The following is a 72,089-nucleotide window of genomic DNA, read 5'->3' on the forward strand; positions in this document are numbered from 1 at the left end:
ACTCAAATTTTGTCTTAATAAGAATAAACTTTATATTCTGATTTATCAGTATTAGGTAAAACTAAATTGTATATTTTTATTCTACTTGGAATATGTTCTTCTTAAACCAATACAGGTCTGTTAATCAAAGGCTTGACATTCCTATGTCTATGGAAAACATAAATTTGTGTTGTGCTTGGTTGGATTATTAGTTAGACATGATCTTACATAGCCCCAGTTATCCCCAAACTCATTGTGTAGTCAAGGATGACCCCAAACTCCTAATCCTTTTGTTTCTAACCCCCAGGTATTGATGTATTAGAGATACAATCCCCAGTGTTGCTGGAAGATGGTGGAAACTTTAGCGGGTGCATGTACTCAGAAGAGACAAGTCACTGGATGTGTGCCTTGGAGGGGTCCTTGATCCCTTCTTTCTCTCTCATTCTTCTTAGCCACCATGAGAGGAGCAGATGCTCCACCGCACATTCCTACCATACCATCCTACCTCACAGCCATCCAGACACAGGGAAGCCAGTGGCCGTGGGCTGAACCCTCTGAACCCAGGGGTCAGAACAAACTTTCCCCCCTTACGCCTGACTTTCTCGGGGACTCTGTCACAGCGATGACAAGCTGGCAGTGGGAGGTGGTCAGAGAGACTGCTTCAGAGGAAAACTTGGGGCAAGAGTCTTGGGTGTTCCCTCGTGAAGTGGATTCTGATTTCACGGAATGACTTAGAAAGTCTGTCAGCAGTGGGCAACTGATAGCAATGCTGGTGTGCGGAGGTGTAAGCCAGCCCCCTGTCTGTCCTCAAATCCATCTGAGGTCCATCTGTACATCCATCTTCTGTATAGGAGAAGAATAGTGTCACCTATGGATGCTGCCTGGATAAAGCTGGCTGCTCATTTGGGGGATGGAGGGTCTAATGAGTGACAGTACCTACAAAAAAAATGAGCTACAAATAAACCAAATTTTAAATGTAAACACATAAAATGAGTATAAAACATGGTATTCACATTCCTTTTTACTTTTAAAATTAGCAAAAAGGGTCAAATTTTAATGACTGGGACCTTTTGGTGGGACAGAAAAGCCCCCTATCTGGCAGTGAAGAAGCTAACTTCCACTTTCGGCCAACATCCTGTAAGTGTCTGACCCATTATATCTGTAGCCTAAGGATGTGTTTGTCCTTTGACTGATACTTATTTTTACTTTGCTTTTAACTGTATACTATTTGTTTCTGCTCAAGCTTTTGAACATTTTAGTCAGATTTGTCTCCTTTGTTGGCTGGCTTGTGGATTTCCCCCTTTGTCAGGTATGTACCAGATCAAAGTGTCACTTCTGTGTGTTCAGAGAGAGGGCACTTTATAAACACATTACAGAATTATGGACCAAAGCTCCGTGGGGATTCTTTTCCTAACAGAATTACGGGCAATTTTATTCACATGACTGCAGACAGGGCTGCAACCACAAACGACAGACAGTTGTAAGTGGAGTGTTCAAATTTGGGCTCCCTTTTGGTCAAATGAATCCAGCAGGAAGTTACCGTGTTTTCATTCCTTAATGTGACGTCGACGCACACTCGGAGATTATCTTTAATGTGTTAGCCAATGCAACTGAAGAACACACCTGCTCTCGGCAGCAAATTTATACCATTCCCTTCTCACTCAAGCCCAGGCAGAGGGGTGCACATCAGTAAATATGGCACTGAGTTCTGTCGTTAGTGCAGAATCTGGCTTCCGTATCCTTTTAGGTGTCCAGCAAACCATAGACTTTTAATAACATTTTCTCAAGTTGAATTTTTAAAACATGGCATAGAATGAGCCTACCTTAGTAGATAATAAATACATGATCCTCTGTAAAAAGGACAGGGCATGCATGAGCTGAGTATACCCATAGAATCTAATATGCTTTGTATTAGTTAATATCCTGGACTTTTGGGGGTTCAGCATTGGGTCAGCACCAGGGTCACACATTTGACTCTGCTCTGAATGGCCCCCATATGGTATTTTTCAACTGATCTACGCTGTAAACCGAGGGCTGCTGCATGTATCCAGACCTGTTGTACCCTGCATGGATGAGCTAAACCAAGATAGTGCCAAGGGTTTGAAGTAGAACAGACATTCACCAAGCTATGTTTCTATGGCCAAGGCTATGTGTCTGAAAAAAAAATGCCTTTGTCTTCCACAGGTGCCATCTGCTCACCAGACCCCATGCTTAGCAAGCACAATCTATCATGCCTACGCAGAAATTTCTTTATGTTATGGGCCAGCCTGGGCACCAGTCACATATTTACAAGCCCAGACTAAGTCTGGCCAGTCAGGTTCTCGCTAGGAATTTGGAAATGAGATCCAATGATTATTAATTACAGGAGTCTAAAGAGAAAGATCAGAGAAATATGGGCATGGCGCCCCCATTTGTGGGCAGCCCTGGCTTAATGTAAGAGGCTTGGGCTGTGAATCTGGTTTGTGTGAATTGGCCACCTGTAGGCTTGGCTCCTGGACTACTGAATCACTCGGTGATGATCAAGTTTAGATTATATAACACTTCCTGCTTCTTGTCCCCAAGATTCTGCCTAGCTGGAAGGACATTTAGAATGAGTAGCTGTGTCCTTGGACTTCAGGGGGTGGAGATGCCGTGATGTGAAAATGAGCAGCTACAGGAAGTGAATCCTACACAATGTGAGCTGAGCTCTGGGGAACAACCAGTAACATGGATATTGTCTTCTCCTAGTGATGGGGTGATCTCGCGGCTTTGTAACCCAGAGACATGTTCCAGGATGTTCCTAGCTGAATTCTTGATAACTAGAAGAACAAAGGTCCCTTACAAAGAAAACTAGGGTCTGGGAAGATGAGGGGGTAAAGTGCTTTCTACACATGATAACCTTGACATGGTATGTGTTCCTGTTGTTGGGAGGGTGTATAGACTTGAAAGTAAGTGTCACTCACATTTTAAATGAAGAGGGGTGTGCATGTCAAAGATTGTACTAAAGGAGAAGCCTAAAATAGGGTGGGCCACTCCAGGGTGGTGCTCAGCTATGCTAAATAACCAGATCTAGGAATTCATTATGTAGGGGACATCTCTGTGAAGACCCCTCCTTCATCCAGAGATGTTGTAAAAATCAGATGTTGGACTGACCTCCTGAGCAGCCCGTGTGCTCAGGAACAAACATGGACTACTTGTGACCCTCCAAGACCCCCAAAGGCAGAGTGGTTTGAAGACATCATGCTCTTTTGCTGAGTGTCTCCTTCAGTGGCAAGGTCACCTTGCTTCAGGACCTAGGCTCAGCAGCCTCCAGCTTAAAACCTTCTTGTCTATATAACAAAGGAAAGTTCTGGAAGGTTTTGTGATGCTAGTTAATACTCCATCCAGGACATAGCCAAGTCACTTCACTCAAGGCTCATTGGCCAGAATGAATCATGTGATTGTCCCCACTGAGGGGACCAGGAAGTGCTGCTCCCTGCCCCTCCCTAGTAGATTTGGGGTTTGATCAATGCCAACTGATCTGGGGAGAATGGATCCATTGATTAAATATGTCCGAAGTGTTGAGCTTAGAAAGCTCAGTTTCAGCCGGGCGGTGGTGGCGCACGCCTTTAATCCCAGCACTTGGGAGGCAGAGGCAGGCGGATCTCTGTGAGTTCGAGGCCAGCCTGGACTACCAAGTGAGTTCCAGGAAAGGCGCAAAGCTACACAGAGAAACCCTGTCTCGAAAAACCAAAAAAAAAAAAAAAGTTTCTTCTGGATAGTGAACTCTGAGAAATCCTGTAGTGCGGCGGAAGGGGACCTGGAACATAGTGAATGGTATGTGTGGCCTTTTGGTTACATGTGCATCTTTCACTGTGGTGGGGCTGAGATGTGCAGCTTACAGGCTAGTCCATGGAAAGCACTGTCAGAGAGCCACATTCTCAAATGGAAAGCACCTACCTCACAACCTGGCACAAGGTCCTTGTCCCTATGATTGTTGAGGAGATCTACTTGTGGGCTTACTGACTCTGTCTCTCTGTCTGTCTCTGTGTGTCTCTGTCTTTGTCTCTCTGTCTCTGTCTCTTTCTGTCTCTCTGTCTTTGTCTCTCTCTGTGGCTCTGTGTCTGTCTGTCTGTCTCTCCCCCGTCCCCCCACTCTTTCTCTCTCTCTCTCTGAAATCAGGCCATGCCCTATAGTCTTTTTCCCAGGACAGAGCTGATAAGACAGTGTGCTGTGACATTGAAGCTCGTAGGGAGCTGAGTTCTCACCCTTCCCCAGCTGAAGAAAAAGGAAAGATGTCATGATATCCATGATGCCTATCACTCCTAACTGTCCAGAAACAGAAGGGAGCCGATGGGTCTAGCTCTTCCTTCAAGGCCACCCATATTGGCTGCCTATGGCCATGAGGTTAATTACTCAGCTAGAGCTCCTCACTGGGGTACTTCACGTCAGCTTCCTGTCTACAAACCATTGTATCTCTGAGTATTTAGGTTTTTATTTGATGTAATTATCTTTGTGGTTGTATTTACTTCATCATCTTGCTAAAACCTCCCCTCATTTCTTTTTTCTCTCTTTCTTTCTCTTTCTTTTCTTTTTGGTTATGGAATTCCCATTTGTACAGAGGTGACCAAAAGCTAGGATGCCACATGGCCTTCATGCAGTGGCATGCTGCTGTGAATTCCAGAGCCACCTTGTCACCTCAATCTCTCATCCCACCCTATATAAAACTGCTCTCCCCTCTTCAGGAACTCCCACCCCACCCACCCCCCCACCCACCCACCCACCCCACCCCCCGCCCAAGTGAGTGGTGGGTATATCTGGGAATGTTGTCTGCTGGATGTGGTTCTCTGGCTGGCCTCAGACCATCACAAACATACCTTGGAATCCTGGTGAAACTATAAACCTCCATAGCCTTGACTGTGCAGTCTCAAGAATATACACACCACCCTAGAAGCAGTATGGTGGGGTGTTGGGCCCTGACCCCCGTTCCTTGGGTAGCTGTTGCCTTGCTGGCTGACCTTGATCAGGTGTCCTCCCTATGCTGATTCCCTGCCCGTTTCCTTCCTCCTAAACAGCTTACCGGAGGTTCCTTGTTTGTGTATCCTGCATTTGGTGTAAACAGCTAGGATGCAAGAATGTAAAATATCTGTAGCGAACTTCTGCCCTCTGGGGTTCTCCCACTGTGCTGTAAGCCTGTATTTAAGGCCTCCTCCCCTCCTTCAATAAACGGCATTCTACTGAGACAAACGACCCGATTTCTGCTTTAATCCTCAGCCCCTTGTTCTGACATGGTGAAGGGGTGGTAGCGTGGGCGCGACAGTGAGGGATGGGGTGTGAGAATTTCTGCTGCTTCTGTCACCATGGGAGACCGAGATAGTTGGTGGCGGACAGGTACGGGGTGAGGGGGTAGAGATCTGATGAAAGAAGAACCAACAGAATATTCTGGGGGCTCAGATCTGGAATGGGAAAGGTAAGCCATGAGTCCTCAAGTTCATCCGCAGGAGACGACTGCTTGTGTAGAAGAAGAATTCATCTGTGTGCAAATGAGACTTGAAGTGCTGATTGGAAACCAGGTGGGAATGTGACAAAGGCCATGGATGGTGTCACTGGAGTCCTTAGGTATGAGTGAAAGGAATGAAGACAGAGGTGAGCTGGCTGGGTTCACAGCCCCCACCCCACCTCCCACAAACCCCGAGTACCTGTAAGGCCCAACAGCTGGGTGCTTAGCAGCCCAGGTGACTACCATGGAGTGGAGGAAAAAGACTGCCTGGACCCCAAAATGTGAACATAGGAGTCTTTGCGCAATGAGGGAAATGGGGGCATGAATGACGTACCCTCAGGGTGCCCACCCGTAGTTTGACGGAGGAAGACTAGAACACAGTGCAAACATGCCAGACACTTTAATTAAAAAAAAAAAAATAGAAAAGTGCAATAGTTTACAAGTCTACAACAGCAGGTGATTTTCCCGCAAAGACATATGAGATGTATACAGCTTGCTTACTGCATTTATTACAAGAGAAAAAAAGAAAAGCTACAATCCCTGCGTAAGGTACATATTTTACATGAGCTAGCTGGCTACTAAGATGTGTAAACATTGGTAATACAGGTAAGCTACATAACAAATACATCTGATATTCACTTGAGGGGTAGGGTTCTAAGGCCTTTTGTGAAGGTGCTCTCTCTCTCTCTCCTGAAGGCTGAGCGGCCAGAGAAGGTGAACACGGGGTACACACAGGAGCACAGAGGACTCTGTAGTTGGGCAGGGATCGCTGGTCTTGTCTCTTCAGGTGCAGGGTTCTGCCCAAGGCCTGGTACCTGTGCTGGACCTGTCATGCAAATCCACCCCCCAACCCTAGGACAGAAAGGGAGAGTCCCACCTGGGCTCAGGACGCACTGCGCCACCCTCCTGGAATGTGACAATGGCTAGAGAGTACTTCAACCTCGTTTCCTGTGGCACTCTGAAGGTTCTCATTGCCCTTCCCATGGGGGCATTGTAGCCAGCCTTTGGCAGCTTCACCTTCAGACCCTCGCCACACAAAAACACTCAATAATGTACCCCTCCCCAAAAGAACAAAACAAAAAACATTAGATCCAAAGATACCTAGTGAATATGTTCATGTATACTCTCTCTCTCTCTCTCTCTCTCTCTCTCTCTCTCTCTCTCTCTCACACACACACACACACACACACACACACACACACACATGATTACATGAGGGCCCACATCCCCATGTCCCCCCACCTTCCCACCCCCCATCTCCCCCACCCCCATGAACTCTGTGAGTACATGCCATTTATTTTGACAGAGATGCATTCGACACTAATTCAAGCTTCATGTCTATACCTGGGGTCACAAATGACAGGTGCTTTGTTTTTTGCTTGTGGGCTGGTTTTGTTTTGCTGTCATGAGGTACACAGATATACACTGGGCTGAGGTTAAGACAGTACAGCTATGAGGGGAATGTTCTACTCTTTCTTAACCTGCTAGGAATAGGCTACAGCATCTTCTTCCCCTGTTTATCAACTGTGGGGTAAAAATTCAGTTCACTGTCTTTGACATCCTCTGTTCCTTGTCTTCTGTGTGTAATTGTAAACCTTTCTATCAATGTATGGAAAAATAACAAAATATCCCAGATTTCTCCCAATGGGACCAACCTGAATTCTTATGCAAATTTTGCCCAGCAGGATTCAGGGGGTCTCTACCCTCAGCACAGTGTCTGTTTGGTGGAGGTTTCTGATAAGGCAGAAGATGGGCTAAGATGACCTCAGAAGGGCCTTCCCAACCCAAAACCAGCTGTCAAGATGCTATTTGTGGCCTGAATGAACAAATGGTATAATTAGCCCTTTTCTGGAATATGGTCTTCTCTGAGGAGCCATCAAATTACAGAGAAATCTTGTTAATTGTGGGTTCTGCTTCACTGGGTTCCCACTCATCGCATTTTCCCCGTTTCATTTGAGTTTTATTTTTCTACCCAACTTCTAAAGTTCCAGCTTGAAAAAATGAAAACAATTGTCAAGGCATGCTCTAGCTCCTCTCTCTGCTCCCTAAACACATCTTGGAAGCATGTGGTCCACTGAACTCACAGCCTCACGGGGCCAGGGAGGGCCTTGCCCACAGAGCTCTCCAGAGTGACTCTTACTGTGGCACAATTGCTCCAGCTCATCTGTGAGTGACAGTGGGACCACTAAGTGGACATCAGTCACTACTACACAGAAATGTCCCCACCGCTGCAATTCCCATCGGGAGCTGTGCCATCCTCTCTAGGCGAAGAAAGGCAAGGGCCCTTTAGGAATACGAGGGCCTGGTTGCCTGATGAATGTCCCACCCACAACCGTGCCATTGTTCAAGGGAGCTGAAGGAGAGGCCACTGGATGGGTGATAAGCTTGATGCAGGCCAGTTCTTCAGTGAAAAGTCCACAATACAGCTCAGCCTGGCAAAGGATAAGTCCCCGAGAGAGGGTGACTGACCCATCCTTGGGAATCTTGTACCAGCTTGTAAGGACTTGACCTAGTCTCTCCTCTGACCTCGTCTACCAAATGCCAACAAAGAGCTAGGGTGTACTGACATGAGTTTGATCTCCTGTGTACCAGTGTGTATCCAAGAGACACCCACTTCTGGCCTGGCCATTCCATCTTCTGCAGAGGAGGATGAGAAATGACTTGCCAAGGCCCTGTGACACAACCCTATGTAAGGATGGCACGTCAGGGCTGGCTCTTAGGAAGATGCCCAGGGTCCCCTCTACCCACTGCCCAGCAAGCTGCAAAAGGCAAGCCAACACTGTTTCCAGAGCCAAAGCTAATGCCTGAAGTTTACAAGATCCTCCCTCACCTCACCTCACACTCCAAATTGAGCGTGCTCTCTGGATACCAAGTCTCCCCAGAACTGGATTGGAGCCTCCAAAGAGGTCAGGACTCAAGAGAAAATGGCAAACTATAAAGCCAAATGTACCGAGTAATTCAAGCTCCTTCCTCTTCTCCCACCTCCCTCCAGACCATAAGCTCTCTCCCGACATAGCCCTTCATGTCAGTTGTCACCATGGTGAAGGTACAGTGAGAAGAAGATCAAGCCCACCCCTCCCACTGTCCACCTTTGTGTCCCCACACAATTTCAGACAAGACCAAAGTACTCTTTGAGGCAAATTTCCAGCCCCATGTTCTTAGAAGATCAGTTATACCAGCATCTGCAGGATGAGGCTCTACCCCGCCCCATCCTTTCAGAACCATCCTTGGCTGGGATGACTGGATTGAACATTTCTATGCTCGAAGTCCTTCTCAGGTCTACCTCTCAGGAAGGGTCACCTGACAGGGTCACACAGTGTTACTGGATGGGGTCCAGCAGAAGCCCTTTGTCCCGTGCAGGTGGCAGCCACTTTCTGCCATGTGCATGGGCCTGCTGGCCACCCTTCATGCCAGAGAACTCAATACCGTTGGTCCAAGGTGTGTCCTCTAGGGTCCATTGGTACGAAGATGATGCCTGAAGACAAATGTCTACAAGGTTAATAATGACAATTACAGGCTTAAACAGCACATGGTTCCCCTCTTAGCATTCATTACTAAAGCAGGAAAAGGAGGTACATTCCTGGCACCAGGTACATTCCTGGAAGTTTCTCCCCTCCATTAGGAATCCATGCAAAGCCTCCTCCCCAGGGTGAACCCCACCCATGTGGTTTCCTCAAAGGTAACACCCCTCCCTCCCTTTTCTAAGTTGTGCCCTTGTATGACTTTCTGTGTTCGAGGCCTCCACCCCCTCCCACCCACACACTTCAGTACCAGCCCTCTGGGATCCGCAGACACCTTGTCTTGGAGATCAAGTCTTGCAGCTTTTCTGAGCCTTGTCAGCCACCTGCTGAACAGAAGAGCTCTGACTGCCCTCCTGCCCAACACCCACACCCCTGCTAGCAGCAGAGCATGGGCGTACAACAGGACTTGATGTTTTTTTATCTGTACAGCGTTGCACCAGAATAGGTCTGGAGTTATCCTTTGGACGACCCCACAACATCCAGTTGACCTGAAGGGAGGTGAGCTGGGCCAAGGGCACATACTTTCCCGAGAGCAAAGCAGGTGCTCAGGAAACATTCACATGTAGTTCTCACAAGCACCCTGTGCAGTGGGAACTGCTCAGAACCTCCAATGTGAGAGTGTGAAAACTGAGGCATGGAGGGGTAAAGCCACCACCCACCTGTGAATGACGGAGGTTGGTCCCGGGTGTGTAAAATGCCAGCCCCAAGCAGCTTTCACCACACCATGCTGCTCTGGGGATGGGAGAGGGAACAAGAAGTGGGTGTTCTTGTCTCTCCCAGAGCCCCAGAGGTCCAGGGTCTTGTGTCAATGTGCATGACTCCCAAACCACCCTTCCTCCGTGGAGAAATTGACACTGCACCACCTGATTCCCTTGTGATGTTCCCATCACCAGACCCACCTACCACAGGGAGAAACATCCCAGCATGCTTCTATAGTCTGAAGATGTACCCACCCTCTGGCGCTGTGGGCCCATTGTGAATGGCGGGCCCATTGTGAATGGCGCACTCAACCCCCCAAGGCACGTGCAATTGAATAGCGAGCAATGCAATGCAAACCAGGATTTGGGTTGTTTCCAAGGATTTGCATTGGAATACCCCATGTCTACTTCAGCCAGATAACTCATGCTTGGACTTGCTTTATATTCTGGGGCCTTCCTCCCTTCTGTGAGTGCTTTCTAACTCTCTGCTCCTAAGGCTGACCCATGGGAAATTTGCTTCTCGGTGTGTTCACCCATGAGGAGCAAACATAGAGGAACACAGAGAAGGGTTAAGTCTACAGGGGAGCAAAAAGGGCAGGAAGGACTTTGAAGGGAGGACCAATGTGTTCCATCTCTACCTCCATGCTGCAGAGCAACAGGGAGACCCTCCAGGAGGGTAAGCAAAGGTCACACAGCCATAGCAGGTACGTCTCACGGGTCGGAAGGCAAAGGACTGTGCTCTAGAACATGCCAGAGCAAACATCTCAAAGACAGAGATAACAAATATAGCCCTTCATGGCTAGGGCAGTGACATGACAATAAGTCACACTTCTATGGTATCGAATGAGGAGAGAGTGTGGTGGTCATCGCCACTCATGAGGTTGCCGCTAGGAGCCAAGGCGGCCCAACAGATTTGCAGGCAAGGGACCCTACAAGGACCATGGCTCTGTGCCTTCTGTCTAGGTATAGCTGGGCCATTCCCACAGGTCTTTAAGGGAAAGGGTGCTGACACTCGCCCCTCGTGGAAGAGGTCCCCGGGAGAGGTCAGAAATCCGAAGCCTGCTTGGGCTTCACAGTGAAACCCAGCATCCATGGACGCCTCTCTTGAAGATGCAGTTAGGTCGCCTAACAGAGGAAAACAATATTTAATATGACTTATTTATTCACAACAAAATCAGTAACCACAGAGGTCCCCAGAGAGACAAACATCCAATGCATAAATCAGGGCTAAACAACATCAACTACATCATTTTCTTGTCAACAGTTCTTCAACTCGAGGCAACGAGCAGACGACAGCAGATCATGGGCATTCTACAAGACTACGGGCCTGGGGTCCTCAAAACTATCAATTATCAAGAGACACAAACACAGTGAGGGAGATGCCCTCAATTGGGGGGTTGGGGAACAACAAGACAAGCAGGTGTGGGGTGTGATCTTGGAAGGCGTCTTAGATTCACAAACAAGCTCAATACGACATTTTGGGGGACACTCTTGGGGAATTCTTTATACAGCTTATATTATTGTATTAGATGTTCTTATACTAAGTTTCTTAGGTGTGACAATGGTACTACTATGTAAGAGAATGCACTTGTCATGGGAGATATACAATGTTGTCTTTGGCTGAACCACCTAAAAGCTGTAGACATCATGACACCTTTTCTTCCAACCTTCTCAGTGTTGAGGGGGGTATTGAGGCTGGGGTTCTGGGTGAGAGGTATCAGAAAACCCATAGTGCTGTCCTATCAACTTTTCTGTCAGCCTTGGATTTTTTTCAAAGTTGGTGTCAAGGGAATCATGATCATAGACTTCTGTGTTCCTGAAGCAGCAAACTCTACCAACATGTGGTCAAGATGGGATAACAGAAAGTCAATACAAGCCCAGCACTGTGTAGGGAACCCATGATGCGTGACACCGAGGTCCACATAATGACCAATGCTCTATGCCAGCACTTGGGTCTCTTCGCCTTCCCAGCTCTCCATCTCCTGTCACGATTTTGGCTGGGTTTTTGGTGGCCTAATCTTCAAAGGTGACCTGATCATCCAAGCCAAAGGTCCTTGTGGTCAAGCTCATCTTGTGCTAAGTGCCCCTACATTCCCCATCCTCACTTGACCATCCTCTTAAGAAGAAAGCTACAGAGGCTCAAGGAGCAGAATGACTTCCAAGAGCCCAGTGAGGCAAGACAGAAGAACCATTCCCTGCCCTACCACTCTTTCCTCACCTAGGATGCCTCCTAGGTCCTGAAAAGACCTTGACTCTGGAGGGAAATGCATCTCGGATGTGCGTGAAGGTCATAACCACTTTCAGAACTGAGCCACAGTGAACAGATTCCGGCAAGCTTGGAGCTGGTAGAATGGACCCATTCCGGCGTCCACCTCAGATCTCATACCTCTGTGGACACTCTCAATGATTCTCTGACTTAGGGCTCATTGTTTTAGAAAGAATGTGTGGAAGTAAGGCTGGCAGCCCCCATGATAGGTCCTCATTTTCTGATCTCTTTCTTTCTCTCAGAGTGCACAGACAAGGGAGATCTCTGAAGAACCCTGATCCCTCCAGATTCCAGCTGGAATAGATTGGCACTAGGATTCAAGGTCCATACAGCTTTCATATCTGGATGAAAATGATAAAAATGACCTATCTCAGCTTATCTACTTACTCTCCAGATGTCTTCTCAATCAGGTGCACAGAGAACATACAGGTGTGCCCATTTACTATGGCCATGCTGAGTGCCAGCACCCCTGTCAATCAATCACCCCCCATGACTCTCACAACTCTTACAAGAGAGTGATAGCATTTGCAGCATGCTTGGAGACTGCTGACTTGGCCTTCGGACTGAATGGGGCAACCAGAAAGCACAGAGCTGATTCTAGTTTGGGGCCTAAAAGAGAATCTCAAAACCCAGAGAGGGAGGTTCCCTCTGATGTTCAAAGTCTAACAGGCTAAAGGGTGAGACAGCACTTTCTTCCTGGGATGGGTACCTTTGAGGGTCAAAATGGGATGAACACTAGAAATCAGCAAGCCCAGAGCACTGGGTTACTCCATAGCATTGTCTACTTCTTCCTGTCCTTGATGAAGTAAAGATGGAGATCACTTAGTGAAGAGTTCAAGTGAGTCAGATATCTTATTAAGTATATACAAGGCAAATTGACTTCCAGGAACTGGACAGCAAGCCAGCCTCCGGTTCCTGAAGCTGAGTCCCTTATGCAAATAACCTGGCATGAGGTCATCTCCCTTACTGTTGAAGGGGTTTGGTTAACTGGATGGAGGGAAGTGTACAACAATCACTTGGCCGAAAGAAGTTGCCAAGTGTATGAGAGAGGGAGAGAGGCCTTGGCCAGAGACACGATACAGTCCAGCAATGGGGGATCTTTGGAATGCTGTTCAAAACAGCCACCAGCAGCTAGGACAACAGCAAAAGGAATCGTAAAGACCTATATTCTGGACACATGACCTCAGATATGTTGACCCTCCTGAACCTCAGTGTCCTCTTCGGAAAATGGGAGAATCAGTGGAGCTCCCTGCCCGCCCCCCACTTGGAGGCCCTCGGCCTCTATTGGTGGGCTCTTCACGGAAGTGGCCCACTCTTATCTTGTAAAGAGGAAAGTCCTTCAGAACTTGACTTCTCCATGCCCTCCCCCCAAAGGGAGCACATCACTGGATGTGCCCAGAGAATAATCTCACCAGGTTCCATGCTAAGGAACAAATGGGTCATTCGAGAAGATCCACTCACAGAGAGATAGGCCAAGATTCATTCCCTCCCTCCATGCTCTTATGTTGAGCTTGGAAGAGACAACCTGGTGCCCTTTCTTCCAAAGCTAAACTGGCGATAAAAAGCTGAAGACATGGGTCGGGAGGGAGGTGTTACAAGAACGAGTTCACTCTACAACTCTTTACCTTGCAGAAAATAGGGGAGGGTCAGCCTCGTGAGAACATAGAAGGTGCTGTCTATATTTCCCTAGGAAGAGGGGATCTCCCTGCCATTAAATCTTTTCCATTCAATGGTCACTGTGTGACCACTTTGCACAGATCCATGAGTGGGAAGCCAGCTCTACAGATAGGCTGAGCCTATGTCCCTCTGATGTGACTCCTGGGCCTAATGATTGGCCCTATGGAGACACAGAGCAGGGTCCCTCCTCCACTGGAGGGCTGAGTCAGGACACCTTGGTGTCAGGGAGTCCACCTTCTGGACCCTTCTGGGTAGGGACTGAGAGTAGATCTTTGGTTCTCTCAGTGCCTCAGCGCCATATACAGATCAGAGTTGATCACACATACCCCCCATTTGAGGGAAAATCTTACAACAGTTTTCAGGGGGTTCCTACATGTGTTCCAGGAAGCCTCATCCGAGGCATAAAGTACTCTGCATATAGGCATCAGGATTGTCACGTCTGTGACCCAAAAGAGCCAACAATCTCTTTGCAGAGCAAAAACATTCAAGAAGATTGATTGCTTCTATTCTCTGGACAGACTTGAGAACCCTGTGCAGGGCATTCCATACAACAAAAATCTCAAACAAGTGAACTGATAAAGACCTTGAAGTTTGTATATGTCAACTTTGGCCAAGAGAGTCTAAGGTTCACAGACTCCTTTTGAAGGTCCCGTGTCCTAGACGAAGGGGGATGTTTCAACACGGGGTGTAGCATTAAGTGCATGCATTGACTTTCCAGAGGAGTCCTGGATGCTCCTGGTTTCAGCCCAGTGGCACACATGCTTGGGACTGGTGGCATTTGAATGCTGTGTCCTTTAAGAAATCTTGAAGATCAGTAAGTGCGTTCCTTGTGCATGCGTAGTGTAGCCAAAGCCCATTTCCATCCAAAAGCCAGAAACTTCCAGTGTACGAAGAAGGAGTGGGAGGATGAGTGAATGGGTGACTTTTAGAGATGACAGGGATGGTGATGAGAGAGATTAGAGTCCCTCAGTGAATGTAGAGGCCGAGCTGCCCTCGGACTCCTGCGATTGAAAGGGCCTACATGTGCCATATTCTCTAGCCTGAACTATCCCCTAAAGGGCCATCCTTTATTGATAGTGGGGAAGAATTTCTCCACTACCTAGACAAAAGCATCCCCTGAGATTGACAATTCCCCAGTAGGCCAAGATACAGCCTCTAAACACTTCCTGAGACCAACATGTAAAGAGAACTTCTCCCTATTTACAGACTCAATGCATCTAGAGAATCTTTCCTGAAATATATCTCTCTATATATATATTTAAACAAGGAATGCCCTGTCACTTTCTTATTAGGAAAAGAAACCGCATCATCATTCTGATACCCATTCTCATCCAAGCATTCCAAAACTAGGACTCTTATCCATGCAGGTAGAGGCTTTCGAGTCATCATTGTCACAGTCATCATCATTTGGAAGAGGGAAATAATAAAATAGAGACTCTTGGGTCCCAACAATCTTCCTATTTACCCTGACAACTCCAGCTGCAGGGAAAGCTGTTGGAACTGGAAATGCTGAAATTAAAAATGTCTTGAGGAAGGTGACACTGGTGGCTTCTGACTACTCCTTGGAACCCTTAGCTTCCTCTTCCTTGTGTCAGGGATGTGGGGATGTCACCAGTTCCCAAAAGTGCGTGCGTCTTAAGAGTTCATTTTAAACTGGTAAGCTGACCTGATCCGTGGTCTTTTCCACCTCTACCCTGAAGAGTAGTGAATGGGATTTAGAAGCCACTTGAAACTATGGCCATATGATACATCTTGGGTCAAAAGTGCTTTTATGGGATGTGCTCAATTTGGCAAGGTGATCAACCTCGCAGGGTTTAGTTTGTTGGGAAGCAGCCTCCAGGAGACTGTTAATAAAATTGTATGAGTGAGAAGGGAAGTGAATACCTGATACTTTCCACCTTGTCGCACAACACACCTGCACACAGAAGCACACACACTCATTTTGCACATGCGTACATACAGCCACCCAGTCCTTGGGGAAAAAGAGAGGAGTTAAGGTCGGAGACATCACTACAGGTAGGCAGTCAAAGGCTTCGGGTTGGGCATCCTCTCAGCTCTGTCTTGGTGCTCTTGTTCTCATACCTGTCCTAGGAAAGCCACCCCAGAGAGAGGAGGCAGGGTAGGGAGAAATGTAAGGCATATCTCTGCTGGGGAGAAAGGAAGGAATCCATGCTTCGTGCTCAGGTGCCAGTTTCAGAGAGGATTGGGCCTCTATTTTTCCCTTTGGACAGCTCTGCCTGGCTGGAAAGGTGGGAAAGAAATGAAACCAGGAAAGGAAGGAAGAAAGGAATGATGATGACCGTAATCAGAAAAAAGGAGAGTAATAATAAATAAGGGGAGAAAGAGGAGTTGGGCCAATGGAACTTACATCTGCATGACAAATGACTCCGTCTACTTCCCTCCCACACTTAGATGGACTTGCGACGGAGGATCATCCTGTGGTTCTGATGCCTGCAGGTGTGGAACCCAGGAGGGATGATGGTGCCGAACGGGGTCCGGAAGAAGGTGTTCCTCAGTGTGTTTGGGGAGAGCTGATGAACCCTGCAGGAAACGGAGTGGACAGTAGCCCGGACATTCCTGTGAACCACAGCAGCACCAGAAGGAGCCACCGTAACAACCTCAGGAACATCATCATCGTCATCATCTTGGGCGGCGGCACCACGCGGGTAGCAGAGAAAGCACAGAGTCCTGCCATGTTTCCTCAGGAAGGCCACAGGATGGAAGCTAAAGTGGCCACGTGGCACATGTATCGCATTGCTTGGGGTTCCAGAAAGTATCTGCGCAACTTCTCCCTCCAGCATCTCCTCATCGGTATTCATGGTCAGGAATCGCAGGACCACGAGATTGAGAAAGGCACCGATGACGGTCAGCCCCACCAGGATATACATGAAGCTGAAGGCCACGTAGAATGGCTTCTTCTGCAGAGCACCTTTGGACTGCAGGGCCACAAAGTCGCCGAATCCTATAGTAGTCAGTGTAATGAAGCAGTAGTAGTAGGCGTGGAAGAAGCTCCAGTCCTCGCACTGGGAGAAGGCAGCCGCCCCAAGGCACAGGGTGCCCATGCAGGAGAAGAAGCCGACGGTTACCATGTTTTCCATAGAAACATCAGTGTTGCGCATGCCACAGCATTTCTTGAAACGCCTCAGCATCCTGCGCACAACGGTGTTCATGCGCTCACCCAGGCTCTGGAACATGACCAGCGTCAGAGGGATGCCCAACACAGCGTAGAACATACAGAAGGCCTTGCCAGCATCAGTACCAGGTGCAGCGTGTCCATATCCTAGGGGAAGGAAAAGAAGAGTGGGGACAGTCATCAGGAAAGGTTCTGTGAGGTTCGGGAGTAAAGATGGAAACGTCAGGCATTTATAACAGCAAGGAGATTAGGGCATAGAAAGACAAAGAACCAGTTCAAAAGTCTCATGAGCACTAGGATCAGAGGGATGGGGGCGGGTGTCAATACAAAGGGATTCGATTACATATCTCTAATCTCAGAATGTAAAATCAAAAAATTCGACAAAACCTAAAACTTCTTGTTTTGTTTTGTGACAGTGCTTCATGTAGTCCAGGCTAACCTCAAACTCATTACATAGCTGAGGCTGTCCCTGAACTCCTGATGCCCCTACCTCCACCTTTCCAAGTGCTGCGATTGCAGATATGGGCCCTCAAGACTTTTGGAGTAGCACCATCATGCCACAAGTAGAAGATTCCATCCAATGAAACTTTGTGCTTGATTAAAAAAATCTCCCTAAGCTATGAGGTGCTTGCGTTTGCACTAGAGTTGTTTCCATAAAACAGCACATTATATAGACACAAATATCCCCAAATCCGAAAAGGTCTCCCAAAGCCCCACGCACAAAAATGGGTAGGAGCATTTTGGATAAGGGATGCTTATTAGCCTTAACTATCTTACCACCTAGGAGGCAAAGAAGACTAGTTTGGAAAGTATCCCTTGTGACGGTTTGATATCAGGGAGGCTGAGGCATGCCAATGCTCTTAGAGTAGCACAGCATATTTACTACTAAGAAAATTACCCAAGTACAAAAACTCAAGAGAGAAAATGGAACATCCCTACTACGGATCTCCATAAAGAGTAACTACTGAAAGGACAGTCACCATGTGCCAGCAGGAGGCTGACTCCTCAGGTGCCTAACTGTATAATGACCCTAATCAAATGAGGTAATGACTTCAAGCCCACAAACAAGAAAGCCAGGAAGTGAGCTAGCAGGTTAGGTAACCCTGAGTTAAGAGAATGAGGCGAAAAGCAAGTGTTTAAATTGGGAGAAGTCATGACAGAGTTGGAAGAACTTGCTTTTCTTCCATTTGCTCACTGCTGTATCCTCATGCCTAGGCAGTGCCCCGAAAGGTACGAAGTTGGTCTGGTAATAGAATGTAACCTTGTATCAAAAATAACCTTCATGGAGGGGGAGCACACAGCCCTCAAAAGACTCAGTGGCTGTTAGTTCTAGTTCAAGTTCTTAAATGAAGATTGCCCAGAAGGGAAAAAAAAAGTACATCATGGACAGTGTTTGGACTGAGAATTTGAAGGCTAGAAGTCATCTTCAAAGCCTGCCCCATCAAGGAAGGTGACAGATATGTTTCCTCAAGTCACATGCTCATGGTCACTTCACCACCTGTATTATGTTATTACCCCAGAGAGTCTCTGTCAACTGATATGTGGGATGATGGCGTTTCTAGGTGGATTGTTGGGCAGATCTTCTGAGACCAGAACCATAACAGGAATCTACCAAATGTAAATCTCCCTCCTGCTTCTCTTCCACCTCCCTTCATCTGCTATCCTTTATGGTCTCTCCAGAAGACCTGGCCTCATTCTCTCTGGCACCCAAACCCTTCTACCCCAGCTAGCACTGAACTATGTTGCCTCAGATACCCCTCATCCACTACAAAGGAGAATAAATGGCATGACACGAAGTTGGAACCAGGCCAGAGAGGTTAAGAGTGGGGAGACAAAAAGGCAGAGAAGGACTGCAATGTATATTTTGATAGAACTCAACCAGTGTGAAGAATGAAGGGAGAAAACGATCGAAAGAAGCAAGATACAAAGCCTCAGGGACAAGAGGATATCAAAGAGACATCCTAGAAAATGAGAGAAATAATGGCCCAAATCAACTACATTCCATGAAAGACAAATTGACAAATTCAATCATCTCTGCAAACTCTTAAGTAGAATAAATGTAAAGAAAACTGCACATCAGCTAAGTGATAAGAAAGCTAAAGAGAGGCCTGCCGGAAGGCAGACAGAGGAAAAAAACGACCCAAGTACTACAGAGACAACACCTCTTAGACTGCTGACTTCCAGTCATAAGCAATGGAGTCCAAAAAGCAATTGGAGCCAGGACAGTACAGAGTCAAGGGGAAAACCACTAATCCAGAGTTCCATACCCAAGGGAGACAACCTTCATTTTCAGCTTTTCAAAGGTGGAGAATTCAACACCATCACATCTGCACAGCACACTTGTTGGAAGAGGAGGCTCTGCCCAAAAGAAGACACCAGATGGAAATTTGGGTCTTTGGGTGGAAAAAAATGAATCGTGTAGTGGTAAATATCATCCACACAGGTGGGATTCTCACTCCTTCTCCATGGAGCTCACCTGCACAGCAGAGTGCAAAGCCAGATGGGGTGGAATAACAGGGGGGTGCTGGGAACACAGTAAGCACTTACCAGTTCTCCATGTGTTGTATTTAATAGAGGAAATCAACACAACATCATATGGGTCAAAAGCTGAATGCTAGGTCTTACTCCCCCTATCCATCACTCATGTTCAACTCTAGTTCAAAGAGTGCTTCCAAAGCCTCCAACAGAAGCCATTTTTTTTTCTGATTTTTTTTTTTTAAATTTAAACAAGGTCTCACTCTCTTGTGCTGTCTGGCCTGAAACTCACTACATAACCTTGTCTTGAAATCACAGAAATCCCCCTGTCACAGCCTCCCAAGTGTTTGGATGACAGGCATGAGCTACCACTCCGGGCTTTCAGAGGCCATCTTTGAATTCTCATTACAATGCAGTCTTGCCTAGGAGTCAAGATTGGCACTCAAAGCAGGCCCATTGGACTCGAGCCCAGATTGCCACCTTAGAGACAGCAGTCACTATCCTCCATCCCCCAGCCTCATCCTTTACTATCACTGCCCAGGGCCTGGTGCCAGGTGAGGGTGCCATACTGCCTGCCTCCTCCAGCTGCCCAGCATGGAGAAGGTGGTGTTGGGAAATTTGTTACTGGAGAGGAATGAAATATTTATGAATGACAGACAGGGTTGGGTTTTTTTTTTTTTGTTTTGTTTTGTTTTGTTTTGTTTTTTAATCACAGTAGGGATTAAAAGCACAGATCCCAATGAAGGATGACTCAGGGTGGCTTTGAAAAGAAGCATGCTGGGGGAGGGAGCTAACCTCAGCCCCTTGTGCTTCTGGGATGGTTCCCACTTCTGCCCACAATGCGGCTAGCCTCCCATTCATCCTCCCACGAGCTCCCGAAATTCTCTAGCCCTTACTTCCCTCTTCTGGAAAGTTGACATGAAGAGATGCAGTCTCTTTAAGTCACATGGCATTTTAGAGTTTGTCCTCCTGAATTTAGTCTTTCCTCTGGAAAGGGAGGTACCAGTGTTTGTGGTTACCACATGCTAAGCCATTGCTTTCTCACAGGGCCCTCTGTGTTCTGCAGAAGGAAACCTGGCAGACTGTTTTATATAATGAAAAAGCGCACGCCCTTCCATGTGCTTCTCTGTTGCCCCAGAGGAACGTGGCTTCCTGGTCAGTTTCCTTTAACTTTGTATCTTAAAGGAGCAAATGAACCCCAAATACATTTTGTAGCCTCTAAGTGTGCAAAGCATGGGTTTCTTCTGGAAAGTAGGCAAAAGAAAGGACTGAGATGGCTTCCATCCGTAAAAGGGCCACAAAACCCTGTCTCATAGGGCCATAGGGCAATGTGGTGCCACAGATGTACCTGTCAATGCCTAGATTGTGATGTGAACCCCAAGTTAGACATGAAGTTTCCTGGGATGGGACACACTCCAGCCTTCCCCCACCCCGCGCCCCCCTCTCCTCCACGTATCTTAGGCTTAGATTCACAGTTTCTCCGTGCTTTGAAGAAAGGCTGGGGCTCCCTGTCCTTCTCCACACAAGCTTGCTTTTAGAAGCGGCTCTGGAAATGCTGTCCACAAAGAGCCCACGGGGTGGCAGGATGGTGGAAGCCTTGGCCTGCATGCTCCCTCAGCCTATCACCAGAGGTGCAAGGGTGCCCTCTGGCGGGAGATCTGTCAATGCAAGACATGAATGCAAGCACAGGTCCCACCGGCCTAGGTTCCCGCCTGGGATAGGTCCAAGAGTCACGGGGAAACTCGCTAAACTTTTTCACTGGCAAAACTTCTGTTACATGGTGGATTTTTCTCTCAGAAAGTACCATCCATCAACAGCATTTTGGCATAGATAAAATATAAGAATAGTAGTGACTCGTGTTTGCCGAGAGCTGAGTTAAGCCCTTTTTATACTCAATAACTTATCTCCTGAAGAAAAGAGGGTGTAAATGAGCCCCAAATACATTTTTTCATCTTTCCAGGTAATCAATATCCTCCCCAGCATGGATGAGGTGGTGCCCATGATCTTGGGCTCTTAGCATGGTGATTTTCCAAGTTCCCATGTCAAACTGCTCTGGGCCTTGATCCTAAGCCCCGGCTGTCAGCCACACCCACAGTGCAAATGAGGTGTCCACCTTGTCCCCTTGGTCAGAAAATGGAAATCCAGGTCCTCCCATTGCATCTGCACAAAACCTTCTTCACTTCCTGCCATCCTTTCCTGTACTCTCCACCATCCAAAAATCTCTACAAGAAAATATGGAGAGACAAATCAAAGACTCCTGAGGAAAAAAAAGGATAGAAATCCGGCTGATGTTTGAGAAGTCCATGCTAGAATTAAGAAAAATCAGTACTAGCGGGCAGCTCCTGAGCCTTTGGTTGGCATGGTCCAGCAGGAGGAAGTACACTGTTTCCCTCCCTAGGCTAATAGTGTCAGGCTCAAATGACTTTGGGTCCGTCATAGTGAAGCAAGACTTCTAGGTGATCAGAGTAAGAGAAGCCCTGACCTTGACACACTGAAAGCCATTGATTCATTTGAGGGACAGCTTTCACATTCCACATGATCTCTGACCTCTGACCTCCCTACAGCAGTCCATTCTAGAAGCTAGCCTGTATTATTCACACTGATCTCTGTTCTGTTGGTGTGTCCCTCTCCCTGGAGCCACAGAGCACTGTATTTCCAAACCTCTGAATGAGGACTTAAGTTCACTGTCTTACTGTGTGTTGGCTTATGATGCAGTGTCCCTTTGCAGGCTGTGGTGAGGCAGGGGGTTGGATGGATTCCAAGGGGCCAACAAGGGCCCCACACACAAGCATCTACCTATTTAAGCTTCTTGGCTGAAGCTCCACAGTGAGAAAACCATGCCCAAGTGGAGCATTGTCCTTGATAGCCTTCCTAAAAAAGCAAGGATGACAGTTGCTGGGGTGGACACTTGTGCATCTGTCACAGCCAATTCTCATCAACCAGCATTGTGAGACATCACAGGCAAAGGGTAGAGGCAGGCATCGCCAGGGGCTGCATGATAGCCATAATTACTGCAAGATAACAATTAAAGATGGAGGACCCTAGTCCTCCTCCATATCTCAGCTGTATGGCCTGGGCAAGTCACCTAACCATGCAAGGATGGAGATACCAAAACCCAAACAAGAAAAGAATGGAAACTACCCCCACCCATCCAATCCTGGTTACGTCCTAGACTTCCAGCCAATTCTTTTTAGTTTCTTTTCTGATTTTCAGACTTTCCTCCTTTGAAAGTTGCTGGCTATAGGAATAATGGATTATTATTCTCCTCAATGGAGAAATTCACATAATAAGAAGAAACAAGAGAAAACAGAAGAGAGATGGAAATTCAGGAACATCTACTCTCCATCTTTCCACTCAGACTTGGGAACCTTTCTTTCTGTTTCCCAAATCCTATTCCTAAATGCATTTTCCACAGCTGAGAGAAAGCTGCACATAAGCAATTATAAGAAAATGCCAACACTAGTCTATTGCCAATAGCATTCTTCATAAGCATCATTTTTAATTCATCAACTCCAAGTAGAGGCGCCACAACTTCTTCACCTAAATAGACTAAATGGGGAATGTGTTGGACTCTAATTTGCTTCTGTTGCTAACAGCCATTTGTATTTTAGCCAAAAGCATACTGTTCCTGGCCTGTGAGGTTTTACACCAAAAGCAAAAATGAAAAACCAAGTAAGAGCCAGCAATTGGGCTAGACCAGATTCTAATAGCAGTGAGGTCTGCTCTCCAGTGGAGATGACCGCTTTACTTCCCAGAGTAAGAAGTACTTGGGGAGGTCAAGTATTTGCCCAGTTCCAATAAATTATAAGCAGTGACAGTGAGAGGGCCACCCTGAATTCTCTGATCCAAAAGCCACAGCTCTTCTCAGGATGGTATGTACATAAGTGGATGAGTGCAACCAGGACTAGAATCTGCAGGTGTGCAACGTGTTCCCTGGGGAAAGAAGCTGAAAAGAATGGGAAAAAGAACAGAGCCTCAGGGACACGAAGTGCTCTGCTTTAAAAGACTTAGTGTTTGTTTCATAGGAGGTTTTGAAGAAGAGTGGAAATGGCAGAAAATATCTAAAGACATGATGAACAAAACCACTCAAACCTCGATGAAAATGTTAGTCTGAACATCTGAGAAGCTTAACAAGTGCCAAAAGAATGATAAACTGCAAGAGATTCATGCTTGGATACATCATGTTTAAACTACTAAGTGCAAAATGATGGTCCAATGTTAAAAACAAGCAAGAAAAAAAAGCAATTCATTGTTAGAGTGATTCCACAATAAGGTCCATGAGTGACTTCTCATCCCAAACCAGAGTCCAGAAGGCAATGGGATGACATGGTTAATGTGCTGAAAGAAAGTGATGACCAAGAATTTTACACCCATTTAAATTATCCTGTAAATTCAGGGAAATTAAGATGTTCTCAGACAGTGAATTGACATGGTTAAAGGTATAAACTAAAGTGGGAATCAATAAAAGATTCTATACCCAGCTAAACTATCCCTCTTTAAAAAAACAAAGAAATTAAGATATTCCTACATGAACAAACAACAACAAAAGAAAAACTAAAAGTATTCATTGCTAACAGATTTGCACTACAATGAATATTTTTAAAGTTCTTCTGACTGAAATTAAAGAACTATAGTCAGTAACCCAAATTCATAAAAAGAATTAAAGAGTAGCAATCAAGGTAACTACATATGTAAATATATAAGAGCATCAGATCCTTTTACTCATAATCTTTCTCCATCTATATAAAAGGCAACTACTTAACTTATAAAGTAGTAATTACAAAGCAGTGTTGGAGGCAGTACTTAGTTATAAAGCAATGATAAAGAAATGCCTCAATATTTCACTTTTATAACAATAATGAGAGAAGGAATGGATGTATGTTTAAAAAAAAACTTTTATAAACCACCGAAGTTGTAAGATAATATCAACTCCAACTAGCTGCTTTTAAAGACACCCATTGTTATTTGCAGAGCTGTTACTAAGGAACTAATTCAAAGCATAAAAGAAACAACATAAGAATCAAAATGACACACTAGGAAATATCTACTTATCACAAAAGAAACCAGTAATGGAGAAATAAAGGAACAAAAGAACACAGAACACAAGTAGCACACTGGCAGATTTAACACCTTCCAGATCAGTAAGTACATTAAGTGTAAATTAACCACACACTCCAATCAGCAGTTGGAAGTTGGCAGATAGACAAAAACAAAACAAAAGCTATGATCCAAGACTGTGTTGCTGTCTATAAAAGATACACTTTAGATTCAAAGACATGAGCAAACTTAAATAAAAGGATGGACACAAGGCATGTCACACAAACTGGCCGAAAAAGCTGGCATGCCTGTACTAACACCAGATGAAATTGGGTCCAAAAAATACATGTCACTAGAGACCAAAAAAAAAAAAAGAGTTGGTGTATCAGGAAGGTGCACAAACATAAATGTGCATATGTCCCAAACAGAATGCCCTGGTGCAATGGCTACCTAAACCTTGTCCCAGTCTCAGCCATCAGCCACACCATTGAGGTCACCCTTCCTACTCTCTTTTGAAGAGATCTGGGTGACTATAATTTTTCATTCCTTCTCCAGGGTCCTGCAGAAAACATGGATCTAGCAGGTGCTTCTCATGCTGGACAGGAGCCATAGAAGGTTCAACCCTGGATCTCTACCCACTTTAGTCATAACTAGAACAATTCCTAGTGACTAATGAACTTGATTTCTCTCCCCTTATTCTCCAAGGCCCAGAATGAGGAGGTGTGCTATTTCCAGCAGTGGGTGGGATGAGATCTACATCACAGAGCAGTCATCCTCAAGTGGCCCCTGGATCCTCTTCCTTCTCTGGGGTGGCCATGGGACTCCTCTGGTCCAAGGTATAGTAGCAAGCCTGGTTCCATTGCTGTCTCCTTCAGGGCCATGGTTGGCCAAACCAGTACATCCATTCTTCTACAGCATCATCTGCTATCTGGATACCTTCTCTGCACCCCAACCTTGAAGCTCCTGTTGCACTTCTACCCACGATGGAGCAGGCTATAAGACAATGTGAAACTTGCCATTGTAGCAGAAAGGAAAAAGTCAAACTCAGAATTGCCATGAAACCCAGCTACCCCACTACTAGGGATATAACCAAAAGAGGCAGAGAGCAGAAATCCGGGTAATAAGTGTACATGCATGTACACAGTAGCTTTCCTGCTGAGAGCTGGAAACCCCCAGCCTCCTCATAACCAGAATCATACAAGCAAAATGTGGAATATTTCAATGGACTATTACCTTGATATAAAACAAAAAGAGGAGCTAATGCTCACTACATGTGTGAACCCCCAAAATACTCTGTTAAATGAAGAGGCCAGACCCCAAAGGCCAACTATCATAGGATACCATTTGTAAGACCCAACCCTACATAGACAAGAAAGTGAATTCATGGTTGTGGGGGTAAGGAAAGAGACAATGGAATGGGGGTGACCAGTAATGGGGGTGAGACATTGCTTTAGGTGATGAAATGCAGAGAACTAGACAGAGATAATGGCTGTTCGATGCTGACAGCTAAATACCACTGAACTGAATGCTTTCCAATGGTATGTATTTTTGCTTTAATTCAAACAGGAACATGGAGATGCTTGGCTTCATTTCTGAAATGCATTATTCCCAGAGGTTTTCACTCTATGTCTCCCATCTCCAGGCCCATGTTCTCTCCTCAGCTTCTTATCACACCACCAGGATTTTGTGTTCTGTAGAATGCAAGTGTCCTACACTAATGATGAGGTTGCCTCCAAATAAACCTAGTGTGAGTCAAAGATATTGAAAGTCAAACGTGCATTGAATGTACCTGCTGAGCACTGACACAGCAGCACAGCACACCAGTGTCCTTGATCTCCCTTTGTTGTCATATGTCTTGGGGGATCTGCAGCACCTCGCACTGTCTAGACTACAGACAGAATACCACCTGCAGAGCACTAGCCCAGGGGTCAGAATTTCCCTTTATGCTCACATGGAAATAGGGAGCTGTAGAATCTTCCACTGTCTAGACTATAGACAGAGTACCACCCTGCAGAGTACTAGCCCAGGGATCAGAACTTCCTCTTATGTTCACATGGAAATAGGGAGCTGCAGAATCTTCCACTGTCTAGACTATAGACATAATACTACCCTGCAGATCACTAGCCCAGGGATCAGAATTTCCCCCTATGTTCACGTGGAAATAGGGAGCTGCAGAATCTTCCACTATCTACACCTCAGACAGAATACCACCCTGCAGAGCATTAGCCCAGGGATCAGAAATTCCCTTTATGCTCACATGGAAATAGGGAGCTGCAGAATCTTCCACTGTCTAGACTATAGACGTAATACTACCCTGCAGATCACTAGCCCCAGAGAAGATAAAAACTCAGAATTTGAAACTTTTGCCAATCATGTATTGCTTTTAATCTGTGATAGAACTGAACCATAATAAGCTAGTCCTGTCTGTATGGCTAAGGAAGAATAGGGGAATGCAAATGTGTAAAGGGGCTCTCCCCTGTCTGTCCTTGGCCTGCTGATGCCTCATACTGAGACCCCATCCCAGCATCATGGAAGGAGATTCTACTAATGTTGTCTGCCTTGATGTTCTTCCAGGATGGAAGCCTCATACTGAGAGCTGAGGGACAACTAAATAGTGTCTATCTTCCAAATGGAGTTATATGGGACTTACAGGTCTTTTGGGGGTTCCTAAGTATACAAAGCACTGGTCTTGCCAAATGCTACTGACTACTAGTGGCCAGGAGCTCTAACCTACATGTGGCAAGATCTGAACCCTGTGCAAACCTAGCTGCCCAAACCTCAGTGCTCACCTGGGGCCCTCTCACAGTCTGATGCTGCCAAGCTTTGGCAGAGCCTGGTCTGGGCTCCTACTCTAGATTCACGTTAGCATCAGAATTTGATGTGTCAGGATGGAGCTGCAGATGAGGCCAGATGCCCACATATGTGTGCACTGTGAGGATGGCTTACTGTTATAGCTCATGAAGTTTGTAGGATCCCCATCTGTTAACTCTATAAAATCATTCTTCAGCTACTCCATGTGATGGGATGCAGACGTAATGGCCCCAATGTCTATCATGGACCATACCCAACACACACCAGCTATTAATGGCTTTGTCAGTGGAGCCAAAACTACCAGCCCTGTGGTTTCCAAGTGGGCAGGGGTCATTCTTTTAAAATGTATTATATCTCAAGTATATAACTGGGAATGGTAAATATCATGAACATATTTTGTGTCCATTTTCATTTATCATAACATAATGAAAAGAAAACAGGAGATGTTTTATGTCCTTGTGCTCTATCTGCTTTGAGTCTAAGGAAGGCTGAGGTTCCCTCCCTTATCCCAAAACCTGGACTAGTCTTAACTTACTATATACATACTCTTGTTTAATCAACACTCAAAACTCAGATCAGAAGACTTATGAAGACATACTTTCAAAACCTATAAACCACTCTGCAAACACAAGGCAGCATTTTCAGCTCAAGGACAATCCATCTTCTACAGCACACAGAGGCCTATGCTGAGTTCATACCCCACTGTGCCAGCCAGATCCACTCCCCAATAACAGACTCTTGATTGTCTGGTACCTGTCTGTTCTGTGCTGTGCGAGAACTCACCTGTTGCTCTGTGTTGTGCAAGGACTCGCCTAATGCCTGGGTCCTAGACCCTCAGAGCAGAGAGGGGAAAACTGAGGCTTCAAGTTTTCTCCTGTCACCCATGGTTAGTGGAGAGGCCCAGAGTTGGCAAGACAATGACATTGAGACTACATGACAAGCTAGATAGAGGCCTAGATGTGCTTAACCCAGCATCCCCCAAACGATTCATTCCCTTGGAAAACAGAGTTCCAGTTTCCTACCCTGTGGGAGGTGAATATGCTACCACTGAAGAAAATGAAACCACCAGAAGGTTAGTAATAAGCTCAGGGTAGCTGAGATTGACTCAGATTTTCTGCATCTACAGCAGGGGAGGATGGGAGTGTTTCTAATATTTACATGAACAGCATAAGCCACCAGAACCTTGGTGCCCAGGGCCCATAGCATTGAGCTTCCCTCTCTGCAGTGGTCAAGGAACAGAACTTCTAGAAAAGAAGCCAGCCTCATAGCACATCCATATCCTGACAGGAAGCTGGGCCATCAACTGTGTCCGATAGGCAGATATGTCCAGTAGACAGACAGGCAGACATTCTCCTATCCCTTGACCTGACGCTGTCTAGTTGCCCCACATTCCTCATCCCCCTTTTCATCAACTGTCTTGTCCCATACCCCTCAGTAAGCCTCAGATCCCTGGCTTTCTGGGCAGTCCCTCTAAGACCACAGAGCCCTTCCCCCACTCAGGCCACGACCCAAAGCTCTTCCCTCAGCCAGAGTGACAGAAGGACAGAAAGACTTCTAGGTGGTCCTCAAACTAAAACTTGGTCTTCTCCAAGAGTCTTTTGTTCGGGTGTCTCTTCGGTCCCCTTCCACCCGCCTCTCTTGTCCGAGCACCATGCTCAAATCTTTCCAAGCATCTAGGGATACTATAAGTTTCACACTGTAAGTGCCAAATTCATTGTCGGTGGTGGTCTCTAGTAGAGAAAGCAGATTATCAGTGTAACTTGTTTACCATCTATTGTGTGGCTCAGTACAACAGGAAACATGGGTTACAGTATTGGGGGCAAAAAGAGTAGCTAGATGATGGATGAAAGGATGGTTGCTTGGAAATGATGGGTGGGCCAGTGGATGGAGAAGTGGGCAAACAGATGATGGGCACAAGGTGAATTGATAATGGATGGGTGATGCATGGAATATGGATGGAGATAAAAATGGGTAGGGGGATTGATGAATAGTTGAAAGTTTGATGGAAGATGGAGAGTGGATAGACTAATAGATGAATGGATATATGGATGGATGAGCAATGGATGGACAGATAGCTGTATGGAATAGAAAGGCAAGAGCATGAGTGGGTGGGTTGATGGGTAGTTGAGGGATATACAGAGAACAGATGGATGAATAGTGGACAGAAAGATGGATGTGTAGATAATGGATGGATCGATAGATAGATGGTTGATGGATGGATGAGTAATGAATAGAAAAATGAATGATGGGTGGGCAAATAATGGAAGGATGGGTGCATAGTATATGGACGGAAGATGCATAGATGCACAGATGCATGGGATCATGATGGAAAATGAATAGATGGATAATGGATGGACAAATAGATAGGTAGTAGATAATGAAGAGATAAATGGATTTATACACGGAATGTGATGGAAGATAGATTGGTGGATAGATAATGAAAGTTTAAAAACAGATAGATGGGTGGATGGATATATAGAATACGGATGGGCAGATAGGTGGATAGATAAATGGCTAGCTAACTAGTTCAAATAGGCAAGTGGATGGGTGGGAGAAAATAAGTAAACAAATAGATGGGGTGGGACAAAGGTTTACTGGAAAGGGACAGGTAGATGGGTTACCTGTAGGTAGGAGAGCTGGGGATTAGCCTAACACATCAGAATCTGAGTTTCCTGCTCTCCATTCTCCTCTCTCAGATACTGCTGGTAGGCAAGCTGACAGTGGTAAGGGGTGGGGGTTAGACTCCTGTGGCCTCTGGCTGTCAGGCCGCATAACAGTCCATCTCCTTCCCTGCTCAGTCCCTGGCTTGGCGCTCACTAGGCATCCAGGACAGGCGTGCAGGGCTCCACCACCTCTGGTAGTCACGAGGAGCGAAGAAAGCACAGCACCCCTTCCCTGACTCGCTCCCAAAATAGCCTCTCACCGCCCAGACACAAGGCTGGCTGGCTCTCCCCCATTCAAACCTGACTCGACAGATTTCCTAGGCCCTGAGCTGGGCTGGGGGACAGCTGAGGCATAAGATTCTGTGACTCCCAGCAGGTCCAGGGGAGAAAATATTGGGAGAATGCCACTGCCTTTGGAGGGGCAGGAGCCAAGAGGTGCCTAGCCCTGTGTTGGGGACTTTATGATCATCGGTATTTGAGAAACCCTCCCTGTGACAAATACCCATAGCTCTTGTAAGTAAACTGGGGCTCAGAGAGATGTCTGAATTAGGTTGCACACACTTGAATGCAAGCAAATGCAACCAGCCCCAACAGCATACTGTGTACCTGGAGACCCACCCCAAAGCTTTCCCGGTGAGAGTAGCCACCCTGGGTCACCAAGGAGGGCTTCCCTGAAGAGAGGACAGCATTTTCAGGGAAAGATTTCTGCCTACAGCAAGTGAAAGACAAGCCAATGACATAGGACCTTGGAAAAGTCCATGGGGCCCTTTGAGCCTCAGTTTCCTCACCTACAGAATGGGAACAGGAGGGAAGAGCAGGCCAATAAAGTTGGAAGCAGAGCTCTGCCTCACCCTCAGTCCCCCAGGATCCTCTGAGCATAGCAAGGGAAGTTGGAGACGACCTCTGAGGTGGTGAATTAGCCTCACCTAGAGCCTACGACTAAGCTGAGCAGATAAGTCAAATAGGAGGTGGCTAGGGTCTACATTTGGAGCCTAGCAATAGCCACTTGCCAGCCCTCACCTCCCTGATGCCCCTGAAGTAACCCCTACTCTCAGATGTCACCAGCACCTCTGGCCTTTGTTATGCTATTCTCTCTGCTAAAGGGCCCTCCCCCCTCTCTTCTGGGGCATCCACCACTCCCTTGCCATCTGTAGACAGGACCAGCCAGCAGCAGTCAGCTGAGTGAACAGCTAGGAGTGCTGAATCTTGGCTGAGGACACCTCCTGCAGGAAGGCATCCTCTCATCTCATCATCCCCTGGTCATGGGGATTCTTATGGACCACTAGCAGGTACATACTGGTCAGACTGGATGCTAACTGCCTGTCCTCCACATCAAGGAGTAGTATCTGTGGAGCAAAACCATTCCAAACTCTCTAGCTCGTCATTGGACAAACAGGGAAACTAACAGGCAGCCCAGACAGAACTAAAAAATCACACTCTAACATGATCTCAAAATAGACTCCAGCTCACAATCCCCATGGCAACACCCTGGGTCTGAGGACCGTCTCTATGGAAGGAAGACAGAGGGGTGTGGGACAGGGGTGGCCCAGACTCTGGACACTCCATCCAAGAGTGCCACTCTCCACAGCTGGCACACGGACAGAGGGGTCGGTAGGGTCTCCATCTCCACTAGATCTCCAGGAAAAGGGGCAAGAGTGGAGACAAAGCCTGGTGAGTCCAGCAATTGGGGAGTCTCCCGCAATGTAAGGGGCATGACACTGGCAAGGGATTGGGCTCTGTGGCACCTGGACCCTCCTTGCCCCATCCTCATCCTCCTCAGCTTTAGGGTAGCCACATGCTGTGATTAACAAATCCCAGGTAGAACCCACTCACCACTAGCTAAGTCTTGCCTGTTCAGACTAGGGTGAAGCCCAAGAGGTCATGGTCAGCAAGTCTTCCAAGCACTTGGGTTTGAAGACATAATTGTCCACCTGGACAGGTTCAAAATATCACCTGACAGACAGAGAGCAGCCTTGTTCTTGCTTATATGTAGTCTTGGGAGGGGAGATGTCAACTCTGTCTTTGTCTTTATCTTGGAAGAGGACCTTCTGCTCTTGGCCTTGGCCTTCCAGCCTCCAGAATTGTGGGACATAAACTGCTGTTATTTATAAGCTTGTTACTATAGCTTGAACTAAATCCCTCCCCCATGCCCTTGCCTTGCCCAAGTTGACAACTGCTTGGAAGCATGTGTACCACTCATGCCCATTTGCTGGCCTGTCTCATAACCACCCTATGACGTCACAGCTGTATTGAAGAAGTGAGTGTCATCATTTGCTAACACCAGACACGCCCGGGCACAGACCCTACCTCACTGGTCTCTTCGTTTGAGCCACCTGGTCCCACAACTACAGGGACCTGGGAGCTGTGCTTGTGACTAGCAGGACCTGGCAGCTTCCCTTCCTGCTGGCAGTGCCTCTGCCTAGACCAGCCAAGAACGACTCCGGCTCAGCATTGGCCAGCAGTGGTGGGAAGCAGGAGCCTGAAGTTGCAATGTCTACGTCCTGAGGGTGACAGAGAGGAAGGCAGCCTAGCTGTAGTCAAGAGCCTCTGCCAGACCCTGTCTCTATAGCACCCTCTCTGGTCTCCTGTCCCATTTTCCACTACCCTAACCTAGAAGACAGCAGCTCTAAGGGCCTGTGAATTCTTCACCACACCTTAGAGGGGCCATAAGGGACAGTCCTGAGGCTGGAAGAGGGGCAGCATGAAAAAGCATCCATCTCCCCCAACACACATATGGCATCCGTGTCTGTCCATGACTCTCGGAGCTGCGGCATGTACCACGGCAGGCAATGATGTGAATGATAACGAGTCATTCGCTGTCTGTCTACCTGGCTGTGACCCAGAGACCAGCCAGGTGCCTCATCCATACTGGCTCATCAGATCTTCCTCTGGGAAGCAGCCATTTCTACCCACTTTACAGCTGAAAACACTGGGTGGGGACAGGAGGGGGGAAAAGAAAAGGGGAAGGTGTGACAGGTGGTCTGGACCTGGCATAAGTTTGGACCTGGCCCTGGAGATTTCCTGAAGGTTTGTTTGGGAGCTAAGCCAGGGCTGTGGGTGGAGAAAGTTCACCCCAAGCCTAGGGGCTGCGAATGATATATAGACACTGACTGCTTTCTGCTCTCAGAACCAGAACCCTAGAAGCTTGTTAGGGTCAGCCTCACTAAGGACTCTGAAGAGATAACCTTCCATGGTGGTGAGGTCCCCAGCAACCAAGAGTGCTGCCTTACCCCTCTAGATTCCTCCTGCTTGGTAGAGACGTCCTGGGACTCAAAGAGAAAAGAGTAAAGCCAGCAGACACTTTGGGCTCTACTGAGAGCCAGAGGGGCACAGGGTGAACCTGGGCCTCCTGGGAAACAGACAGCCTCCTGCTAGACCACCCACTGCTTCTTGCAAACACCTGCTGTTCAGATTCGTGGGCTGCTGTTTTTCAAGGATTTGCTTTTCTGAAAGGCCCAGAGAATATTCTAGAACAGTTAAATATAGCTCTCGTGAAAGCTGTCCCATTTACATGCCTATGTTCATTCAACAAACATTCTCTGGGGGCCTGCTTAGTGCTAGACACTGGCGGGTGGACAACCAAGCCACTGGCAGGTAATAACATGGTCCCCGGCCAGAGGTGCTGGGGGCAGGGGACAAAGTCTGGCTTGGGAAAAGCTGATGTAACACAGGTTGACAGGTGCTTAGCTGGCAGGAGCCCTGGGGCTGCAGAGACACCCAAGAGAAGCATCTAACTGCAAAAGGATGTATAGGGGAGGGATGCTGAGCAGTGAGGGTGTCCACCATAGCCTGTGACTCAGTCTGCATGGGACAGGGGTGGAGTGACAGTCAGGACGACATGTCAGCAAGAAGCTGGACTTCAAAGGTCAGGGTGAGCATCCATGTGGGTCACAAGGAGCTGTTGATGGCTCTCAAGCAGGGTAGTGACTTGATGTGTATGAATGCCAACCTTGAGCCACCACAAATGCATGCAATAAATGCAGGCCAGGTGTGGAACACTGTCAGAACGCAGTGTTGCATAATCCCTGTGGCCCTCCTCCCCCACCAGCCCTTTAAACAAATGCTTAGATCATCCCCAAAGGAAGCCAAAAAACCAGACAGGGGCCTTGCATATGCCCAGAATGGATCTAGGCAGAGCTGGAGAGCAAAAACCCAGAGATGAAAAAAGAAATCATTCCCAATGACTGGGTCTCCTGGGTGCGGGAGAAGGGAGGGCCTCAGCCAGGAACAGCCAAGGCCAAAGGAGAGCACAGCAGCTTCCTTCTGATGTATGGAGAGGGCAAGAGTCTAGCATTGATGGCAAATGCCACCTGTAGGAAGGAGAAAGCATTGGGGGAACGGGGTGCTTAGAATCCTGCTTTATAAGGAAATACTGCTGGGCTCAGGGCAGATGCTTAAGAGGATAGGAACAATAATATCCTGTTGGCTTTTGAGTCCTCTCTTGAGAGATGGGGTACAAAGCAGATGCCCACAGAACAGAAGAAAAAGAAATCAGCCAGAGGGAGGTTCACCCACCCCTCCACTCTCAGGTACTCCCTGCCACCAGCTTCCTCCTGCTCACCCTCCTCCCCTCTACTCTAAGGGGTTCTCCCCTGCCAGCACCTATTTGGGCTCCTTCATCTATTCTCACTTTTATGGGGTCTCTGGGGTATCCTGAGATAACAAAACAGCAGCTGGTGGCTTCTGTCTTTGGGAGCAGGCCCTAGGGCTCCATCATTAGCCATCATACTTAATAGCCAACCCTGTGTCCAGACTTGTTTCACACTCATAAGCCTAAAGCCTAAAGAGAGAAGGCAGATGCAGCCATGTGACCCACTTCTAACCTATGAGATAGAGAAAAAAGAATGTTCGGTGGGGCTTCTAGGGAAGTGTTAAGGTAATCTTGGCTAAAATAACCCTTCTGACTATATAATAATAATAATAGTAATAATAATAATAATAATAATAATAATATAACCATCCTTCCTGCCTAGAACACAGGAACAAGAAAGAAAAATCAAAGGAGCTAAAGCCCAAAATAATCCTGGGCAGTGGGCCCTGGAGACCAAGTATCACCATCACTCACCTGGGTACTCCAAGGCCTCGGCAGCCTCTGTATAGCCAGGGCTCAGTGTGGTCCTTATCTCCTCCATGTTCCAAATATGAATGCAATGTCATTCAGTAAAGCCGCAAGACTACATATGTGCACAATGTGCAGTTCAGTGACATTTGTTCTCAGTGACGGCACCTAGAGCATTTGTTCCCTTTTTGTCCCTTCTATCCAAGAAAATATGAACTTCTATCCCATCCCTGCAGAGGTGAGTGTACATAGATCCCCAGATTTTCACACTGGCTTTTCACCTATATTTGTATCTTTGGTTACAAGCCATGTCAAAATCTTCCTAGAAGAAAAAGTGTAAAAATTAGCTAAAAACATTAACATTTATATAACAAGTGCTAATGAAAGTAAGCTGCCTCCAAATCATTAGGACGGAAAGACAAAATGCATCATCCAATAAAGAAGCTTGTTATATCTTCCAAGAAAAAAAAATAGCAAACACGAACCTGTATGCATCTAACCATATAGCTTCAAAGTACATAAAGCGAAGGAGACCATGATAAACCTCAATAGCAAATCACCAAATAAGACTCCAGTGGATCATCCTCAGGAACCAAGCAGACTCTTAACAGCAATAATCAGTACAAAGCAAGGAACACACACTGAAGAACCCGGGGAGCCAAGTGGCTGGGGTGTGTGAGGGATGGGACCTAAGTGTGGTGGTGCTGGGATGGTGGTGAGCTGGACAGAGCACATGTGCCAGTTAGGCATACAAGTCAACAACATAATGACAGCCTGAAATGCTGTGTGCTAAGCTCACTGTACAAGGCTCCACAAAACCAGTAATCATTATTTCCCAGCCCTTGAGAAAGAAAACATACATGAGTTTGAGTTACTAGAATTGTATAGAATTTTACATACAACAGAGAAATAAATGTTCTTTTCAAAGCTGAAGGACTCAGTAAAAGGTAAATCCTTTAGAAACAAAAACTCAAAAAAAAAAAATAGAGAAACTGAATGTTTTGAAATGTCCTTATAGACTGTAACACCCAGTACATGTTAGCTGTTTTAAGTGTTTAGAATGCAATGAAAAAAATCTAACTGTCCCAAACACCTTGTCAGTCATTTTTGTAATTATTATTCTCCACATTTTATAGATGGTAAAGGGCAAAGCACAGAGAGGTAAAATCACATGCCCAAGGTTGCTCAACAAATGATAATTGTTGTCAATGATAATCAGCTCCAAAGCTCATGATTCTAATCTCTCTACTAACAAGCTTTTATGTGCATGTATGCTGTATAACTTTAGAACTCACACACTTAACTCTTGAATTAAAAAAGATAAACTCATAAATTATTTATAGATAATTGATGACAATAAAAAGCTCACTTAAAAATCACTTGCAGATCATTGATTGTAAGAAAAAACTCACATGCAAATTATTTACAAATAACTGGCCATAGGATGTAGCCAAAGTGGCAAACAGAGGACAACACATAGCCTTTAGTATTTTAAGGGAAAGGAAAAAGCACATGAAGTTGAGGGGGGGGAGCTAAATAAAGTAAAACAAGTGTTTATAAATAGAAAAGCAAATATCAAAGTAACCTACTATAATAAACCAATAAATGTTCTTAGCTAATGCTCCATGTTTTCAAACAATGTAAGAGCCAAATAAAACACATATGTCAGTCAGAGTGTGTGAGTGGGGGTAAGCTGTGAGCTAAGATAGCTAAGCTGAAAGATATGAGCTAAAGCTTTGCAGGCATCTGTCTATCCAGGTTTCCTAATTTAGAATGATAACCACTGCTCTCTTAATTCACTATTTCTTGGGTTCTATGCTATAAGCAGCTATGCACAATTGTTGGATGATTCTAGCAGCACACATAAATAATACCAAGAAGGTGAATATGAAGAGGTGAGATTGCTTTTGTTTATTCTGTAAGCCTTCTCTACCATCACTTACACGTCTCCTTCCCAATGATGAGAGTCATTTTGTAAAACAATACACACTAGCTTCCACTTCTTTTGTGTTTAGGCTCCCTGGCCTGAACATCATCCCCAACCAACACCACACTAACCTTCTCAGCTGCTAGAATTCCTCATCACCCAGGTGCCATCAGAAAAAAAAAAGCTTACCTCCAGGACCTCCCAGTATGGATACCTCCTTAAATCAGCCTCCCAAGCCCCATTGCCTCATTACAGCTAGGACTCCAGGCTCTGCTTAGCCTTCCCTCTCCTGCATCAGCAGCCATCATACCCCACTCAGAATCAACTACAATTTGGGAGGAAGATTTCCTGGGTGCATCATGGACTGACTGAATGCAGAAGTGAATGAGAGGAGCATGAATGGACAGAGTGATTGAATGGTGATGAACGAATGAACACACGGAGGGCTAAATGATACAGTAGTGACTGACAGATGAGTGACAGGTGCCTGAAAGCATGGTACAATGGCAAATGAGGGAAGGAACGCCACGGGAGAACTCGGTGCTTTAGTGGTAGGTGAGGAAATGGATGGTGGGTGTAGAGTTGACCTTGAATACAAGGGAGAATCAGGGAACACATGGCAGGTATTTGAGTAGCAGAATGATACAAAGGCAGGCAGGGGAATGAGTGAAAGCTGTAAGGAGGACCTGCGATGCAATGGTGGGTGCAAGTGAGGATTGAGTAACATGAGAGTAGATGGTGGATGGAGATGAGTTAGTGGAAAGGAAGAGTGACACAAAGACAGGTAGGAGAATAAATGGCAGGATTGTGGAGGAATAAGAAAAACACCAGATAGGAGAATTAGTGCTACATTTATGGAGGAAGGAAGGAGAAAAATGGAAGGTAGGAGAATGAATGCATTTACGAACACAATGGCAGATGTGGAAATGAAGGCGATGGAGATAGTGACAGATACAATGTCAGATGTTGGGAATAATGGCAGGTGACGAGTGGGCTGATCGGTGCCCTGGTAGAGTGAAGAATGAAAGCCAGGTGCACTGACAGCCCAGTGACATACTGGCAGAGGGTAAATGAATGTCAAGGGCACAGAAAACTGAGTGATGTGGTGTAAAGGATGAATGAATGGCAGGAAGACACAGTAGTGCCCTGATAGGTGGGGAGCGATGTGGTGTAAAGGATGAATGAATGGCAGGTACAGGAAGACATAGTAGTGCCCTGATAGGTGGGGAGTGGGGCCAGATGTTGAGAGTGTGGAGGATTGTGTTATGCAACGCCAGAGGATAGAATGAGCCACAGATTTAAGGACTGAGCGAAACAAGGCTTAAGGGTGAAAGAATGATGGGTGTATAAAGAAGTGAGTGACGCTGGGCCCAGTGAGGAAATGAACAACACGTGCGTGGAGAACTGAGTGTGACGAGGTCAGAGAGGAGAATAAATGACAAGTATGTGCATGGCATCCTGATACCGTGACTGGAATTGTGAATGGCAGTGCATAGCAGACTGATGTAAGAGCAGAGGAAGGACCAAATTACAGGTGCAGAGAGGACCGGGTGAGGCAATGGCAGAGGGAGGAGTCAGAAAATGGCGGAAGGTTGGAGACTCAAGGAGTAATGGGAAAACTGTGATGATTGCACGGAAGAGTTGGTGACACCTTTACCAAATGGAGAAAAGAGTGGTGGGTGAGTGGATGGCTGAATGATGCAATAGCTGATGGGTAATGAATTATGGTTTCATGGAGAACCATGTAACGAGAAAGTACATGAGAAGATGAATGGCAGGTGCGTGGGGAACTGAGTGACATAGTTATGTGCAGGGGATTGAATGACAGGAGCATGGAGGATGGAGTGAAACCATTGGTTCTTAGCGTGAATGACAGGAGTATGGAGGATGGAGTGAAATCATTGGTTCTTAGTGTGAATGACAGGAGCATGGAGGATGGAGTGAAATCATTGGTTCTTAGTGTGAATGACAGGAGCATGGAGGATGGAGTGAAATCATTGGTTCTTAGCGTGAATGACAGGAGTATGGAGGATGGAGTGAAATCATTGGTTCTTAGTGTGAATGACAGGAGCATGGAGGATGGAGTGAAATCATTGGTTCTTAGTGTGAATGACAGGAGCATGGAGGATGGAGTGAAATCATTGGTTCTTAGAATGAATGACAGGAGTATGGAGGATGGAGTGAAATCATTGGTTCTTAGAATGAATGACAGGAGCATGGAGAACTGAGAGACATGATGGTGCACAGGGAAATGAACAACAGTTGTGTGGAGGAAGGAGTGGCAGGGACATGGGGAACTGATGTAATACTGTATAGGATAATAACTGGCAGGGGCAGGAGTGACTAAGTAGTATCATGGTACATGGAGAATGAATGACAGTGGCATGGGGGATTGACTGATGTCATGGTGTAGAGGATAATTAATGTGCATGGAGGACACAGTGATGTTGTGGTGTATGGGGGAATTAATGATGGGTACATTTAGGAATGAGTGATATCCTTGTATAGTGAGTGGATAATAGATATAGTGAGGATTGAGTGATGTAATAACTTTGGTGAAATGAGTGACAGGGATGTGGAGCACTGGGTGATAGCATGGTACATAGGGGAATGGATGACAGGTGTGTGTAGAGCTAAGTGACCTAATGACTCTTAAGGAAATGAGTGACAGGGACGTGGAGTGCTGAGTAATGAAGGACTGCATGATGTAATGGTACATAGAAGAATGAATGACAACTGCAAGGTGATCTGAGCGATAAATGGTGTATAAGGGAATGAATGACATATGCATCAAGGAATGAGTGATGTTGTGGTACATCTGGGAACAGATGATGGGTACATGTAGGATTAAATGATGTAATGGGGCATGGAAGAATGAATGGCAGGTGCATTGAGGAATGAATGATGCAATAACAGATAGTAGAAGAATGACAGGATGTAGGTGGATGACCTAAAAGAAGCTATGATGGGTACGGAAATAAATGGCAGGCAGCTGGACAACTGAATAACACTGTGGTGGATAGAAGGAATAGTGGAAGATTTGGGGGACAAAACGGCAGGAGGGGAATGATAAGAGGTGCATGAAAGCTCAGTGGCGCTGTGGTGGACGTGGGGCAATTGACAGGTATAGGGAGAACCGGATGGCACAATTGTGAATGGAGAAAGAAAGGCAGGTGGGGAGATGAATGACGTGGACACGGGCGGATGGAAAATGAATGGCCAGTACTTGAAGAAAGGAGCAACACCATGGCAGGAGGGAAAATGACTGACAGGCAGGGCAGGAACTGAACAATTTACGTCAGATGAGGGAATGAATGGTGGGTTTAGAGAGAGAGAATGGTCCAGTGGAAGGCAGTGGAGTGAAGAGGAAGGGCATGGAGATTGGAGGGATTTAGTGTCCCATGGAAAATGAAGGACCAGTGCCATGGAAGACTGTGTGATCCAGAGGTGGGCTGGAAAACTGAGAGTTACAGTGGCAGGTAGGGGTTGAGTGACAGGTACCTGGAAGATCAAGGGACACAATGAAAGACGGGGGTGGGGGGGATGGATGAGCAGTGTATGGGTGGCTGAGAGAATGGCGGCAAGGAAATGGGCGATAGGTATGAAGAACTGAGTTCCAGTGGGAGATGGGAGGATGGAAGGTGCCCGGACACGTGAGTGATGATGTGTCAGAGGGAAACTATATGAGATCATGGGAAAACTAAGGCAATGGTAGAGAGGGGGGAGTGGCAGGCATGTGGAGGACTTCATTATACAAAGACAGGCTGGGGAGTGAATGACAGGTGAGTGGAGAGCCGAACGATGAGATGGCAGCTGGATGTCTGAGTGACAGTTGTGGGGGAAGACCATGTAAAACAACTATGTGAGGAGGAAATGGTTGAAGAGATAACGGGAGGGAGGGAGGTGAGTGAAAAGTGGGTAGAGATAAAAAAGAGGATGGTAAGGGCACAGAGCACTAAGTGAAGTAATAGTGAATGGGGAGATAAATGGCATGGGGGTGGAGGACCAAATGAGACTTGGATGGGAGAGCTAGTTCTACGGAGGACCACGTGACACAATGGCACTCTAGGAAAATGGATCATAGGCATCCAGTAACTCTGTGACAGATACAGTGTCAGGGGCAAGGATGAACGACAGAGGAATGGAGGCCCAAGGGACACAGAGGTAGCTGTGTGAAAGGATTCTATGTGCATAGACAACGGGGTGGCGCGATGGTTGATGGGGGAGTGAACGGCAGGTGTGCAGCGGACTGAGCAGTGCAAGGATGGCAATTGATGACAGGTTATACAGAGCCAAGTGACACCCCATGTCAGAGAGAGGACTTTCAAGGAAGAGTGGGTGGTATGAGAGTGGGTGGGACAGGGAGAGGTGCCTGTGGAGCAGTGAATGAAGCAGTGGCTGATGGGAAATGAAGGGCAGGTGTGTGTAGGACTGAGCGAGGCAGTGGCTGGTCGGGGAATGAATGACAGGTGTGTGTAGAAAGGAGTGATGGTATGTGAGATGGGGGAATGAAGGACAGGTTCACAGAGGATGAGTGACACAGTGTCAGATGCTGAGCGAAAAGTTCAATGACTGCAGTGTGCATCAATAGAAGTTGAATGGCAGGTGTTTGCAGGGCAATGTTGGGTGATGTAATAAATTGTCCAAGAGCATGAAGGACTGGAGGATGACTGGCTAATGGAGAATGAATGGGTGGATTATGGTGTTGGGTTAGGCCATGAATGGCTAGCCCACCCAAGATGTAATGATAAAATGGTGGGTGGCAGATTGGTTGATTGGCTGTGTGGTTACAGAGTGAATAAGCACACAAGCACATAGGCATGGGTGGATAGAGGTGAACCCTCTTGCTCCCAAGGCTACCCATCCTCTGGACCTGGCTGAGAAGGCTCCCCAAATGTGAGCGAATGTGAGGCAGGCACACAGACCCACCATGACCCCTGTAGTGACTTCCAGCTAGAGCCTGCAGTAAGGAGACCCTGTTTACATATGCTCTTCGATGCACTCTACCTTGGTATGCATTGCCTTCTCTGCCTCAGTTCCTCGTCTGTCAAGCAGGACAGTGTTCCCACAAGCTCATGGGTGAAAAGAGAGAGGAGGGAGAGAAAGAGAAGGGGAGAAAGGGAGGGGGAGGGAGAGAGAGAGAGAGAGAGAGAGAGAGAGAGAGAGAGAGAGAGAGAGAGAGAGAGAGTGTTTAAGCTCTGTGATTCCTCAAGCATCAGCCTGTCTGACCCATTGATCCTGCTTCAGCTTTGCAATCCTTTGTGAAATGCCTGCTCTATGGCATGTGCTGGACACTGTAGATTCAGGGAACAAAGGCAGTTCAGACCTGAGGTAGAATGATCAGAATCCACAAAGCTAAGATTGGAGGGGAGGAGGGCAAGGGCGGGGCTTGGAGGACTCGGGGAAGCAGGTGGTTTGTATACTGGGTAAGGATGCTCTGTGTGTGTGTGGGGGGGGGTGGGTAAGGATGGTGTGTGTGTGTATGTGTGTGTGTGTGTGTGTGTGTGTGTGTGTGTGTGTGTGTGTGTGTGTGTGTGTTTAGCCTGGTGGATGGCACAGGACAGATAAGATTCTCACTGAGTTTAGCTGTACCTGTGCTCCACACGAGACTACATCCAACTATCTGGGATTCCAGCACCTTCTGCCAAGGCCAGACCTTATCTTGTCATCTAGACTGTCCCCAGAGTATCAAGCAAGGCAGGGCAGGTACTTGACAAGAATGTGAATCATGTCCCACCACCCAAACCTGTGATGAATGCTGTCCATTTTGTGAAAAGTCTGCTTCTACCTTGGAAAGGAAAGAGTTTGATATCTGTCTGGAACAATCTGGAAGCAACCACAGCTTCAGATGGTCCCAGAGAGTCAGGAAGTGTGTGCTTCTCCCCTGTCCCCCAAAACTGTAGTTAGAGAAGAAAACCCACAAGCCAACCCTCCTTCCCCCATGGCAAACCAGCCTTTAAATTGTCATCCATAGTTCCGCAGGTGGCTTCTGATGTCTTCCTTTTTAATGATCCTGGAGGTAGCCAACCTAGATCACAGATGTTAGACTGAAAAACCTAAGTGCGATGGAAATCCCTTCTCTAGTACATTGTGCAGAGAGGTTGTTTTAGCTTGAACCTCCCACTGTGGTTTATACCAGCCATATATTATGCAAGCTCCAAGACCTCAACCCCAAGCAGAGATGATTCTCATAGACCTCCTATGCCCATGCAGACCCCGCCCCCTCAGCACCACCTCCTTCTCCCACTTGCATCAATGGGTCTGGGAGGGGATGCTTCAACTGCACAGCCAATCCGAGGTCAGTGGGCTACAAGCAAGGGAGTCTCACCCAAGTTGAAAACCACACAGTAAAGACTCTTTAAGGAGAGCTACAAGTGGCAGCAACCTGGAAGTCCCTGGAAAGAATGGGCACCAGGACTGGAGTTGACTAAGAGGGCAGTTGTTATACGCAGGACTCCCCAGAGAGCTAGGACCAGAGTCCATGTCAGAGCCTCCAAAGTCTTGCACGAAGGCCTAGCCACAGCTTCGAAATGAAGTAGTAATTATATACGTTTTGAGAATCCATTTCCCAGAGGAAGCTAATAACTGCTTCTAAGAAGCAACATTCGCTAGCCAGCTTCAGGGCTCCTGCCACAACCAGAGTGTCGGGTGCAGAGTTGACACGCATGCACACCAGAAATCACCCAAACTTAGGTGAAAAAGGAAAGCTGTGAAAATGAGTCTCATTTTTGCCAACATCATTGCTCAATAGAAGATGAAGATGATTCCTTTGAGGGCATGGCTTGGGGGCTGGCTTCTATCCTGGACCTAACAGCACTTTCATTTGCATTTGTATTTAAAAAAATAAATAAAAGAAAACACACAAGAGTAACCGTAAAGGTGTTTTGTCTCCTACAGATGTGAGTGCTTCTGTGGATGACTTCTCAGACCAGGCAGCAAGAGGCTCAGTCAGTCAAAAGCAAGAGCATAGATTCAGCACCTACTAAGTGCTGCAGTGCACAGGACTGGAGTAGGGATCCTGCATGCCCACAGCTGATGAGGAAAGGCCACTTGCCAATGGTTATTATACAATAGCCCTTCTCCAGGTGGGGAAACTGAGGCTGGAGGTCAGAAAATGGCATCACTGTAGTCTTCCTATATGGCAGGCTCCAGATTTCACTCTTTCCACTCAAGCACAGATGCCTTAGGACATGTGTATGTGTGTGTATGTATGTATGCAGGTGTGTATGAATGCATGCAAGTAAGTGTGTATATGCATGTGGATGTGTGTGCATATGAGTGTGTATGTCTGGATGTGTATCTGTCTGCATGCATGTGCCTGCATGTGTGTATATGTGCATGCAAGTATGTGTATGTGTACATGCATGTATGGGTACATGTGTATGTATGGGTACATGGGTGTATGCATGTGTGCATGTGTGCATGTGTGCATGTGAGTGACTTCTCGGGTATGGGTACATATGTATGTATGTGCATGCATATGTGTACATGTATGTGAGAGTACTGTGTTTGTGTGTGTCTGTCAGTGCATGTATGTAAGTGTATTGTGCATGCATATGAATATGCATGAGAGTATGGATGTATGTATGTATGTGCATTTATATGTGTATGCATACGTGAATATGAGTATGCATGAGTGTGGATGTATGTGTGCATGTGTATGCACATGAGAGCATGTTTGTGTGTGTGTGTGTGTGTGTGTGTGTGTGTGTGTGTGTGTTTCTAATGTTTTCCTCAAATCAGTAGAAAACCCAATAAAGGAAATGAGAAAAACCAACATATTTGTCTTTCTCAAGTGGCCCTGATCCTGTCCTGATGACAGCCCCCTTGTCTGGGGGGCTAAGACAGCAGTTGCTTTTAGCTTCTCTTCCCTTGGAGTTTCAAATATTAGAAGCGTCTGTCCTGAACTGCCAATCATATCAATAAAGGAGGCATACCCCAATGAGAGCTTCCTCAACCTCAATTGCCTTTTGAAGGAATGCTGCAACATGACTGCACTTGCTTTTAACCCCAGCCCTCTCCCTGTGTCACACACATCTTGGGACGAGTCAACAGTTTTCTGTGCTGGTTTTACTACAGGGAACCAGCCTGAAAAACAAATCCCCCTGTTTCAGAGCTGGATCACAAAAGGCACTTTTAGGGGACCATGGAATTTCTCCCCTCTGTCTATGTCACAGGCATATTCTTGCCTTCCAGCAAAGACACCTGCCACCAGAACCAATGACTTGCACATCTGTATCACCGCCACATTTCAAAGACAGAAATGACGCAGTGACCTGCTGGTCTCTTCTCCAACCTGGCAAAACTGGTTATGTGGACAACGGAAGGGTGACTTCCTTCCCCCAAACATAAAAACCTGCACCAATTTAGCACATATTTTTAAAATGCAACTCTTAGAAAGTCCTTTCAAGCAAGAAGGAAAGAGTCTGTCTCAGGTTGGTGTTTCCTGTTGCATATGGCACCCTGAAACCCTGTGTCTTTTTTTTTCCCTCCCCTTCCAGTAATGCAGAGCTTTTCAGGAAAAAAAAAAAGTATCATAGGAAAATTAGAGGGATGTCCAGGAAAGGAAGATGGATTCTCATAAGGGGCAAAAGAGACCACCTTTGAGTCAACATTCTGGTCCTCACAGATCTAAGGAGATGGCCCTAGGCATTCTGCCATGACAGGGCAAGTGGCCAGCCAGAGACACCATTCTGCCTCCTACCAGAAGGGCATCTACCTCATCTTCTGGGATGAAGTGCGGCACTCAGATTTCCACAGGTCTTCATGTGCCAATCTAGAGATGTCTCCCAACTCCAGCCTCAGTGGGGTACAGCCATAGGGAGCCACCAGGGACTGCTCTGTGGACAGTGACCTGAGTGTGGGAACCTATAAGCAATCCCATCTGTACCAGACTCTTTCCCAGAGTGAGTTAAACTCCCCCCCCCCGTTTTCAAACAACATCCAGACTCTTTTGATCCACCCCCACTGCCCTATCCAGCCCACCAAGACCGCATTGCAGGTCACCTGCTGCCAACCCCATCCCAACCAAAGAAGAGCAAACTCTTCTTCTGGGACCTAACACACTCCACAACTCAAAGAAAGGATAATGAGTGCTGAAATCTTGGCTCCCAAAAGGCCCCCAGATGAGGAAGGATCAGTACCAATACTACCTATAGCCCCCCCCCCCCCCCCCAAGCAGCGCCTGTCACCAAGCCATCTTTGTCCCAAATTCCCCCAAGAGGTAGTAAATGTAAGGCTTGGAACCCACTTAGGGAAGCACAGCCCGCACAGGGGTGTTGCGGTGGGTGGGTGTCGGTTGTGGGATTATTCTTAGCGCGCCACTCTTGGCAAAAGTAGGCGCCTCCACCCTCAAGACAACAGCACTCTGTCTCTGGGGGTTTACAAGCCTGGCCCAGACACCAGAGCGGTGTGGGGCACCAGATAGGATTCCCTGGAGGAGTGAGATCATCCTCTGAGGGGTGAGATCCAGAAACATGGGGCTGTCTTGAAGCTGGGAGCCCCCCACCCAGCCTTCCACAGCGCGCACTACTTCCCCGGGACTCCTCCCGCTTCTCCCACGAGCCCGGTGGCGGCGCACCCACTATTTACCTATAGTTGTGATGACGGTGATGGCAAAGTAGAAGGAACCGGCGAATTTCCACTGGACCCCAGAGCGGTGGGGCTCAGACTGCAGGATCACCAGCTCCAGCTGATGGTAGTCATCAGAGCTGATGTTGTACTTGCCTCTGATGCGGACTTCTTCGGCCTTAAGTTTCTCCTCCTCGCGCATCTCGTGGTCGGACTCGAGGGCGTCGAACACCGCGGCACCCACCAGCAGGTAGGTGAAGGTACAGAGGATCAGGGACACGGTACGCACATTCTGCCGCTTCATGGCTGCGAGGAGGGAGCTGCCAAGGATGAAAGAAATCAAGGGACCGCTCTTATCCCAATGCAGCGCCGCGCGGACGAAGCCTGCCCTGCGTTCCAGTCGAAGTTGTAAGCGGTGGTAACAGCAGAGCCCGCAGCTGATGGTGGAAATGTTGGCCTCATCTTCGGGCTCTTCACCGTCCCGAACTTCAACACCTTCAAGCTGAGGAGCGTTCTCGGGTTCCGCGGGCTCCCCGGTCTCAATGACCACACAGGACTCACCGGACTCTGCAGGTTTCGCGGGCTGAGCGGACGCCCCGGGCTCGGCAGGCTCGGCGGACTCTGCGGGCGCAGCGGACTCTGCGGGCGCAGCGGGTTCTGCGGGCTCAGAGGGTTCCGCGGGCGCAGCGGGTTCCGCGGGCTCAGCCGGTTCCGCGGGCGCCGCGGGTTCCGCGGGCTCAGCCGGTTCCGCGGGCGCCGCGGGTTCCGCGGGCTCAGAGGGTTCCGCGGGCTCAGAGGGTTCCGCGGGCTCAGCGGGTTCCGCGGGCGCCGCGGGTTCCGCGGGCACAGCGTGTTCCACGGGCACAACGAGCTCCACGGGCACAACGAGTTCTGCGGGCACAACGAGTTCTGCGGGCCCTACGGGCGCACCCAGGGCAGTCGATTCCGCGAACTCAACGGGGTCCGCGGGCGTGGTGATCACCACTGGGATAGGCATGAGGGTAGGCAGGTTTATGGCATCGCTAGAGCGCGGAGGCCAGCGCTCCTGGACCCGGGTCACCCTACGCCAGGCCTGGGTCAGGCGGCTTGCCCCGTTGAGGATAGTCGTGCGTATGGATGACCCACGCTCGTTCCGCGCGGGCTGCGTGGTCCTCGGTACCTGGCCCCTCGAGCCCGAGGGCCGGGCTGGGGCAGGATCAGGATCAGGAGCCGGGACAGAGGGCGACCCGGGGAGAGGTTCCCCATCCCTCTGGATGCGTTCCCCGGCTAGCGGGGCCCAGCGAATCGCCTCCAGGGTGGCGGTTGCCCCGCGGGGACCAACTGCTTCCTCTAGCTTTCCTCACCCCCTTGGGTTGGGGGAACAGAAAAGTTTGCTAAGTGAAAGTGTCTCTAGAATCCCCTGCAAGCAGGGAGAGAGAGTCTATCTAGCAGGTGCAACGGGCAAGGCAGCCCGATGCCCCAAGGTCCGAAAGCCCTGTGCCCACCTGGGCGCGCGGGGCACGCGGGGTGCCCGCCGCGCGACAGCCGATCTGCGAAGTTTGTTTCACTCAGCCTCCGAAGCTCAGGAACAGGGCGAAGTCCAAGACAGGAGCTGCGACGGAGCTACCTCGGGGGCGACGAGGGAACTGCGCGGCCGGCCGGCCAGCCAGCCAGCTCCTCCCGGGGCGGCCGGCGAGGTGGCGGCGGCGGGGCGGGAGTGGTCCCGCGGGCCTGGAGGAACTGAAGGGTAGGGATAGGGACGGGCAAAGGAGAATCAGCCGCGGGAAGATCCCGAGACTCTGGCGTCCAGGAGTCCAGAGAGGCAGCCGCCGCTCTGGTCTGCCTGAGGCGCTGTGCGTGCGCGCCGGAGGGAGCCCGAGTGTATGTATTCGCGGGTGTGCGTGCGCGCGTGTTTGCGTTTGACGGCCCCGCTCCGGCGGGAGGGACGGGGGCGGATGGGGGGGGCAGGCTACTCCAAGGACCGGCTTCCCTCCCTCCTCTCCTCCTCTCTTCTCATCTCTTCTCTGCCTCGCTCTCTCCCTCCCCCCCCTCCCTCCCTCCTGCAGCCTCCGGGTCGAGCCACCTCCTGCCTGGTCCCCAGCCAGCTGGAGAGGCGGCAGTGGCAGCTCCTGCAGCAGACAGACTTAGTGCTGCGCACCGTGCTTGCTATGGAGCCCAGGAGAGGTGGCCAGAGGGGGAGGGAGAGGGGTAGAACTGGGTGCCGCCTGGGTGCGGGTGCAGGAGCCCAGCCGCTAGTGGGTTTGGGCTGGGATGGGTGGATAAACAGGAATGCTTGGGTCCCTGCTAGCACTGCTCCCCTAAGAGCGCACACAGCCTTGGCAAAGTGGAGAGTTTTGAGAAACCCCGCAGCTGAAGATGAGAAACGAATTCGGCCAGTGGAGGCAAATCAGAGTCTGAACGGAGAAAAGGGGAGCGTGGGGAATAGAAGGGGAAGGGACTCTGAGCACTTGGGAGTACAGCAGCAGTTGCTTCCTGGTTACCCCCCCCCCCCAACATACTCGCGCGCACGCGCGAGCACACACACACACACACACACACACACACACACACACACACACTTCCAGCTGCAGCAGCCACCTGGCACAGCAGCACCCTACTGCCTGGGGCACTGCCTCCTAGAGTGTTGGCGTTTTGATAGCCTCCTCAGTCCCCATGGTGGGATGCTGGATGCGTCTCCGGTGGTCCTGCACCTGCTGACCCCAGCTACTTTTCCCTAGAGTTCTGGTGAATAGTGCAGACCGCCACTCTTAGTCACACACACACACACACACACACACACACACACACACACACACACCCCTCAAGAAGGGAAGGACAGGAATTCGCATTCGCCCTCTCCCTCAGTACCCTCCCTGCTTCTTCTCTAATCATCTCTTGTTTCCGTGGCAGAGGAGAGGTGAGGAGAACCGCCGCGAAGTTCACCCACTAAGTTCAGGCTTGGGGATGGGACAAGAGCATCTTGCCAAGGAGCAGCTAGTCTTAGCATACAGGGAAGAAGCCCAGATTTCTCTCTTTAGGTCTTCGGATCTCCCACCCATCCATCTCTCTTTAGGTCGCCCAGAGAGAGGTTTTCTCGCTCCCAAAACACTCCTAGAGCAGTGTTGCTGAGAACAGGGACTTTAAAACCAAAGTCTTGAGACCCCCAGGACTTGCTTTCCTTGGCTAGGTTATCCTCTCTGTCTTTAGCTAAGGAAGAGATGCAGATGGAGGGATCTGGTGATCGCCTTCTCCCCCCACCCCACCCCACCCCTCCCCGCTCAATAGCAAAGAGGCCGGAGCTAGAAGCTGACCACGGAGATAGGAGCAGCCTGTAAATCAGACCCAGCTTTTAAGTTCGAAAATATAGAAGTCCTGTGTTCTTCAGTCTCCCGGACTATACCCCCGGCCTCTGTCTACCCAGACTCAGCCCGGTGGGTTTGGGGCTTCATGTAGGCTCCCAGGCAAAAAGCTTTTTACCCAAATTCAAAGGCTTGTGGGTGCACCACAGGGCAGGGGCTTCGGCGCTGTGCGCTATGTCTGGACAGTCTTGTCTCCGCGGGGTCTTCGGGTACCCGAATGGGAAGCCCCACCAGAGTAGGTGTGCTCCCCAAAATTCGTTTTAGACTCCAAGACCCAAGACCCCCCCACCCCCGCCCCGTGCTTGGCAAGTGAGCCTGGCTGCGGGGTGAGTCACCACAAGCGAGCGACAAGGATTCCCAGCAACTGGTAATTAATTGAGCCGTGGCTCAGCCCACGACGGAACCCCAATCTGGCCTCCCGCAGCTCTGGCAGCGGTGGCACCCTGAGTCACAGCCCGTCGGGTCTCCAAGGGGTCCTAAAGGGCTTGTGTACCTTTCGGGTACACTAGGGGGCGCTGGACTCCGACCCACAGATCTGCCCACTTTTGAGCCAACCAGACTGCAGCTGAGGTCCAAGTTGTCCCCAAAGGCGAGTGTAGGAGCAGGGAGGAGGCGGGTATGGGCTGAGCTCAGAGGACAGGATTCCAGGCTTTGCGCAGAGACACTTGTATTCGGTTTTCAAAGCTCCAGTTACACGCAGTCCTTCGGGAAAAACATGGAAAGGAACTTCTGCTTGAAATTATCCCAAGCCCCTTGTTTTATAGGTGAAGGAAAGGGCCTCCTGTCCAAGACACAGGATTACTCCCATCTAGAACCAACTGTCCCCAGACTTCTTTCCAGCTTTCCCTCCAGGCCCTCAGTTGGTTTTGCAGTCCTATGGTTCCCGGTCCACACCCCACAACCCAGTCCTTGAAGGTCTTTTGACTGCCGGTGAAACTGGAGCTTTGGAGGAGAGCCTGGGTCCTGACTATTCTGCCCGAATCCCTAGTACCCATTCTCAAGAAAGATGCTCAGCTACCACTACAGGTTGATGCCCAGACAGCACTAGAATGGTGACAGCACCTCTCTCTCTGCCCCAGGGGTGGTTCTGAGAGTCCCAACTCCCAGGGTTGGGTGCTGAGCCCAGGGATTTTTTTTTCAATGCTAGAAACAAAATCTTTAATGGTAAAATGTCATTATCATTTGGATAATTGCCAAGGAAGCTCAGAAATTCTCCCTGTCGTTGTCTGGCGTGGGTTCACCTGTCCACCTTTGAGTCAGTGACAGCTCTCCTCCCTGGGTAGGGTTGCAGGTTGATAAGTGTAACCCTGAGGCATCTTGACTAGACTTGGGCATGACTAAGAGGTTCAGGGAAGAGCAGAGACAGAGGAAGGTATTGAGGACGTCAATACAGGGCACAGCTGTGGCCGATGAGTGGACACGCAGCTTCTCTGTGCCCCTTCAGAAGTCAGTCCTTAGACCTCCTTGCACTCTGGGTCTTTCTTTAATAAAAGCAGATGCATCTTATTAGCTAATAAAACACACCATGGTTTTTATAACTCTGCCGCCTACTTGTTTGTTCTGTTCTGTACACACAGTGGGCGTGTCTGCAGCCCTTTCCCAGAGAGAGGCCAGTGAGACAGCATCTCCTGGCCCCACCATGAAGAAGGAAGGGAGGATGCAACTCCCAGGCCAGTACTTCATCACATCCCCACTGTGTGTCTGGCCACAGGGGCTGCAGCTGGAGAAAGGGAGGGAGGTACAGTACTCTGTTCCAAGTATCCCAGGCTGATGCCACTGCTAGCCCAGGGCAGTTTCTTTCTGCTGGAAGGAAACCAGAGCTGCCAATGGCTCTCTGAACATTCTGAGTCCTTGGGGAGTGCCAAATGCTTCATCACAATCGTGTCTCCATCTTTGAATGCAGGCAGAGGGTACAGAACCATCACCACTTTCCACGGGTGAGGGTGAGTTCTCTCACAGCCCCCACTTGAAGGAAGAGCAGCGTGAAGTCTTCCCACCATGGAACCCTGTGATGGTTAATAGTGACTGTCTACTTGATAGATTCTAGACTGGACTAGCCTTTGGGCACACCTGTGAGGGGTTACCTAGGTTACATTCATTGATGTAGGAAGACTCACCTTCACTGTGAGCAGCAGCACTCTTTGGGCAGGATTCCTGGGAAAGAATGAGCTGAGCATTAGCATTCATCCCTGCTTCCTGACTGTGGATGTAATACGACCAGCTACCTCATGCTCCTACCACTATGCTGTCCTTGTGATGATAGCTATCTACCCTGGGACTGTGAGCCAAAATAAGCCTTTCCCTCCTCAAGTTGGCTTTTTTGTTTTTTCTTCCTCAGAGTAGTTTATGCTACCAACCGGAAAAGGAACTGATATAAGCCCTAAGAAGAGGATTCCCCCTCCAGCCTTTGGCAAGCTCCAAAGCCATGCAATTTACAAAGTTGGTAGTCTGCCTTTACTTCAGCCTTCCAGCAGTGTCAGGTTCCAGAGAAAAGCACACCCAGTGTGGGGCAAGAAGCTTACCCCGCATTTCCAAGACTCTTCTTGGTATATGAGCAAGTATGTTCCGTAGCCACACTGTTTCACCGACACTGGGTTCAACGGTAGAGCATGGGTCTTCTTAGAGGCGTTGGTCTACTAACAAGGATCACCACCCCCACAGAGTAGTAGTACTTAGAGTTTTCCAGATTCACTCAGTGATAGGACTGCCTATGGGTGAAGGAATGCCAGGTCTTAGAAACCCATTTTGGAAGCCACCGCCCCAGGCTAAAGAGCTGGGTACAGGGAAGTTGGCAGCTTGGGTTCTGGGGACCTCATGTTAGACTTAGCATATTTGTTGATTTCAACCAGGATCTGTGGCACAGTCTGGAGCACCTATCAAGTACCAGGCAGGGTCCGGCAGCTTCCCTCTGCCTGGGTTCCCACCTGCAGCTCAGCTGAACACATCTGTCTCTCTGTCAGGAGGCCAGAGCTCTTTTTTGACCAGACTGACCTTGCATGTCCATGCTGAAAATCCACCAGTAGGGCACATCCCCTCTTTTCATCATTCCGACCCTTAAACCCAGGCTCCTGCAGCTCCTCTCATCAGAGTTGCTGTTGTTTGCCTGCTAAAAATCCACTCTGGTGCTCCATCTGGTGCCGCTAAGCAATTTCTCTGTTCCCCAGGTTGGAGTGTCATGCCTGAGGGGGACCCACTCATTGTTATAGTTGGAGAAGTCCGAATGAAGACCCTGGAAAGCCGCTCTTATTGTCCCTGGATAGTAAGGAGCCAAGGTATCTGAAATTAACACAATGGTAGGGCCTGCAGGCTATGGCAGGTTGGGCTGTGTCCCCCCTCCCCTTTTTTAAAGCAGGCACGAGCCACAAGGGTGAGACCACGTGATGATATGATGGCATAAAGATTGATAAGGAAGATGGGAACTTCCAGACCCTGGTACCCAGCAGGTGCCCCAACTGTTTTGTGGCTACTGGGTTAAATCTGAAAGATGCTGAAATGAGTCCCTGGAGTCTGGTGCCAACAATGTGAACACCAGAAGTAACAAAGAAAGGAAGATGGTTTAGAGCTTCTGAGACACAAGCCGGTGACGGAAGAAGGACACAGAGACCGGGTCTTACAGAGGCTCAGGGAACATAATCTTTGACTTGTCGGGCTCCTGGCTTCCAAGGATGTGGGTGGGTGACAGGGGGAATTGGACCCTAAACAGGTTGCCAAGTCCTGGTGGTCTCACTGGGGATTTCCAGGCTTCAAACTTGTCAGTACATTGTTCTTGATATCCCAAATGGGCAGAGGATATCCATATATCCATTGCAGGAATAAAATTCTTTGGGGGTGGATGTGGTCTGCTCCTAGGCTTAGAAGATTTTTAATGGTAAAAATATTATTCATGATAAATGGGATCTTCTTGGAGTCGAGGTCACCTGGCAAGTGAGAAAAATAACCAAAGGCAAAGCCAGCTCAGGGCTCTCCCTACAAAACTCTCTGCCATGAATCCAGCATGCCTTGAGGCATCATGCAGCCCCATACCCTTCCCCACTAGAGAAAATCAAATCAGTAGAATTCAAATTTCTTAAGGTGGCCTGATCCTCTGCTCATCTCCCACCTGGCCCACAAAAAAGCTGTGTTGCATTCCCCCCTAGAGCCCAGGTCCCTTCTAGGATCAGTCAGAGGCTGGCTGACAGCTCCCAGGGGACTGGTGAGACAGTAAACCAGTGACCCTCATCAGGGTCTCATTAACAGACTGGAGAGGCAAGATCAGTACCCCTGGAAGCTGTTCTAAAGCCTGGCCAATAGAATGAAGGGCAATATGTGTCCTTACCCAAGCTGACACTGGCAGGTCTGTGCCTATTGAGCGGCGGAGAACATCCCTGACCCCAGCCAGCCTCCATTTCTGAATGCCCAACCTTGGCACAGAACAAAGGTTAAGGGGCACTTTCTGACCCCACTCATGAAATGGACACAGGAACAATGGGGACATTGGTAGACAAAAAAAAAAAAATGGCACTGATGACCTCTCTCCATCACCTCCTCACTACCCAGGGTTGGTAGTAGTTGGATAGTCAGAGTCAAGAGGCACTTATTGGCCCATTCTTCTGCCCTTTTTAATAAATAAAACTTAATAGGGCCAGTGAGGCGGTTCAGTATATAAAGGTGCTTGCCTCCAAGCCTTTGATCTGAGTTCAATTCCCCAGAAGCCGCACGGTAGAAGAGACCTGACTCTCACAAGTTATCCTTTGACATCTACATGAATGCACCCAATGACATGCGCACACACACACACATGTAAAATAAAATACATCTTTAATTTAAAAAAAATCTTCTGCTCTTCAAATGAGCAAACAAATCAGGGAGCTAGCTAGCCCAATTGGTTGAGTGATTGCCTAGAATGCACAAAGCTCTGGGTTCGGTCCTCAGCACCGCATAAACTGGGCATGGTGGCACACACCTGTAATCCCAGAACTCCGGGGAGAGATGCTGAAAGGTCAGAAGCTTAAGGTCATCTTTGGGTATATAGCGTGTTAAAAACCAACATAGTGTAACATGAGGTCCTGTCTAAACAAACAAACACATCGATCTCACCCAGCTGTGGTCCCTGCCAGCTACTCTGATGACTGGCCTGATATTCACACTGGTATCCTCAACTGGCCAACTTGCAGAGAATAAGAAACTGTGGCGTGTTCAACCCTCAGTGAGTCATCTAGACCACACCGCTCCCCACACGGATCTTTTCAGAAGAGGGAGTAGAAAGACTGTAAGGACCGGAGGTGGTGGATGACGTCAAAGGAATAGTGTTTTCCAGACCCAACAGGGCAGATGCACATAACTCACATAAACTCACAGAATCTCTGTGACAGCATGCACAAGACCTATGCACGCTCAAGCCAGACAAAATCCCAGCATGAGAAGCTATTGGCATTTGAGAGCTGCTGGAAGAGGAAAAGTCGGTTTTCTTTCGTTGTGTGATCCCCCGGGAGGTCAACCACACTCCAGGACAGGCCCCACTACAAAAAGTAGTTGGCCAGCAAAAATTGGACTTAATGGGTTTAAAAATAGTACTAAAAATAAGGAAGAAAAGAACTCAGTTTGGGAGATGGGGAGATGAAGATGGATCTAAAAGGAGTTGGGAGGAGGAGTGAGTATGATCAAAGCACACTATATGAACTTCTCGAGGGAAGTAGGTAGGCTAATTTCAGATCTTCACCTCTCCCTCTGCTCCTCCAAATCCAATCTGCAGGCTCGTCCCCAGCTCTGTAGCAGACCATCTGCTGCAGCCTCCCTGCCCCCATCTCCAGTGGATCACACAGATCTTCCCCTACAAACTTCCCTCCTCTCCTCAATGCTTTATCCCAGCCCCCAACTCCAACAGGCACTCCTCCAAATCTAATCCCCTCCCCTGCACCACCCCCATCTCCGTAGCAGACCACTTGCTGCAGCCTCCCCCTCCTCTCTGCCTCCATCTCCAGGGGGATCTCACAGAACTCCTCCAACCTTCCTCCCCAGCCCTCCTGTTAGCCCAGTCTCCAACTCCAGCAGGATTTCTTCAGGAACTCCCCAGATAAATATGACAGAGAAGTGTGTAGCCAGGGAAGCAGGTAGGCAAGCTTCACTCTTCCTCTTCTCCTCCACATCCAACCCCCAGGCTCATCCCCAGCTCTGGAGCAGAATACCTGTTGTAGCTTCTCCTCACTCTCTACCACCATTCCCAGAAAACTAAGCAGATCACGGTGAAACACTCTGTTCTCCCCTCTCCTGTGGATGCCCTTAACCCCTATCCCCATTCCTAAGTGTCACCTTTCAATACCTAGGGTCACATTTGACCCAGAACTCCCAGTGACCACATCTATCAGACTCCCAGAAGAATTCCCTACCAAGAAACTCACAGCCACCACACTCTCCTAAAAATCTGAGAGGGCAACAGAAACCAAGGAATGAAACATTCACCCAACAGAGACAAGACCAAACATCATCACTTAGAATTACAATCTTCCTAAAACCAGATGCCTAGATGACAGTATAAAAACAATGACAACCAGGACAATATGTGTCTACTAGAGCCCAGCAACCCTAGCACAGCAGGTCCTGAGTCTATCAGCACAGCTGAAGCACACAACAGTGACCTTAAAATAGCCTTTGTGGATGTGGTAGAAGTCCCTTAAAGAAATCTATGAAAACACAAACAAACAGTGGAAGGGATGAAGAAAACCATTCAAGACCTGAGAAATGGAAATGGAATCAATAAAGAAAACCCAAACTGAGAGAAATCTGGAAATGAAAAATTTAGGAACCTCAGAGGCAAGCTTCAAGAGCAGAATACAAGAGATGAAAGAAAGAATCTCAGGCTTTGAAGACATCATAAAGGAAATGGCTACCTTGGTCAAAGAAAACGTTAAATCTAAAAGAACTACTGGCATAAAACATCCGGGAAATCTGAGAGACTATAAAAAGACCAAATCTAAGGATAATAGGAATAGAAGAAGGAGAAGAAATCCAGGTCAAAGGCATAGAAAATATTTTCAACAAAGTCATATAAAGAAATTTCCCTAACCTAAAGAAGGAGATACTTATCAAGGTACAAGGAGCATAACACCAAATAGACTGGACCAGAAAAGAAAATTCCCTCAGCAGATAATAATAAAAGATTAACATATAGAACAAAGAATATTAAAAGCTACAAGGGGAAAAGATCAAGTAACTTATAAAGACTGACCAATTAGAATTACACCCGACTTCTCAATGAAGACTCTAGAAGCCAGAAGACCCTGAAGAGATGTGCTACAGACTCTAAGGGACCACAAATGCCAGCCCAGACTACTATACCCAGCAAAATTTTAGTCACCATAAGTGGAGAAAACAAGACATTATGTGATAAAAAACCAAATTTAAGAAACAACTATGTACAAATCCAGCTCTACAGAAGGTGCTGGAAGGAAAACTCCAACTAAAAGAGATTAACTATGTCCAAAAAAACACAAGGAATAAATGATCCCAGACCAGCAAATCAGAAGGGAAACACCCACACACACATGCACACACACACCACCACCACCACCACCACCACAACAACAACAAAATAACAGGAATCAACAAACAAACACTGCTCATTGACATTTCTTAACATCAAAGAGAGTCATCACCTCATGGTAAAAAGATGAAAAGGGATAATCCAAGCAAATGGACCTAAGAAAGCACATGTAGCCATTTTAATATCTGACAAAATAGACTTCAAGTCAAAACTAATCATAAGAGATAGGGAAGAATACTACATACTCAAAGGAAAAATCCACCAAGAGGACATTGCAATTCTTAACGTCTGTACACCAAACACAAGGGCACCCAAGTTCATGAAAGAAATGCTACTATAGCTTAAATCACATACTGATAGTGGGAGACTTCAATACACCATTCTCACCAGGTCATTCAGACAAAAACTAAACAGAAATTCTGGAGCTAACTGATGCTATAAATGCAATGGACCCAACAGATATTTACAGAACATTCCACCCAAACACACACACACACACACACACACACACACACACACACACACACACACACACAATACCTTCTTCTCTATACTCCATTAAACTTTCTCCAAAACTGACCACATCAATAGACATAAAGCAAGTCTCAAGAGATACAAGAAAATAGAAATCACACCCTGCGTCCTATGTGACTACCACAGATTAAAAACGGGTATCAATAAAAACAGAAACAGCCGGGCGGTGGTGGCGCACGCCTTTAATCCCAGCACTCGGGAGGCAGAGGCAGGCGGATCTCTGTGAGTTCGAGGCCAGCCTGGGCTACCAAGTGAGTTCCAGGAAAAGGCACAAAGCTACACAGAGAAACCCTGTCTCGAAAAACCAAAAAAAACAAAAAAACAAAACAAAACAAAAAAAAAAACAGAAACAACAGAGAGCTTGAAAACTCATGGAAAATGAACAACTCTCTACTGACTGAAATGTGTTAAGACAAAAATTAAGAAAGAAATCAAAGACTTTCCACAGTTAAATGAAAATGAATATACAGTATACCCAAACTTATGAGACACAATGAAGTTCTAAGAGGCAAATTCATAGCACTAAGTACTTACATTAAAAAACTGGAAAGATCTCATACTAGTAACTTAACAGCACACCTGAAAACTCTAGAACAAAAAATAAATCACATCCAAAGGAGTAAATGGCAAGAAATAATCAAACTCAGTGCTGAAATCAATAAAATAGAAACAAGCAATACAAAGAATCAATGAAACAAAGTGTTGGTTCCGTGAGAAAAATCAATAAGATTGACAAACTCTTATCCAAATTAACTACTGGGTGGAGAGAGTATATAAAAATTATCAAAATTAGAAACGAAAGGGGGGACATAACAGTAGAGACCGAGGAAATCCAGAGAAAAATAAGGACTTACTTTAAAATCCTGTATTCCATCAAATTGGAAAATCTAAAAGAAATGGATAATTTTCTTGATATATTCCACTTACCAAAGTTAAATTAAGATCAGATAGCAATTTAAACTACAAGGCCTAGTGAAATAGAAGCAGTCATTAGAAGTCTCCCAACCAAAAAAAGCCCAGAGCCATATGGTTTTAGTACAGAATTCTACAAGTCTTTCAAAGAAGAGTTAATGCCAATAATCCTCAAATCATCCTACAAAATAAAAACAGAAGAAACATTGCCCAGTTCATTTTACAAGACCACAGTTACCCTGATACTCAAACCACATAAAGACCCAACAAAGAAGAGAATTACTAATTTCCCTTATGAACATAGATGCAAAAATCTCAATAAAATACTTGCAGATTGAATCCAAGAACATATCAAAGAAAGAAAGAAAGAAAGAAAGAAAGAAAGAAAGAAAGAAAGAAAGAAAGAAAGAAAAAGAAAGACAAAGAAAGTAAGCAAGAAAGCAGGGGAAGGAAGGAAGGGAGGGAGGGAGGGAGGGAGGGAGGGAGGAAGGAAGGATGATCAAGTAGGTTTCACCCCAGAGATGCAAGAAATCAGGGAAACAAGACCTTTCACAATAACCTCAAATAATACAAAATATCTTGGGGCATCTTTAACCAGGAAAATGAAAGACTTGTATGATAAACAACTTCAAGTCACTGAAGAAAGAAATCGAAGAAGGTATCAGAAGATGGAAAGATCTCCCATGCTCATGGATCAATAGGATTAATGGAGTAAAAATGGCCATCCTACCTAAAGCAATCTATAGATTCAAAGCAATCTTTATCAAAATTCCAACACAATTCTTCACAGATCTTGAAAGGACAATTTTCAGCTTCATAAAGAAACACAAAAAAAACCCAGGATAACTAAAACAATTCTGAACAATATAAAAGAACTGCTGGAGACGTCACAATCCCCGATTTCAAAGCTATTGCGATAAAAAAAAAAAAAACAGCATAGTATTAGCACAAAAACAGACATGTCAATCAACAGAATGAAATTGAAGACTCAAACATAAATCCACACACCTATGGACACATGTTTTTGTATTTTTTAAGCCATAAATACACATTGGAAAAAAAGAAAACATCTTTGACAAATGGTGCTAGTCAAGCTGGATGTCAGCATATAAAAGAATGCAAATAGATCCATACTTATCACCCTGCACAACACTCAAAAGACCTCAGCATAAAATCAGATACACAGAACCTGATAGAAAAGAAAGTAGTTCCAAAAAAGCCAGCTCATGCACTAAGGACAGGTCCCGGTCCCACTGCCTGAGAGCCTCCCAAACAGTTCAAGCTAATCAACTGTCTCACTTATCCAGAGGGCCCGATCCAGGTGGGGGCTCCTCAGCTATTGGTTCATAGTTCATGTGTTTCCACTAGTTTGGCTATTTGTCCCGGTACTTTTTCCAATCATGGTCTCAACAACTCTCGCTCGTACAATCCCTCCTCTTTCTCGCCGACTGGACTCCCGGAGCTCCACCTGGGGCCTCGCCGTGGATCTCTGCATCTGCTTCTATCAGTCATTTGATGAGGGTTCTAGCACGACAGTTAGGGTGTTTGGCCATCTGATTACCAGAGTAGGTCAGTTCGGCTTTCTCTCGATCATTGCCAGTAGTCTTTTGTGGAGATATCTTTGTGAATTTCTGGGGACCTCTCTAGCACTTTGCTTCTTCCTATCCCCGTGGCCTATGCTGGGACACTTTGCTCAGCCTGGGTGAAGGGAGGAGGGGACTGGACCTGCCTCGACTGAATCTACCAGGCTTAGCTGAATCCCAAGGGGAGTCCTTGCCCTGGAGGAGATGGGAATGGGGGGTGGATTGGGGGGATAATGGGGGGGGGCAGGAAGGGAGGAGGGAGGAGAGGGGAATCCGTGCCTGATATGTAAAATTAAATTAAATTATAAAATTAAAAATAATAATAAAAAAGGGAAAAAAAGAAAAAATAAAAGAAAGTGGGGAATAGCATTGAACTCATTGACACAGGAAAAGACTTTCTGAACTGAACATCTATAGCACAGGTACTAAGATCAACAATTAATAAATGTGACCCCATGAAACTGAAAACCTTGTATTATGGCAAAGGACATCCTCTTTCAGACAAAGCAGCATCCTACAGAATGGGAAAGATTTTTTACCAATTTACACATTCAATAGAAGGCTAATATCCCAAATATATAAACTCAAAAACCTAGATAGCAAGAGAACAAATAACCCAATTAAAAATGAGATACTTATTTAAACGTAATTCTGAAGAGTAAGCTCAAATGGCTGAGAAACAAAGAAATGTTCAACATCCTTAGTTCATCAGAAAAATGCAAATCAAAACTTTCAGGTTTCATCTTACACCCGTCAGAATAGCTAAGTTCAATAAAACTAGTGAGAGTTCATATTAGTGAGGACATGGGACAAGGGGAGCACTCGTCTATTGCTGGCTGGAATGCAAAGTCATGCAGCCACTGTGGAAATCTGTGTGGCAGTTCCTATGGAAGTTGGGAACTGATCTACTTCAAGATCCAGCTATACCATCCTTGGGCATATACCCAAAGGACTCTTCATCTTACCACAAGGACACTTGCTCAACCATGTTCATTGCTGCTCACAAATTGGAAACAACCTAGGTGTCTCTCAACAAAAGAATAGATAAAGAACATGTGCTACAGTTATACAATGAGTATTACTCAGCCATTAAAAAAATGAAATAATGAGCCGGGCGGTGGTGGCGCACGCCTTTAATCCCAGCACTCGGGAGGCAGAGCCAGGCGGATCTCTGTGAGTTCGAGGCCAGCCTGGTCTACAGCGCAAGATCCAGGAAAGGCGCAAAGCTACACAGAGAAACCCTGTCTCGAAAAACCAAAAAAAAAAAAAAAAAAAAAATGAAATAATGAAATTTGCAGGCAAAGTGATGGTACTAGAAAAAAACATCAACCTGAGTGAGGTAACCCAGACCCAGAAAGATAAATATGGTATGTATTCACTTATATGTGGATAGTAGTTGTTAAGTCAATGGTAACCAAGTTACAAGCCATAGAACCACTGAGGCTAGGTATCAAGTAAGGGACTGGTGGGAGGGGCCAGATGAAGCTCCCTAGAGAAAAGAATAATTATGAATGGATGGAAGGCAGAAGACTGGAATGGAAGGTTAACATGGACAGGGAAAGGGAAGAGGGGGATGAGGAAGGGAATACAGGGAGAGACAGCTAAAAATTAAGGGCCATTTGAGGGGTAGTATGGAAACCTAATACAGTAGAATCTTCCTAAAATATATACATATATGAAGGCAATCTAAATGAAACCTACAAATAATGGATGAGACAGAGCCTCAACTAGACACCCTTGTCACCAAATGAAGTGCCCTGTACTAGGATTGGGACCATCTAATTGAATTGTAGGCCAAAAGGGTCCCATGGGAACCACCGAACAGTCCAGACTGTTGTCAAGACTGTAGGTGACTCTCCACAAACTGACGACAAGGCCCCTTTGCTGAAGACAACACCTACACAATCCATCAAACATGGAGAAGTCGAGCTGGCACCTGCACAGAGCCTTCACCCCTATGTGCTAGATCTTTGGTACAGGAAGGTGTTGTGGAATATTAATTGAAGATTAATGTTGTTACACTTGTTTATGCTGTGTAACATTTGTTTAATGATGCAAAGATGTGTTGCATTCTTTAGTGTTGCATTTGTTTAACTCTGTGAAGCTGTTACTTTGCCTGTCTAAAACACCCAATTTGTTTAACAAAGAGCTGAATGGCCAATAGCAAGGCAGGGGACAGGATAGGCAGGGCTGGCAGGCAGAGAGAATAAATAGGAGGAGAAATCTGGGAAGAGAAGATGCCAGGGGGCAGCCACCCAGCCACACAGTCAGACATGGAATAAGAAGGAAAGAAAAGATATACAGAAACAGAGAAAGGTAAAAGTCCAGAGACAAAAGTTAGACAGGATAATTTAAGAAAAGCTGGCTAGAAATAAGCTAAGTTAAGGCTGGGCATTCATAAGTAAGAATAAGTCTCCATGTATTTATTTGGGGGCTGGGTGGCCGGCCCCCAAAGAGTAAAGAGTAAAACAACCAACTACATTTTGGATTTTTGTGAGGTTTTCTTTTCTTTTTTTTTGGGGGGGGGAGTTGTTGTTGTTGTTGCTGTTATTGGTTCTTTCTTTCTTTCTTTCTTTCTTTCTTTCTTTCTTTCTTTCTTCCTTCCTTCCTTCCTTCCTTCCTTCCTTCCTTCCTTCTTTCTTTTTTTAGGTGAAATTTTGCTCCCTCAGAGAGGCTGAATAGCAAATAGCTAACCTTCTGTCCTTGCTCGCGTCTTCCAAAAAAGGGGCATCCTTTTGCTCAGCGCCTACTTAAGAACCCTAGCTACAGCATTATTCATAATAGCCAGAACCTGGAAGCAACCTAGATATCCCTCAACCAAAGAATGGATAAAGAAAATGTGGTGCTGGGTGGTGGTGGCGCACACCTTTAATCCCAGCACTCGGGAGGCAGAGGCAGGTGGATCTCTGTGAGTTGGAGGCCAGCCTGGGCTACAGAGTGAGTTCCAGGAAAGGTGCCAAAGCTACACAGAGAAACCCTGTCTTGGACAAACAAAACAAAACAAAACAAAACAAAACAAAACAAAAAACAAAGATCATGATGGGGAAATCTACAGAGACAACTGAACCAAGCTCATAGGAACTCACAACTTTAGACTGACAGCTGTGGAACCTGCATGGGACCAGACTAGGCCCTCTGCATACGGGAGACAGTTGTGTAGCTGAGTCTGTTTGAGGGGCTCCTGGCCATGTGATCAGGAACTATCCCTGGTGCATGAGCTGGCTTTCTGGATCCCATTACCTATAGTTGGACATCTTGTTCACCTTTGAGGCAGCAGGGAAGGGGCTGGGTTCTGCCTCAATTGAATGTACCAAGCTTTGCTGTCCCCCCCCCCATGGGAGAACTTACCCTTTTGGAGGAGGGAAGGAGGGGTGGGCCCGGGGTGGGGATAAGGGGCTAGGTAGAGGTGGGGGGAGCAGGAGGAGGGATGAGAGGGGGATCTGTGGTTGGTATATAAAATGAATTAAAAATTTTTTTAGTTAAAAAAGAAAGTAAGTAAATAAATAAATAAATGTGGAAACGATAAAAAATAAAAAGAACCCTAGCTACATGTAGTTCCTCTCTACCACTTCCTGTCAGCTAGTTGTTGACTCAGCTTCCTGACCCCAGGTTAGTTTTAAAATGTAACACATCTTTGCATTGTTAACAAAAGCAACAGAAAAAAAATGTGACATACCTTTACACAGTTAAAATAATGTTCCACAACACTCGGGCTCCCAAATACTGAAGAGTTAAAAAAACTGCAGGAAGTTTCGCTGAATGATATGAAAGTAGAAATGTAAACACTAGCCCAGCCCCAAACCCTGGATTTATCTACACACATCAGTATCCATAAATACTGCACATGGAGGAGGAGGCACCAAGGTATGGGCACCTCTCTGGGTGACTATGGCATCTCTGCACCCACATCCCCTAACCTTGGCAACACAGGGCAGGCCCTGAGATCTCTCTGGTGGTATTTCTGACTGAGGAGGACAAAGGTCCTAGAAATTGGTGCCAGTTAAAGCAGCAATGGTTCTTCTAATTCTGATGGCTCTAAACATCCTGGAGACAATGTGTCACAGTGGCTGGGGATCCCTGCCACCCTGACCTCCATGGTGCCAATCATGGGGACCAGAACCACTATGAAGTCATAGCAGCTGCTTACGATGATGATGAACTTCCAGTACCTAGGTCCAGTCTGGTGGATAAAGATGACTCTCATAGGCACAGAGAGAGTCTAGGTCCCTCCTTCTCAACCACTTGGGTCTTGAAATCTCTGGCCCCTTTAAAACATTTTTCAAATTACTAACCAGTCATGATGGTCCTTGGAAGGCTGAGACAGGAGGATCAACAGTTTGAGACCAGCCTGGACTAAACAGGGAGGTTCTTACTCAAAAAATAATTCTAATTACAAAATTAATGATTTTTTTTTTTTGGTTTTTCGAGACAGGGTTTCTCTGTGTATCTTTTTGGAGCCTGTCCTGGAACTCGCTCTGTAGCCCAGGCTGGCCTCAAACTCACAGAGATTTACCTGCCTCTGCTTCCCAAGTGCTGGGTTTAATAGCATGTGCCACCACTGCCCGGCCAAAATTAAGGATTTTTTGCATAAAACCGCAAAAGGGAGATGATTCTAAGGAGTTCTCCAGGGAAATCTGATGGCACCATCTCAGAAGTGGGGTCTCAAATATGGGAAACACCGATGTTCACTCCCTGAAGTCCGCTGATGTCAAGGACCCTTCAGTAGGAGTCTAGTTCAGAAGCAATGGATGTGCAAAGGGCTTACTTGGAACAGAAAGAAGGAGGCACCTAGACTGACCTGCCAGCAACCCAACATGGGTCTTTCCCAGCTATGACTTCTCTCTCTCCAATAGCACCCTGGAAAGCTGGCCGGAAAAATATTCACACCAAGGCTCAGGACCCAGAGCTGTGTGAGCTTCCATTTCCTCCCATCCTCTACTTAGGACAATGTGGGCACCGTGGTATGGTACCCGCATTACTGACCTCTTCCAACAACCTCCTTGTTTTCTCTCCCATGCATCCGCCCTAGTACTTATTCATTTTCTTCTCAGCATCCTACCCCAAGGACATCTAACAATCCAGTCGGAGTTCTTGGATCCTGCAAAGAATGCGTACATTGTTGGATGGGCCCAGAGCCAGACAAGAGAGCAGAGATTTGCAAAAAAAGAGAAGCCTGCATCCTTTCTGGTTCTCAGTCAACTAATAGGGGTAGATGATGCAACAGTAGCAAAAATTGCTTAAAAGTTCAGAATAAGTGTCTTAAAGGGGCAAAGATGCATTTCTTGTCTGTGTGTCAGCAGGGGGCTGTGCTCATGGAGACACCCCTAACTCCATGCTAGGCTCTCCCTGGCCTTTGTGATCCCCAAGAGGGAAAGGGCAAGTGACAGATCTGGCATTGTTTCTGGAAGCTTCCATCCCCAAACACCCAGAGTCTGCTCTGAATACATTCCATGGCTACAGCATGTCACATGGCCAAGTCCGGGCTATACAGTGTGACCTTGGTGACAACAGCATCCTGTCTCCTGGTCTCACATACCCCAGGAAGTCAAAAGGGACTACTGAGGGTTCACATCCTTGCATGTGACCTATAGCCACACATGAGGCAAAGGCTCCAGAGAAGACCCAGGGACATGTGAGACAGATAAAGACCAGGGAACAAAGGAGGATGAAGTGAGAAGCAGATCTTGGCATGTGGAAGAATTCAACCAAGATGAAGAAGAGTAGACTTGTCTCTAGCTAGAAAAAGTGCTAAGGGAGGGACTCTAGAAATAGAAGGGAGATTCTAATGATAGTCCTACAAATGTCAAAGCTCAGCAACCTTTGGGATGTGGGGGGGGACTGATGAGCACCAAGATTTCACCTGAGCCGAGAGCAGCAGAAGAAATTAGAATAATTCTAGACCTGTCATCGTTGGGGACCAAGGAGAAATGATAAGGGAGAAATAGAACACCTGGCCTTATGAATAGCTGGAATTTTGCTCTTAAATAATAGTGAGAAGCTGGTTGGTTACATAAACGAAGGAGAAATGTGGTCCTTAATGTAATGGAAAGATCTAGAAGGGGCTTCCAAGTGAAAAGGGGTGGGGTGAAGGGGAGTGAAGACAATAAGATCGAGCTATAAAAAACAAGGAAAGAGAAAGAATGAGATGGCATAAAGTAAATGATTGGTGAGAGGGGAGTATAGAAATCCCTTTAAATAAAGTCATTAAATAAGTCTGGCAAGGTGAACCACACTTGTAATCTCAGTACTTGGGGGAGCTGAGACAGAAGGATGGTGAGCTCCAGTCTAGTCAGGGATCCAAGCAAAACTGTCTAAAAATGAGCCAATCAATAGGTTAGTATGATAATGGAAAGAACTGAAATCTTCCATTAAACAATAGACAGTAGACCTAGAGCAATGGTACAGTCAATGGAGTGCTTGCCTTGTAAACACAAGGACCCGAGTTCAATCTCCAGAATTCATATCTTAAAAAGCCAGGCATAATAGGGAATGTTTGTAATCCAAGAGCTGGGGAGGCAGAGGAAGGCAGATACTCAAGGCTCACTGACCAGGCAGCCTAGCGCTTTTGGTGAGTTCCAGGCCAGGGAGAGACCCTGTCTCAAAAACACTAGGTGGATGACTCCTAAGGAACAATGAGACTGACCTCTGTCCTTCACATACATGTGCACAACATGCACATGCACATACATGCATACACAGAGAAAATAAATAAAAGACAGATACTTTTACACAGAGTATATGCAAAATGAACAAAAGAGAAAATGCATTTACAGAAATACAGTCAACGATTTCTTTAAAATTTTTCTAACAAATGGATTGGGAAATATTTGCAAGAATAAGGCAAATGCTGGGTGTGGTGGCACATGCTTTTAATTCCAACACTTAGGAGGCAGAGGCAGGCAAATCTCTTATGTATTGGAGGCCAGCCTGGTCTACAGAGTGAGACAATGTCTTAAAAAAATTAATAAAGCAAGTGAAAGTAAAGTAGGACTGGCAAATACTTACCTCCAAGAAATGTCAAGCACATCTAAATGTATGAATTAATTAGAATGTCTGCAATGAAGCGATACAGAGCCTATTCTTAAAAATAGAAGAACTAAATATTTTTAAAAAGCTTAGGAAAGAAAAGACCACTTGATAAAAAATAAAACCAGATCGAGATAACTTCACATTTCCTTTGTCTATGGGCACAAATAATTCGGCCCCTGTGATCCCAGCACACACCTGTGATCCCAGCACTGGGGCAGGGACAATAGGAGGACCAGAAGTTCGAGGTCATTGTAGACTACATACGTAGTGAGGTTAAGGCCAACCTGGGCTGTACATGACCCTGCTACAACAAAACAAAAATAAAGGAATTATCAAATGAAAAGTGTGTTCAACCACTAATAAATATCCAGATTATATTGCCTGGCCATTCATTGTATACTAGCTTGAACAAAAATGACTTAAAAAGTCATGTTTGAGATGGTTATGGGGGTTTGAATATAGACATTGTTTCAGAAGACTATAGATGTTGGTGTAATTTTCTCATGTACAACAATGGTATGGCAGTGATATGGGAAAGGACCTTTTTTTATTAAGTGGGGGGGGGGACTTGAGCATTTAGATGTGAGTTGTCATGAATTCTGCACCTCACGAAGGCAAACATGGCTGAGCGTGCACAGTCCCTGGATGGCCCTGGGGTGTGCATGGTGTTCATTATCCTCATTTCCCTACTTTTCTGTACATTTAAAAACTTCAAGGCAAACAATAAAAGCCAAATGAATGACCTCAGAATCAGGAAATGTAAACAGTGAATATAAGGTTATGGAATATACAGTTGGAATGCCATACTTCCAAAGTCTGCTGATGGGAACCAATATGCAATAAGACAAAAACTTTGCAAAACTCAGAAACACAAAAATCAAGGTTCTCAGAGGCTACGTATTCTGACTACACCCTGCACAAGTAACAACAGATAACAAAAAGGGAGACAAAACCTCAAATATTTACTTCAAATTTTTAACATCCCTACACAACCTTGCATCAAAGAGAAGGTCAAGAGAGAAAATACGGACTTTTGAGGAAGCAAAGAAAAGAGAACACTTATGTATTAAAATATAAGAAACAAAGTTAACACTACTTAGACACAGCCTCAAATGCCTTCACTGAAAGAGGCTGATCATGACCTCATCGTTACTGCTTGTCTCAAGAAATTAGGAGACTCAACAAGAGATAAGAAGGAGAGAATTCATAAGGACAAGGACTGAATTTGATGGACGAAAGGAAATCAAGCTGGGCATGCAGTTAATCCCAGCACTCAGGAGGCAGAAGCTGGCTGATCTCTGTGAGTTCAAGGCCATCTGGGTCGACATAGAGAGTTCCATGACAGCCAGGGCTACATATGAGATCTTGTCTCATAAAAAGTTTAATAATAAAAAAGTGGGAAGAAGTAAGTACAAGAGCTGGTTCTTCAGAGTAGTTAATAAAATAGGAATAAAAAGCCCTTATGAGTCTAATTACAGAGAATGAAGGAGAGTAAAATTAGACAGGATTGGAGTGAGAAACAGACCTGGTCAACTTTACTTCAGAGACAGGGGAAATAAAAATAGTTATGAGAGAAGAAATTAGCAAGTGTATGATAGCACATTGGAAATCTCCAGGAAAGGGACAATTTCTAAGTGGAAGTATATTGCCAAAATCAATCCAAAAATAAAAGGAAAAATGTAATATACCAACTATCATAGACCATATCAGACTGTCATTGGAGACCAGCAAAGGAACCAAACTCAGGTAGATTCATAGTTCAGTCTTACCTAATTCCTAAAGACCTAGTCACTTTCATGGTGTTTAAACTATTTTAACTTCTGTAATTCCCTATTCATTCCATATATCTAGAATAACTTTCATACAAATAAGGTAAAATAATGTGAATTGCTGACCAGAGTACTTACGGATATAGGTGAAGAGTCTGACATAAAATACCAGCATAAAGAATCCAATGGCATATAAAAAGAATCAATTACCCTGTGCAAATTTATTCTGGGAATTCTGTGTGCAGTCAATGATTCTTGACCCTTGAGATATTTTGGACTTTTTAGTTTTGAAAGAGAATCTTCACTTACTGTGAAGTACTGTGGCCTGAAACTCATTATGTAGATCATGCTGGCTTCAAACTCACAGAAATCTGTCTGCCTCTGCCTCCTGAGTGCTGGGATTAAAGGTGTGCGCCACCACATACAGTGGTTCCCCTTGAGGTATTTTTTTCTGGCTTTTATTAGCACAAAGGGCCTGTTAAACAGTGGTCATCAGACCATTGAAAAATCTGAAATAAGTAGGACTGAACAGAGCTAAGACATCCTCTGAGGTTTAGTAGTCACAAGAGGCCAAGGTTTTGTATGGTAGTTTTCCAGGGTTTATTTCCAAAGGACATAATATAAAATAATGTTTTAGCATCTCTCAAGTTCAAACATCTCATAAAACCAGTTGCTTTCTGATTTGTTATCCACCAAAGGAAAAAAGGCTTTTGGAAAAATTTTCCATTTTTTAGTCGCACACATTGCTGTCTTCTACTTCGGGTCGCTGAATTCTCCCAGCAACAGAAAGGCGACAGTTCACATTGGGGTATCCCAGGTGCCCACTGCGATGGCGAGAGCAGAGACTAGATCGGAGCCTGGCAAAGCTGGCTGCAAAGCCCACTCCTCCACGGGTTCACAGGGAAGTCACGTGTGCCTCCTGGGGGACCTCTCCTCCAGTTCCTGTGCATTTAAACAAAGCCAAGGAAGAGAGGATGCGCAATAATAGATCAGAGCTCAGGAGACCTGGGTTCTATTTCACAGTCGTCCACCAGTTTGGTGGGAGATGGGGAAGGGAATCAGGCTATGTCTTGACTTGCGTGCTTCCACCACCTCTAGCAATGGTTTCTCAACCTGTTAGTCGTGATCCCTTGAGGGGGGATCGAACAACCCTTTCACAGGGGTCACTTAAGACCATCGGAATACAGATATTTACATTATGATTCATAACAGTAGCAAAATTACAGCTGTGAGGTAGCAACAAAAATAATTTTATGGTTGGGGGTCACCACAACAGGAGGAACTGTATTAAAAGGTCGCAGCAATAGGAAGGTTGAGAACCAGTATAGGGGTTCTTTGCCCAAGGAGCAGCCGCGGATCTCTGTCCTCGGTGCTGAAAGCGGACCCGCAGGTCACTGTCCACAGTGCTGACGGTGGCAACATAGAATGCTGTCCGCGGTGCTGAAGTCTCTCTGGCTTCACCCATTTGGGGGAGGCATTGGCCTGGGTGGCTACCAGAAGCAGGATGTAATTAATCAGTGGGTTTGAAATGGCAAAGTAAATTCTAAAAGTGAAGGGTGAAAGGAAGCATTCTTTAAGAGTTTCCTGAGTCTGTGCCAAAGGACTTCCTTCCTCTCAAACCCACATCTGTAACAATGCTTGTCATCTGAATTGAGTAACTCAGTTTTCGGGCAAAGACACAGAACTAAGTTTCCACCCTGTGAGTGAAGAAATGAAACACCACCTAAGTCCTGAAGCCACTGTTTCCTCCTCACAAACTCCATGTTTCTCTTGGTGTGCTAAATTTTGTGTTCATTATTCATTTATCTTTTCTTTCTCTTTTTTAGTTTTTTTCTACTTGTGTATATATCTCTTGTAAATGCATCAGTTCACTTTTGGAATCCCAAGTGCCTGCAACTAAACTGATTACACCTCCCTGCCCTCTTCTTTATGCCATCAGCATCATGGTTTTGTCATGGAGCCAGCTGTTGCCTATCCACCACCGTATAATATTCTACCACATGGGCATGCCACCATGAATAGAACCACCTTACTCTCAGTGTGGTGTAGTATGATGTCTTTTAGTGAATAATTCTGCCTTGAACATTCCGCAACTTACTTCACATGTGTTTTTCTTGTGTCTTTGTTTTTATGTCTTTGTTTCTTTTCTTGTTCTATGGTTTAAACAAACAAAAACCTTAACAAAAGCAACCCAAAGTAGAAAAGGTTTCTTTTGCACCACAGTTCAAGGAAGGGTTGAGTCCATCATAGTGGGGAAGGCAGGCAGGACAACATGAACATGCCCAGTGATGCTGAATTTATTATCATGAAGCAGAGAGCAGTGGGAGAATGTAGACTAGTGCTCAGTTCATTTTCTCGGCTTTATACCATTCAGGATCCCCTGACCAGATAATGGTCCTGCCTACAATTAAGATGGGTCTTCCCACAGCAATTAACATAATAAAGATAATCCTCACAGGCATGCTCAGAGGTCCCTCTCCCACGTTATTCTAGATTCTGTCAAGTTAACACTAACTCGACCAAGTTTCATTAAGGTAGAGTCTCTGTTAATACCCCCTGTCAGCTGTACTGGCAGTGATATTCTTCTGCTGCTTCTTCCTTTTCTTCCCTCCTCCCTGCAAGAGACACCCCCAGTGATCCATGTAGGCCACATCAGTAGCTGTACTCATGTGTTGTAAACATAATGACTGGTACCACTCCTAGGTTGAATAATCGTATAACAATGCACCATGCCTTCCATGTAGTTTGAGAGCATCCCCCATGGACTATGTGTTGGAATTATGTTACCAGTATGTCAGTGCTGAGGGTGTGGCACCTCCTGAAGGTGGTCAAGTCACAGCAGCATTTCTCTCAGAAGGAATTAATGCTGGCATTGCAAAGTTGGTGGCTAATTCTCATAAGAGGACTATGGTGGACAGAGTGAGCCTGGCTCACTTTTCCCAGGTCTCTGGCTTCCTGTCTCACCATGCCCTCTCCCTCTCATATGATGGCATCTGCCAGGTTATGATGGCTTCATCAACCCTGATCAGATATTGGTACCATGCTTCTTGAACTCCTAAATTGTGAGCTAAATAAACTTGTCTTTATAACATACCTAAGCTCAGGTATTTTGTTGCAGCAAAAAAAATCTT

At 46.7% G+C, this 72,089-nt stretch overlaps 1 protein-coding gene across 5 annotated transcripts; it reads right to left on the minus strand.

Annotated features, from left to right (window-relative positions):
• Positions 1-6,940: 6,940 nt before the first annotated feature.
• On the minus strand, positions 6,941-47,277 carry Kcnk9 (potassium two pore domain channel subfamily K member 9). 5 transcript variants are annotated; one of them, XR_008220527.1, is made up of 5 exons: positions 46,296-47,277; positions 15,968-16,879; positions 9,618-10,781; positions 9,233-9,281; positions 6,941-8,926 (listed from the first exon to the last, which is right to left on the minus strand). XR_008220527.1 is itself a non-coding variant. In XM_052747951.1 (2 exons), exons 1-2 carry the CDS (start codon positions 47,269-47,271, stop codon positions 16,008-16,010), a joined length of 1,848 nt encoding a protein of 615 aa, XP_052603911.1. In that variant the 5' UTR covers positions 47,272-47,277; the 3' UTR covers positions 10,801-16,007. The 5 variants fall into 5 exon arrangements, 1 of the variants encoding a protein (XP_052603911.1); XR_008220526.1 differs by having other exon boundaries at positions 9,209-9,281; XR_008220525.1 differs by having other exon boundaries at positions 9,233-10,781.
• Between the last annotated feature and the right edge of the window lie 24,812 nt (positions 47,278-72,089).

Source organism: Peromyscus californicus, unplaced genomic scaffold, assembly GCF_007827085.1.
Source record: "Peromyscus californicus insignis strain IS unplaced genomic scaffold, ASM782708v3 Scaffold_20__1_contigs__length_68692818, whole genome shotgun sequence".
Lineage (NCBI taxonomy): Eukaryota > Metazoa > Chordata > Mammalia > Rodentia > Cricetidae > Peromyscus > Peromyscus californicus.

Excerpts from the sequence above, each read along its gene's own strand:
- Kcnk9 (XM_052747951.1), bottom strand. The coding sequence starts at position 47,271 with ATGCCTATCCCAGTGGTGATCACCACGCCCGCGGACCCCGTTGAGTTC. Across the intron at positions 16,880-46,295 it reads CACCGTCATCACAACTATAG|GATATGGACACGCTGCACCT; the intron begins GTAAATAGTGGG and ends TCCTTCCCCTAG.